This window comes from Carcharodon carcharias, chromosome 10 (genome assembly GCF_017639515.1).
Source record: "Carcharodon carcharias isolate sCarCar2 chromosome 10, sCarCar2.pri, whole genome shotgun sequence".
NCBI lineage: Eukaryota > Metazoa > Chordata > Chondrichthyes > Lamniformes > Lamnidae > Carcharodon > Carcharodon carcharias.
This window is the reverse complement of record NC_054476.1, coordinates 14,689,525-14,761,613: the sequence shown is the minus strand read 5'-3', so window position 1 is coordinate 14,761,613 and position 72,089 is coordinate 14,689,525. Positions and strand designations below refer to the sequence as shown.

At 44.2% G+C, this 72,089-nt stretch overlaps 1 non-coding gene across 1 annotated transcript; it reads left to right on the top strand.

Annotated features, from left to right (window-relative positions):
- The first annotated feature begins 38,002 nt into the window (after window positions 1-38,002).
- LOC121283683 lies at window positions 38,003-38,109 on the top strand. Its single transcript, XR_005944331.1, has one exon. It is a non-coding gene; the product is annotated as a U6 spliceosomal RNA (small nuclear RNA).
- Window positions 38,110-72,089: the final 33,980 nt, after the last annotated feature.

The window sequence follows — 72,089 nt, the reverse complement described above, 5'->3', positions numbered from 1 at the left end:
AAATTCATGCACAATGTTGCTCAATCACGTGGTAGACAAAATGTCTTTTTGGACCGATGGCAGTTTTCTATTAGTGGAAAATACCACGTTGCTGTTCAAAATTTGAGATTCTTTGCCTTTCCAGGGTAATTTGAGGTGGACCAGACCACTTCACGCCCGAAAGTGGCGGCCGTTGGCCCATTTGCGAGTTTGCGTGCTATACAGCGAGCAATGATTTGATCAGGATAGCCATTGCCCTGCAGTATAGCTTTGATGCACTCTATTTCTGTATTGAGCTTCAAGGTGAGCAAATGGCTAGGGCCCTAATAACAAGATTGATCATAAGGCTAATCATCTATAAATTGTAGCGATTGTTTGAAATTTGGCATTCTTGCATTTGTCCTGACGGCTGGAATTTTATGGCCCTGTGGGATGGAGCCGTAAAATGCAATGAGCCATTCTAAACTCCAGTGACTTCGGCTGGACTGTAAAATCCGGCTGGCGTAAAATTCCACCCGTGGGCAGAATTTTGCCTTTGGCGGGGGGTGGGTGGTGGGGAAGCTGCCCGCGATCAGCGCTGCACCACGATTTTACGTGGTCGCGCTTAGCGCTGCCTATGTGGGTGGGGGGGGGAGGAGGTCGAACGGGCCTAGTGCGAACTTCGCTCATGTGCGCGAAAGAGTCATTCAATCTCCCTGAGGCACGGAGCTGTGTCAGGGAGATGAGGCGCTGTTTAAAAAAAAACTAATGAACAAAATAAAAATGTCATAAAACATGTCCCCTCACGTGAGTCTGTCACACGAGCAGGGACATGTTTTTAATTCAAGTGTAAAATTTTTATTTCAGTCTTATTTGCTTTAGGAAACCTCATCCCGCCTGTGGATGAGGTTTCCTAAAAACCGCAAAGGCCGCTTGGCTTTTTCACCTGCTCGTCAACTGTTAGGTTGAACGGGCAGTGAAAAATTCAGGACAGTTGTTAACTTAATGCCTTAATAGGCCTTTTAATTGTAGGCGGGCACGCTGCTGACTCCAGCGTGTGCGCGCCCACCTAACTATCGCGGGTGTGTGTGTTGACATCGGCACGCTCGGCCAACATCAACATGCTTTATTTCACACTTGAGCGTGTCGGGCATGCGCCCACAAAAAATCCTGCCCCAATGTTTCCCTTTACTTAGAGGTGCAGCCGAAAGAGCGTGCATTTATAAAGCACTTTAGCTGTCTCCGAGACATATCCCAAAGCTCCTCATATTTCGTGTTGTGACGTAAATCTCGCTGCCAGTGACTTTATGCTCAGGTTTCAAAACAATTAACTGAATATCCAGTGCAATACTACTTTTAATAAGGTCAAGAGATAGACTCTCATAATTTATATGATCATTCTTTGTTTATACATTTAGGTCCACCAGCTCCAATGTAAAAGAAAGATGGATAGAAGAACAAAATACTTTCCAGATATCAAAGGCTCTGGACATAAATGATCATATTTGGTTCACATAAGCATTTTTCGAAGTTCTGATGTGTTTTAAACTTTTGCCAAATATTTTTCCTGTGGAGGAAGAGGCTCTTGAACTCTGGTTAAACTTTAAGTAGTTAAGATAACTGTAATCATCCATTAGCTAAGCACAGGAAAGAAAGTCAGATCCCATAGTAAACTTTTTAACGTCTAGCTGCTAGCTTTTTATTTTGCTTATTACAGACTGGTTATGTGTAACGTGTAAAACAAAGACAGATGCAAATGTTTTTAGTGGGAGAAGATTAAAGTCCCAGTTACATTGCATTTGATTCAGCACCAGTTTCAGCAGTTGATGAGACATAGCAACATGGGAGAAGATTCTGTGAAGCAAGGAATTCATTTCTCATATGGATAGATCGTTTTTTCTTCTGCTTGGATTGGCAGAAATAACAAGAATGATGTATATGATTTTTTTTAAAGCAGCTTTATATGCACACAAAGATAAAAACAGCAGCAGTATTATGCCCAAGGATATTGTAGGAGATGTACTTTTTAGATATATGTCATAATACATTTAAACAGCAAATAGTGCTTGTAACTGTTGAATAGATAATTATAATGAGTAAAAAGCTTTGAAAATCATAAAGTCGAAAGTGCTTGGAATGAATAAGTTGTTGGACCAACATTTCTGCATTTTGCTGTGGTATTAAAGCTTTGGATTAGTTATCACTTTCTGGCGTCTGTTCACGTCCATTAAATCTTGTTCGGCTAGATAAACCCGACAAGTAATTTTTTGAAGCAATATCGGGAAATACCAATTGAAGTCAAAAATCACTAAATCACAGGGACAATTACAAATGTGTTTTGCTTCAGATGGTGGAGTTAAGTCAATATTATCTATTAACTTAAAATAATGAAATGTGTTATTGGAAGACCAGGTCAGTTTTGCATTTAATTAATTTTAAATGTCTTATAATGTAACAATTATTTGGCTATTTAGAAAAAGTGTAGTTTTTCAGTCCCTAATGAACATTGGTTTTTAAGTGCCAAAATAATCAAACGTCCTCATCCAAAGTTTCATTTTTCTAGAAAATGTCTGACAAATGTTGAAGCAGGATTAAGTTTCTGTGCAATTGCTATTCTATGTATAAGTGTTTGCAAACCATTAGAACCTAATATTTTCGCCAGTTTTGGCAACTATGGCAGGAAAAAGAAAGTACTTGGCAACAAAGCTTCTCAAATATTTGCTAGCGTGCAAAAATAGAACCCTTTTTGTGGCTGTTGTTGCTGCTAGTAGCAGCAAGAAAAGTTCACACAGAAGTCACACAAGGTCAGCACGTACCTCTGACAAAAAGGTGCAGGTATTATTTAACTGGAAAACAAACTGGCAAAATTGGTGTCAGAATGGCAATACAAATATTTCAGATGATTTCGGTAATTTTGAAAAAATAGATGCTTGAAAAATGTACGTCATGCATTTTATGATGCACGTCATTTCTAGCACCTTATGTCTTAAGGCAATCCATTTTGGCAAGGGTGATGTGCTTTACTAAGCCATAACCGATCTCAGAAACGTTGTTGGTGCCACAACCATTGTAAGAAACTTGAAGGCACTTGTTTAGTGATGTGAATGGAAAATTTTGATTGTTGCTTCACAAAGAGATTCTGTATTGCTGAAAGGCATTGCATAGGTGGGACTCCTCCCTAGCGATCATATTCGAGTATCAGGCAGCGGTAATAATGGAATTAGTTGAGAAACCAGTATTATTAAGTCACTGTCACCTTTAATTAGGAAGAAGACATATATATGTGCATTTTAAAAATGGTTTGACAGTTACATTTTTTTGATGTAGCATAATCATGATTATGGTTCTACACAGGGCTACATGGAGAGAGCTTAATAGTGCAATTAGCTTTGGATTGCACTAGCAAAAAGCTGGCAGTCATGATGGCCTCCTCCTGTGCTGCAGACCTTGGGATTTGTCCTGTATTGTCTTGGTAGTTTATTTTTGCAATTTTATTGGGAGCTCCTTCAATGTACTATTAATTCTTTTTTAGGAAATGATCCGATCATTTGTTTCAAAATGCTTTCCAATCACCACATATTTTAGATTATATACTCTTTGAGCCTAACTGTGCAGTGAGGCTGCTGGACCTCCGATATTCCTCGTTCTCTCTTCCGCAAATTAGCGGCAGGCCCTGTCATGGCTTCTGCCTGCCTTTGTTTGTACTCTGCAGGCAGCTTCCACCTCCTGGCAGAGCTTGACGTCACTAATTGGATGCCACTAATTGGATGCCAAGCTTGCCGCTGGTCCAATTAGAATATCTACATTTGAAGGTGGCATCAGATGAGTGACACAGATGCAACCTGGTGTCTGGATCCAGAAATTATCCAGGAGTTGGGTTCTTGACCTCAATTGAAAATCAAGCTCTTTGATTCTTGAATCATTTTGAATTTTTATTTAATGTTTCCCACTGTTTATTTACCCATTTTATTCTATTTACCGAATCAACCATAGCCAGGTCTCCCCTCAACCTATGTAATTGACTTTTAAGGTTCTTGTTTTGGACTTGAGTACATCGCTCTCAGACTTAATATGGAACTCAGTTGTATTACATTCACTTTTTCCCAGGGGATCTTTAGCAATGAGATTATTAATTAACTTTGCCTCATTACAAAAATAGCTTTGCCCCTCTAATTGGTTCTACCATGGATTGGTCTAAAATGCAATCGCGAAAGCATTCTACAAAGTCATCGTCCAGATGACATCTGTTCATTTGATCTTCCCAACGTGCATGAAGAAAATGAAGTCCCTCATAATTATGACGTTGCCTTTCTGACAAGCTCCAGTTATTTCTTGTTTAAGGTTCTATCCAAAGGCATAACTACTGACAGAAGGCCTACAAACTACTTTCACCAGCATTTGGTATTTCTAATCTCCACCCATATTCATTATACTCCCTGATCTGAGCCACGATATTTCTTATGAGCGTCCTTATGTCAGGGCTACTCCTCCTCCTTTTCCATTCTGCCTATCTTTTTGAAATGTTGTGTACATTGGAATGTTTTTTTCCCCTCCTTGGCCCCCTTGTAACCATGGCCAAATCTTATGGAAAACCCACCAGTCAAATTTAAATAAGGCTAAGAACTTAAAATATCCTGGAATGAAATCTAGGGCAATGAGTGCATTTAACATTGGCCCACATGCTCTGGGTTAAAATCTGGGTTAAATTACACCGGTGTAATGTTTTCCCATTTTCATTTGCTTGCCTCGTGACTTTGAGAGTTTGTGCTGTGAATAATGACAATATATCTAGACCGAGACATTTACTGAACTTTTTTTAATGCAAAATTACATTTCCTGCAAGAATTGGAATAAATTTCTGCAAAAGCCATCGCAGAAAATATTTTGCTTGCAAGGTGTTCAAAAAATGCTGAAACCAGATAATGCTACTGGGTTTCATTTAAACAGAAACAGACATTTAGAAAATGTGTTGAATATCAATATTGACAATGTTTCCATTTCTGCAAGTATACAAACTCAGCAGGGAAATTAGGAAAGCTGGTATTAGGTTATGCCACAGAGTGAAGGAAGGGTTACACAGGTATCGAACCAATAAGTTGCAATTATTTTAAAGCTCGGGCCTGCCCATTGTACGCTCGCTTCTGCAAACGCAAGACAATGTCACAGCTCACATAGCCCAGCTTCGCTTGTCAGTCTGTGCCAGTGACCTATATTGTGCCACTGGGAGGCCTGATGCAAGAAAGTGGAGTTAAGACTGCAAACAGATCAGCCACGATCTTATTGAGTGGCAGAGAAGGCTCAATGGGCTGATTGGCTTATTCCTGCTCCTGTTTCTTATGATTCTTAGGATTTTTGAGTGGCCATTCAGTGTTGGCAATGCAGCGATTAACACTCTGTGTGGCTGCTGTGCATTTCGCTGTGGATGTTGGTGCCTGGTCATGCCTGATGCATAGGTCAACGACTGTATCTCACATTTCATTGGCGCCTTTGTGATCTCCAGGGCTACAAGCTTGCTATTGTGAATTCCAATACCTTGCCAGACTGAACCAGGTTATTGAATCACTGGCAGCATTGCACCCATGTTTGTGCAACCACCCTGCAGCTGCTGACTTCCTCTGTGACCTCCAGCTGTGCCGTTTTGGTGAGGCTTGCTGGCTGCCTCCTTCTCCTCCTCCTCCTCCTCCTCCTCCTCCAGGAATGAGCACCTCTCCGTGCTCTTCCCGCCTTAAGAAGACCCTCCAGGGAGGCACCACTAAGCCTTCCTCGTGGCAGCCTTCCATCTTGTAACATGATGGTTTGCACTATGGTTGTCAGCTCTGTGTTAAGCCTGTCTCCTGTGTTGTGTTAATGCTCTGCCGCAAAGCTGGAGTGTTCTCTCTAAGACACAAACCAGTGCAAAATTTATGGAGACCCTCGGATTACCCAAACATCAGGGTCTCCCTTTCGACTTCCCTGATTGAGTCCAAAGGAATGCAAAGCACTACGTTTGGCACTAGCTTGGTTGCAGAAGTTACCAGAAAGATGATATATTTAGACATCAGTCCGCCTTGGGCTCCACTCCAGTTTTTTTGTCAGGGTTTACCCCCTTAGTCTTCAGCTGTCCGCAGGTATCCACAGGCGGTGAGTGGAGATATTTGCCCCTAGCTTGGAGTTTGGATCATGAATGCCAGGGCATGTCCACATGCCGGTGGGCCTGCATACTGCATATGGGGGGGACAAACCTCCTCCAAGTTCATCTGAAGCTTTAAACTGGGCCACTGAAGTATCCAGTTTCCATGTGTCGCCACGAGGAGGTGCAGCTGAGGACTTTCCAATGGAGAGACTGTGCACAGACAGGGAGGGACTTACATAATTGGCTCTCTTTTTCACGTTGCTGCTAGCCGGCTGTGTAGACTGCAAATGAGAAACAAACTAGCCGACAAAAGTAGAAAGCAAACTAACTCTCTTCACCCAAGCTCTAAAGTGCTTCACAGTGAGCTATGGGCACACCTTGCTCTAATTGCAGCCATTCCTTCACAATCTCCCTTGTTTAGCCTTCCATCCAGTTGCCTCCATGTGTGATGCCTTTGTTATGTTTGCTGCCTTTCCTTTAAAGATGGCACCTACATTTCAGCTGCCGGGACCACCTGCTGTCACTGGCTGGCTCCTATGCCTACTGGCCATTAATGGGATGATTGGCAATTATGCCCCATCGCACACCCCATCTGGCCACATGATCCAAATTGGACCCTGGCATTGGAACATCCTCCCTTTCAGTAAAATGCTGCCCAAAGAGTTACAGTGATCTTGTTAGCGATCTGGAAAAGAGCTCATTCATGAGCAATTCATATTATGAACTGAGTTATTAATAAGGTACAAGTGTTATGTTAATTTCTCCTTTTATACAGTTGTTTTTAATTTTCATTTAATCGAATAATTTAGAGGAATGCTAATCATCTTGCAGCTGGATTAAGGGAAAGGTATAAAATGTACCAAATTTTAACATGGATTGGGATTGGAATGTTCGATCAACCTGACTACTGAACTTAGAACTGTAATGTGATCCAATCATTTATCCCCTGGTGTAGTTAAATTTAGGGAATAAACTAAAAGCAAAGCACTGCAGATGCTGGAAATCTGAAACAAAAACAGAAAATGCTGGATAAACTCAGCAGGTCTGGAGAGAGGAAAAAGGGTCTTACAGACTCAAAGTGTTAACTTTGTCTTTCTCTCCACAGGTGCCATCAGGCCTGCTGAGTTTTTCCAGCATTTTCTGTTTTTGTTAGGGAATAAACTGTTGCTCAGGGTAAAATTGTTGGAACATTCCAATGAACGCCTGTACTGTCTTGGATACAAGTTTAATTCAGAGGCCGATTTGGAGGGCTATTGGAAATATAACTTTTAACATTGTGTTATGAAATTTTAACTGTTGCTGTGTTTATGACCTTAAACATTGCTTATAAGTGGGCAAACCTCTAAATACTTATTTTTGGACAATAGCAGTGGATAAGATCTGGATGTAGGACAGTATACTTAACTGAAAATGCTTACTTTGTCAAACATTTCGTATTACGGTGAGTGGTGAGGCTCACCTGGGCTGGATTTTCGAATTGGGTTCAGGAACTTGACAGCTGGTTGAATTCCAGGTCCCGACCCAGTGCCCAAAGTATAAGTATAGTTCAGTGTAGTTCTTTTAAAAACCGTAATTCTCTGATCGTAAATCAAGTTACAGGGATGCAGAAGACCAGACTGTTTCGTTAAAAATGCTTATTTTTGGTAACAAGCCCATTTTTGGCTGTAGTAATGAAGCTGCATTGGGCTACCACTCTTAAGTATATCAAGAAATAGTTTTTAGTGGGTATGAAGGGAAATAATTGCATTCTAATATGCTGCCTAAATGCACTAGTTCATGGAAGATTTCAGATCTGTAATTTTGTAAGGATACTTTAGCAGAAACTTGAGATGTAACCCAAGCAGCAGAGTTTCAAGTGCAGTTCCCTGATTTTGCGCAAAACAGATATTCTGTCCCTTCATATTTGATTGTAATGGGTTGCTTGAATGTTGGAAGAAATTAAGAAACATAACTTCTTACATTGTATCATGAAACTTTAACTGCCATTGTGTTTATGACCTTAAACTTGGCTTATAAATGGGCAAACTTCTAAATACTTATCTTTGTCACACTTGCTTATTACTGATCTTGATGTGGCATCTTTCAAAGATTGGCGTTCTTTTTGGGGGTACTGAATGTGCTTAAGGAATTGAGTATAGGGAGAACCAAAATTGCAGATAGGTCTGTACTCAGATCTTGCATCAGAATCTGTTCATTTCACGGTAGTCAAGATTTTCATTGCGCTTTTCATGGAAGCTTTCATGCTATTGCATTGTTCTAGGTTGCCCTCGGTGGACATCTGCACCTTGCAGTCTACAGTGTGCACACATATTAAACAACCGACAACTGTTAGGTTTGCAAGAGTTACCACATTCTTCACTGTTTTTGGCAGCAAGAAAGCATCAGCTTTCACGGGACAGCATAGTTTCCGCTGGGCATCAGTGGTCTTCACGTGAGTCCCGTGACTTTCAACAAGGGAAAAGTGTTCAGGCAAACATTCAGGTTTCTGTCCACAGAAACGTCATCATGCATGTCAAATCTCTTGATCCAGGAAACAGCCACATTCCTTTATTGTGTAGCAGTCCACAGTGCCCGAGTTATTTCAAGAAGAAGAAACACTAAGTGGGTGGCTCTTAAGAGAATACTGATATCCTCTCTATCCATGGAAGATGAACACCGTGAGAAACTCCTCACAGCAGAGAAATACTTCAGTATAAATCCATCAGAAGTTGCTTTCTGATCTTCAATTGCTCTTTGAAATTGTGCCATGCCATTAGGCACAATGCAGGAGTAAACGCAAAAGAAAAATGGTTTTGAACAGTGTTTGGAATAGTATATCACAAGATGAGGTAAGAATTTCCAATTTAGAGTGTGCAATGGTTGATAGCCTCAAAACAATTGTGGAGTACATTCCTACCTTGATACCAGTAAATGACTTCCTCATTTGTAGGTAGGCGACTGTATTGACTTTGTTTCCATGCAGCTAGCACTGGGGCTTTTTATTAGAGTGTGGGTCTCCACCCCAAATAGGACTATTGTTTTGGTGCACTTCTAAAAGAGTGTCCAATTTTTCAGGATCCAACAGGGCATCGTTAACTACATTTTCCTACTGTGCCATTATTATTAGTTGACTTTTCAGTCACAACAGTTTATTTTTGGATCAGTTTCTATGTATAGACCATAATGCAACACACAGCGGAATTCTGTGTTCTGAAGCAGAGGCAGCACAGATCCAGAAGTAATGATGGTGTGGAACCTCAGAAAACATTGTACCTGCATTTGTGGTCCTTGCTATCTATATTCAATTCTTTAAGCACGTTCAGTGCACCAGTGAAGAAACCCTTTATGGAGAACTTCAACCTTTTACTATCTGCTGAATAGTAAATCCTGGCTGGATTTTTTGACCTCACACCCCCCCCAACCCTATCCCCATACAAGTGTGTTACACATATGTTCATACTTGTTATTTATTCAAAATAGTAGTGCAGAATTCGATTTAAACCTACTGCTCTCGGTACAGGGCCAAGTGCACCTGTTTCAAAACGCACAATTTTCAACATTCCAGAATTGTGGCATTAGTTTCCAGTGAGAAGTGACCAGTTGTCAAAATGTAAATTAATTATTCAGTGAGACTTATTGAGTTCAACCTTAAGGCTATAAATCCTGAACTTGATATTGAGCTGGATGGAAATATGCCATAGTTCTTCCTGAGGCCCCAACCATGCTAGGATTTCCAAGATTGTTTTGTAACCAGGAATAAGCCAGCAGCGCATTCCTCATCCCGTTGAAAAATACCTTGAAATGTATTCCTTACATTTTTCATGGTGAACCTAGCTAGCTAACACTTTAATTTTATGGATACTGTTGATATCACAAAATATTTCAATACCAAATCTACATATCTAACATCGTCTTCATTATAGGTTTTTCAGCATAGTCATTTTAGTAAAAATATCAAGCTTCACTTTAAAGTTTTTGACTACAATCCAGTCATAAGTTGCAAAATATAACCTTGAAAAACATCTCCAGCCGCTTTTCTGAGGGCATGTAATTTTTCCGATAAAGCTTTCTACTGTAGGTTTTGTGGCAGTTACACAATCATGAAATTCTTAAGAAAACCTATTCAGTTCTATTTGCCAACATGGTCTGGTTGCTGTTTCAACATCTGCAGCATTCAGCTATCAGCTCACTTTAAAACTGATTCCTCAGTTTGAAGTTCACAGCTCCATCGAGCAAAATATTGTCATCATCACTGGGCTCACTTGTAAACCATTTATGCCACCCACTTCGCCTCACGTCACCTTCACAATGTCTCTCATCCGCCCTTGTTATACTTATATATACGTATATGCTATATTTCACAGCTGAGTCACATGTATCAGTGTGTAAACAATAAAATAGAGACGCTCAATGTCAGCGGGTGTGGGTTCATGGGATGCATGGAATGTGCATACAGTAATAGTAATGATAAACATTGATCATTATTTATTTTCTCTTACCAGTGAACAGATGTTACTTCTGAGTTTATATATCCAATCGAATTTTGCCTACGACGAATCCAGGCATAATGTAGGGTGTAGGTTTTAACATGAGAAACACAATGTACTACATGGTCTCAAAATGGAAAGTCGCTTTGAGAATGTTAGATTGATTTTAAAATAATAAGTATAATCCTAAAAGATTGCACCAGTCTTTTGTTTTATTCTTTGACAGGGTGTGGGTGTCACTGGCTGGGCCAACATTTATTACCCATCCCTAATTGCCCTTGAGAAGGTGGTGGTGAGCCACCTTCTTAAACTGTTGCCGTCCATGTGGTATAGGTACACCCATATGGCTGTTAGGGAGGGAGTTTCAGGATCTTGACCCAGCAACAGAGAAGAAACAGCAACATAGCTCTAAGTCAGGATGGTGTCTGGCTTGGAGGGGAATTTACCGGTGGTGGTGTTCCCAATCTTCTCAACAACCTACCTATCCTCTCAACAAGGTATAATGACGTGTTCCCACAAGCTGCACTCCTAATTGAATATAAGATCTTTAGAGTACTTCCAGTACGAACTCCATGTTCAATCCTGTCCTGCTCCCTGGGGTTACCAACTTCATTTCTATCCTCAGCCTCTATACTGAGTGACCTTTCAGTCGCAGCAATTTTAAGTTTTACATTTTTAAGCTTCCCTTGCTGTCTGAGTTCACAGACCTCCTATCCTCCCCAAATCTATAGGTAAAACTGTGGGCAGAATTTTGCCCATGGCGGGCGTGTGGGCCCCACCAGCTCGGCAGCGGGCAGACAGCCGACCCCCGCTGCTGAAATGTGGCCCGCCGCCATTTTGAGTGGGCGGGCCAATTAAGGCCCGCCCAGCGGCCTTCCCCACAGGAAGCGCTATGCGAGGGGGATCCCCCTCTGTCAAAGTGCGTTCTTTCGTGTGTGTGTGCGTGCATGCACGCGAAAGAGCACATTGCTCCCTGAGACTAAGTGCTGTCTCAGGGAGATTAGTGACAGTGTACAAAACTTAAAAAATAGAAAAAATAAAAATATTATTAACATGTCCCCCTCATGTGACAACGTCGCACGAGATGGGACATGTTAATAAATATCACATTATATTTATTAAAGTTTTTAGAAAGGAACTTTAAAAAGGAGCCACTGGGGCTCCTGGTCTGCCCGCCAGCCTTAAGGTTGGAGGGGCAGGGCCTTTAATTACTTTAATTACCCTGTCAATGGCCTCAGTTGGCCATTGACAGGTCGGCAGGCGGACAGCTGATTTCGCTGTCCGTCAGCCTTCCTGAAAATTTAAAGGGACTGGGAAGAAGTCGGGGGTTCCTCCCAATGTCATCCCACGTCATTTTCCCGTTGACGAGCAGGCCCCGCCCCCAAATCACAGACGGGAAAATTCTGGCCTGTGAATTCATGGCCACTTCTTTGACATTGCTGTCTACTGAGGCCTTTCATGGTCTTCATCAGAGACCACATTGTTTTATCTCTCATCACCTGTATTGCCTAATCAACCTCAGTTACTTCTGCACTATCTCAAGAAAAGCTCTCGACCAAGTAATTTCAACTATACCTCTCTACTCAAATGACCAAACATTTGGTCTTCTATTCGCCACTATTCTCTGCCCTAGCTATGAACCTGTTTCTCTCTCTATTTTCTGTCCTGTCTCTCATTATACCCTCTTCAATCTCATTTCATCCATAAGATTCACCTCCCACTCCCTTTACTACATTCCGGGTAAGTCACTCACCATCCAGAATACCATCGCACTCTCTTTCAAAACTGCTGCCATCAACCATTCAACCCCTTCTTTAAAAAAATAGCTACCAATCTCTCTGTGCCATTTCATCTCAAACCTCACATTGTCCTTTTAACTCCTTGAATGCAGTGTAGTTTACCATACCCATCTTGCCCTCAACCCTTAGTTGAATCTCTCCAATCATGTTTCTGCCCCCACAACCCTAACCAAATTCACAGATGGAGTCCTCTCTGTCTGTGGCCTTGGCAAATTACTCTTTCTCATTTTTTGTACTTTTTTGACATGTATGACCACACCATCTTCCTGCAATGCCTCTCCTCTATTGATTAACTTAGGGGACTACCCTCACCATTCCTTTCATACCTATCCGGTCATAGCCAGAACACACCCGGCACGGACTGCTCTTCCCACCCCACACCATTACTATTTGAGACTTCATGGCCTCTACTCTTGGCCCCTTTCCTTTCTCATCTACATGCTTCCCCTTAACAACATAATTTGTAGACATGGAGTCACCATCTGCATTTTCACCAACAACACCCACTTCTACCTCTCTCAACCATAAAGACTTCTGTGTTGAGTAAGAGATATTTTTTGGAATCCCTTTGGTCCATCTGTTCAACGGTTTTGAGGTGAATCCAGAAAGTTATGACTTTATCTCAGCATATGTAAGATTTAATACACACACTAGTTGCTCAGCAGTTTCAGAGTACAGTTGAGTACACTTACGCTGTCGTGCTCTGGGTAGAAACCATGACTCCTAAGTGTCCACACTCTCCATCTCTTGCATCTGGCCAGTCTCCTGTGTGTCTTCCTACTCTGATTGTTGGCCAGGACCCCAACCTTATACCTTGGCTGCAATTCAAAAACTGTTGAGCCTTGTAAACCAAATTATGGTTAACGTTCAAAACTCCATTATCCAGTTAGAGAAGTGTTACATACAATGTCTCAGTTGCTCAGATTTTGATCTTTTGCCCCACTCACACATCATTTGGAGGCACCACTATTTTAGCACAAAGGGGTATGTTCTCCCCCTGTAGATAAGTGGAAGAATGAGGCAGAATTTTAACTTCCAAGGGTAGGTGAGTTCACATCCTGATTGTTATTGGGGAAGTAGGGGGGGTGGCGGTTTGGGGTTAAAGTCCCAGAAGTTGGTGCAGGTTGGGAACTCAACATAATTCTGCTCACTTAAGGGTTTAACCCAACGGGTTTGAAGGCGATTGGGGAACCCACCCCCACCCCCAACCCCGACTTGCCGGGTATCTAATTACAATATTTCAAGACAATTAACCGAGGATTTAACTCAGCGTTCTGGCTTTAACAGCCAGCACACATGTTTACCAAACAGTATGAAGCTCACAGAAATCAACCAGCTGACAGAGCACAACAGGCAGTGCTTCATCAATGAAACTGTCAGGCTGGGAAGCTTTCAAAGAACGAAAGTGAATAGTTGCAGCCATGCCTAAATGAGAGGCTGGTGCTCACAGCACTTCTGAGAGTGTGCACGCGTGCTTTACAACTACTTGATTTCCAACTACTTGGGAGTCCTTTCACTTGCCTTAGACGTCACTCACCATCAGCTGCACTTTCCTGCTCTCAGCCTTCACCGCAACATGGGGGCAGCTTGCCCAGCTCAATCTTGCACCTCTGATGAACAAAAGGAACAACATCAGCAACACCAATAATACCAGGAGCAGCAGGCGCAACAACGGCAGCAACACCAGTACCAGTATTCCTCTCCTCAGCTGCATTCCACCCCACACAACAGAGGGGTTGGATACATAGATTCAGCTCGCAGGAAGCAAAACAAGGGTCTGCAAGCACAGGATCAGCTGTCTCAACACATGTAAACAGTAATGCCGCAGGAGGCTCAAACTTGCATGGCAAATCATTGCTGACATCAGCAACCCCTTGAAACAAGACCTCCTTCCCATTGAACTAGGTGGGAATGCATTGTCAGTGGCCATTGAGGGTGCAATCACTGGAGCATCACCCTTCTTGTTACGAGATAGCCTTTCGGTAAAGCTGAGTTATTTTAAAAATCCCAGAGGGAAACCTTAAACAACTGTCATAACCTATATTTTATGTTTGAGATGCAGCTATAAATTCAGGAATCAGACCATCAGTTCTTGAGAGGTTTTTTTTATAGTAAACTAAATTAAACATTTTATTAAGTTACAAAACATAAAACATATACATGACTACAAATTACTACTATCATAACTTATAACAAGTTCCCAGACTGATCTCCATTAAGGCAACAGCAAACCATAGGGGAGAATTTTCTCCCTGTTGGTGGAGGTGGGGGGGGAGGGGTGGGTGGGGGGGAGGGGCTGAGCGGGAGTGGGCGGGCGTGCAGCCAATCACCACCCGCGATCAGCTGCACGCCGCCATTTTACGTGGGCGGGCCAATTAAGGCCCACCCAGCGTGACACGCACCCAGAAGTGCTGAGCGCTCCCTGTACGGGTTGGGGGGGGAGGAGGCTAATTCGGGACCTGTGCTCTTTCGCGCACATGCACGCGAAAGAGCGCTGAAATCTTCCTGAGGCACAGAGCTGAGACATGTCAATGAATTTTAATAGAAATTCTTATTTAATTTATAAGCACTTCATGTAACCTCATCCTGCCTGTGGATGAGGTTTCCTGTTAAATGTGAAGGCCGCCTGGGCTCTTTGCCTGCCCCCCCCCGCCAACCTTAAGGTTGGATGGGCAGCCCTGTTAATTCATTGAAGCTGTTTTAAAACGGCCTTAATAGGCCTTTGACAGCTCAGCAGGTGCGCAGCCGACTCCAGTGTGCGCCCGCCGAGCTGAATATCGGAATGACGCACGGTGATGTCAGGACATACGCCTGATGTCACCGCGCATCATTTTACGCATCGGAGAGCGGGGTCTACCCCTGCTCGCCGACCAGAAGATTCAGGCCATAGACCTTCAGCGCACACCAGGCAAAGCATTTTCACCTTACAAATTTAAAATGAGGTTCCTTTCACTTTGGTTCCTTTGGAGACAGTTGTAGGCTTACGGTTGCTTTGATCTTACATTGCTTCTGCCCCGCACACACAAAACTGCTGAAGTTATACCCAGCACAACTCATTGAATATAAATTCTCATTGTATCATGAGCTTCTTTGAACCCACCTCTTCTAACAATAAAACCTCTTCATAGTACCAATTTTATTCGCAATTTAAACCTATTTCTTGGTCTCTGCTCGATAGGTGTCAGATTTCACCCCACTTCTTAAATGTTCTATTCAAAAAATGCAAATGTGCTCTACCTCTCTTACATCGCAAAACTAGTATACGTCAAAACACCCAGACTAACTGGCTTTAATCCAGTTAAGACACCCCCATAGACTAAACCTCTATTTTAAAAGAAAAATATTTTCCAATAATATTTTTTCATTAATAGCTTCATGATACTTCCGCTTTTCTGCCTCTCCTTCGAATTTTGCGTTCTCCTCACAAGGAGAGAAAGCAGATAGTTGTGGATGTCAGAAATGGATTGTTTTGAAGGGGAGGGAAGGATAACATTTGTGGAGGGTGGCTGAGGGACATGGGGGTGAGATGGCACAACGATGAAGGCAGGCGTCAGTATTGAATGTTCAGATGAGGATATAAGGAGGCACCTGTAGAGAGAGAGGAATGAGTGAAGCTGCAAGGTGTATAGGTTTGAAGAGTGCTGTGCAGTTGAATACCAGAAAGTCAGAGTGAGGGGCTCGGCACCGTAAAGTGTTATGCCATTCACCTGTCCTGCCCTCTTGAGGTCCATGAATCGCTTGGAACACCAATTTCAGGGGACTGCACTCCCATTGGTCTATCCTTGGCCACTTCCATCTATGCCTGCTTTATTTGAGAGTTTAGTCTCTTCCTCCCATCATTGGGAAACATCGGCTTACTTCAGTCCCTCAGATCCCACAGCCAGATCTCCTATGGCTGCTAAAGCCACAGGGATCAATGTACAGTTCAGCCATTCTGACCCCTTGCCAGGCTCTCTTTAACTAGATATCCTTCCTTTGACTGATTTGTCACATCATCTTGCCCACCGTTTCTGATTGGCCGGGAAACCTGGAAACGGGATGCTAATGCCATGGTTGAGTTAACAAGTCACAGTGAAGCGCACTGCAACTGGGTTCCCTGACCCATTACAGACCTCCTTGCTCACAGCCAGGCTTTCTCCGTCCCACATTCTTGCTTGTGGTTCAAGATGAACTTTCGCCAAATTATCCACAGCTTGTGATCTTACTATGTCACTGACCAAGACTTCAAGTTAACTGGGATCAGAGTCGATGCATGGGAAGTCGTTGCTGCTGACTGGAGTACCTGGAAACGAGCAGCCAGGAAGGGCGTGGAAAAAGCAGAGGACTAAAGAAATGACCAAATGGGGGAAAAAAGAACCCGCTGGAAGGACAAAAACATCAGTCAGCCTCGAGCCAACAATATTCCTCTGTGCCAGCTGCAGAAGGGGCTGCCACTCACAAATTGGCCTCTACATCCACAACGGACAATGGTCAATCCAGAAGTGACATTTACCCCGGGCGCCGTCCATCATCTTCCGAGATGGATGGATGCCGGAATTAATATGGTATGTCACTTCTCAATCTCCCTCTCCTAATTTGTCTCTACCATCATTTGATTTACAGAAGAGGGCTAAGAAGTTACTCACAGTGAAATTAAAAAAGTGTTACCTGATGCATTAGCACTGCACATGCATACATATATGACAGAGTTTTGGTAGCATTATACAGCTAACCTGACAGTCAGGCACTCAGGCATTTCTCAGTCCCCACTGGAGGGAGAAGAGCCTCCTCTCCCACACTCACTCAACCTTATTTCTTATCCTTCTACAGGAGGGCAACTAATTCCAAATCATTAGCACGTCAACTAAGCCCATACACTTCAAGGAACAGATCATGATACAGACATCAAAAATCAGAATACGTTGTACAGAAAACTACAGTTTACCATATTATCAATAAATCATGGATTTAAAAGATTATCCAGTTCTCCATTTACATCGTATCTATCTTATGGATAATTTTACTGGCCAGAATTTTTCCGTTGGCGAGTTGGGGGTGGGGCCCGCTCACCGATGCGAAAGTGACACGAGATGACATCGGGGAGAACGCCCCCACGTCACCCCGCCCCATTTAAATATTTAGGAAGGTGGGTGACAGCGAAATCAGCTGTCTGCCCGCTGACCTGTCAATGGCCAATTGAGGCCATTAACGGGGTAGTTAACCCAATTAAAGGCCCTGCCCGTCCAACCTTAAGGCTGGTGGCCGGCGGTTTTGTGATAATAACATGAAACCTCATCCACTGGTGGGATGAGGCTTCATGTCTGTTTTTAAAAAGTTTAATAAAGTTTCTGTGCTTTTTATTAACGTGTCCCATGAGGAGGACTTGTTAATAATTATTTATTTTTCTATTTTTGATGTTTATAAAGCTTTCCCTGAGACAGCACTTAGTCTCAGGGAGATGCACGCTCTTTCACGCACATGCACGATAGAGCGCACTCTGACAGTTGGGGAATCCCTCCCCCTCCCCCCGCACAGGAATCACATAGCGCTTCCTGTCGGGTGGCCCGCCCACTCAAAATGGCGGCGGGGCCCGCTTCAGCGGCAGCGATCAGCTGCCTGTCCACCGCCAAGCCGGTGGGGCCCACTCACCCATCAAGGGCAAAATTCTGCCCATTGAGTGTTATTTCTCACTATCCCCCAGATGTCCCAATCCAAACTCTGTGTCGCTCTCTACTTCAATTTCTCTTTCAATCCATCTGATAGGGACCGTGGTATTTAACTCTATCTTCTTTGTTTCACTAATTAGAATGTTTCCCAATGGAGTACTCCACGTGTCTGTGCCTTAATGATTTAAAAAGTTGTCTCACCTCCTGAACCACGTTAACCATTTCATGTTATAGTGCTGTCAGGTAACTTAGCGCCTGAGACCCGTTCTCCATTGCAATTTCACCATGCATTTCCACTTCACATGTAATAAATCACATCTGCACACTCATTCTGGTATCCAAATATCATGCCACAAATGCCGTTAGATACAAATCATTCTTGGACGTTCAGGTGATTTTTATTTATTCGTTCATGGATTGTGGGCATCGCTGGCTAGGCAAGCCTTTATCGCACATCCCTAATTGCTCTTGAGAAGGTGGTGGGTGAGCTGCCTTCATGAACCGCTGCAGCCCACGTGGTGTAGGAACACCCACAGTGCTGTTAGGGAGGGAGTTTCAGGATTTTGACCCCGCAACAGTGAAGAAGTGGTAATATATTTCCGAGTCAGGGTGGCAAGTGGCTTGGAGGGGTACTTCTAGGTGGTGGTGTTCCCATCTGTCTAGATGGTAGTGGTCATGGGTTTGGAAGATGCTGGCTAGGGAGGCTTGGTGAGTTCCTGCAGTGCATCTTATAGATGGTACAGACTGGTGCTGCTGTTCATCAGTGGTGGAGGGGGGGGTGAATGTTGTTTAAAGGGTGCCAGTCAAGTGGGTTACTTTGTCCTGGATGGTGTCAAGCTTCTTGAGTGTTGTTAGAGCTGCACCCATCCAGGCAAGTGGAGAGTATACCATCACAATCCTAACAGATGTTTTGTAGATGGTGGACTGGCTTTGCAGAATTCCTAGCCCCTGACCTGCTCTTGTAGCCAAAGTATTTATATGACTGGTCCAGTTTCTGGTCAATGATAACCCCCAGGATGTTGATAGTGGGGGATTCAGTGATGGTAATGTCATTGAATATCAAGGGGCAATGGTTAGATTTTCTCTTGTTGGAGGCGGTCATCATCTGTGCCTTGTATGGCGTGAATGTTAGTTTCCACTTGTCAGCCCAAGCCTGAATATTGTCTAGGCCTTGGTGTATTTGGGCATGGACTGCTTCAGTATCTGAGGAGTCACAAATGTGCAATCATCAGCGAACGTCCCCACTTCTGCCCTTATGATGGAAGGAAAATCATTGATGAAGCAGCTGAAGATAGTTGGGCCTAGGGCACTACCCTGAGGACCTCCTGCAGTGATGTCTTTATCAAAATATCATGGGGTGTCTGGAGACCTTTTTTCATCTCTCGCTGCAGATTCTGGGTGTCTTGGGTAGTGGTGGCTTGTTTAAAAATTTCATAGGCATGGTTACAAACATCTCCAAGAGAAAACTATAAATTTAGTAACCTCACCTACATTTTCCTGACTTTCAATAGAATGTAATTGATACCAGATTAATATCTCTAATTGAATTGCCTTGAGGTGATTTAGTCCAATTCAGCTGAGAATTATTTTTTTTTAAATTCCCATTTGCTGTTGCAGTTTTCCTTTTTCTACATCATATCATCAATCACTTCCTCTCATTAAATTGTACACAATAGTTACCACTTATTACCATTCAATCTCACTCATGGGCCTTAGAGGAACTTTACTGATCAGTACAACATGGAAGGTTCAAAAAGCATAGATTAAATGTTCCAGAATTCCAATTCCAACCAGTAATCATTTAAGAAATTCAGAACTGCCTTTTTTTTTTCACCTGTGGTGCTCCCACATCCAGAATGAGCTTCCCAGATAACTTAAAATAATAACCAGAGTTTCATCGTGGCCAGACTCCGAGGCCAGAATTTTACGTCAATTGCGCCGGCGCACCCGACCCAACAGCGCGTGAACTCGGGCGAGAAGATGTCAAGTGTGCACCCCAACCTCCCGGCGCAGTCGCACGATATTTCGCAGGGTGGGCGCACACGGCAGCTGGAAGCGCGCCGGCCGACAATTAAGCGGGCAATTAAGCCCATTAAGGTGACAATTGACAGTGATTTTTACCTGGCCCTTCCCCTTTTACGGTTGGCAGACGGGCCAAACAGCCAGGCAGCCTTCACCTTTTCGCTACAACCTCGAACCAGGGCCAGCTGAAATGTCCATCCGGGGTGAAATATAATTCTTTAAAAAACGTCTGGGGACTGAGGTTTTTTGAGTTCTGCATTGACACAGTTTGCTGCATTTTTTTTCCTTCCCATTTAATCTGTAAAGGTCTGTAGCTCCCCGAGGCAGCTCCGCAGCAGCTGCCTGCCTCCTGGTTAAAAGTGCCCGCCCGCACCCTCAGTTTCCTCGGTGCCTGCCCTCTTCCGGCACCTCTGGCCACGCTGAACCTGTTTCAGCGCCGCGTTTCACGCTGGCTGCTTGTTAATTGGCTCAGCCAATGTGTGAAGTTGCTTTCGGGAACTGATCGCACTCGGATGCGCATTTTGAGCTCGTTCCTGGGCCCGCTGATAGCGCGCGCCCGTTGAGCGCAAGATTCAAGCCCTACTCTGGTTTTCACAAATTAATAGGATGGTTAACTTCAGTAGTTTCAATTTTAGTTCAGACCGAAATTTATGAACTAAGCACAGTACAGAATAGGTGATAGAAAACTGAATAACGTGTTTGCAAAAAGCAATAAATTAAGTCATCTTTCATTCGTGTTCATCCTTTAACAAAAACATATAGCGTCATTTCAAGTGACTGTAAGGGAACTAAATATAACTGAATAAAAATTTAGGTTCACATCGAAGCAAAATCTTTGACATTCTTAGATATCTGGGCAAGAAAAGGCAGAACCACCCACAGCTTTTAGGCTCAGAGTAATCATAGGGGTTTTTAAAGGGATACAGTTGAGAACAAAATAACTCCTGCACTTTGAGACGATAAAAAATGGTTAGAATCTTTCCTTTCCTCCTCCTTAATTCCATTAATTTAGTGTTCTTTTCTTCTTAAACCAATTTACAATTTCTGATGCTCACTCCAGTTACTTAAAACTATGATATACTGGTCACCCATCTGAGGTTGTGGAAGGGGGCAGCGTAATTAATCCAAAAGTCTCTCCAGGACACTGGGGCATGGTATGACTGGTTGGTATGTTAACTCTGATCCCGGCATCGTTTTGGATACACATGAGGCCGTCATTAATAAAGCATTAGCAACTTTTGTTGTATTCCAATTATAATAGTGTTTTGAAACGTGCAGATTTATCTAACACACTGGTTTTTCATAGTTGCATGTCAAAACTTTAGTCAAAATAAATCCACACCAAAGCCTTCGGGTGGAATCTGAATCGGAGTGCGCCCTTCCTGACGGCGAACAGGAAGGGGTCACTGCTCAGGGCTCTCTCTCGCTTTTTCATAGCTCCCACATGATTAGAATTAAAATTTAAAGTGCGGCTGTATGCATTGGAGACATATGTGGTCACGTGGCGGAGAAAGCTTTGCAATGGTGAAACCCACTGTCAGCCTGACAATGCAGCAGGGATGGGCAGGCTATAAAAGAGCAAAGTCACCTATCACTGACCCCCTATCGAGCTCTACCTGTCCCCCCCCCCCGCCACCACCACCACCACCACCACCAGCTTATATTTCACCCCGTTTCTCTAATTCCTTAGTTCTGATGAAGGGTCATACGGACTCGAAACGTCAGCTAACTGTATTCCTCTCAGCAGATGCTGTCAGATCTGCTGAGTTTTTCCAGGTATTTTTGTTTTTGTTCTATAAAAGAGCATCCTGGATAAACTAGGAGGCTCTGCATCACAGCCACAACTTTCTTCCCAACTCCTTTGTCATTAACGTAAGACTTTTTGGGAGCACAAATGTGGCGTGGGTGCTTTTCAGATGTAAATTTCACTTGCAAATATTTCACATCACATTGGTTTCACTTTATTCACGTGTGTGTCATCGTTATTTGTTAAGACAAGCTTAGCTAAAGAACTAAATGTACGCCTTGTGTTTGGCATGCATTGATGGTTACAGGAGAGTTAGGGACATTTTGTTTATCGTGGAAGAAACAGTGTTGTGTTTCTTTTTTGTTTCACTCTTTATTGAATGTTCACGTTAGTGTTCAGTGTTGTGCTCGCCACTCTGTGGGACATGGCTGAACCTGCAGACTCAGCTGGCCCTCCCCTTTATCCATTATAAGGGGCATTGTCCGAGGTCACGCTCAGCAAAGATAATTGAAATATTATGGGTGAACTGCCAGCCAACGTCCTGAGATAGACCCACAAGTGGACAGTGCTGACGTTGCCCTTTAGGCCTCTCACCTCCTTGCCTTGATTGATTGTTCCCAGCACCTCCCACCACACCCAACATGCCGGGTCCTTCCCAATTCACTCCTCGACGCCACTGACCCCCCCGCTATCCTCCCTTGAGTCCCTATACCACTCCTCCATGCCTCCCTCCCTCCCACCACTGACTCACTCTTGCCTGTCCCGAGCCTCCAGGTAAGCTGCTATCCTCCTGCTCCCTTCCCTTGTACGAAGGGTTCAACAAGGCAAACCGTTGACCTCAGCTACAACTACACGAAGCCGACTGGCGCATGCCACACTTAAACAAACGTGATCTAGGTCCCATGATATTCTCGTGCACCGCTCACCTTATTGTGAAGGTAGGACGTAATTACAGAAAGTTTTAATATAATGAGTATTCGTAGCACGAATACGTAGCACGTAGTATGTGTAGGAAACTGCCATGGGATGGCGTGAGGTCCGACCCACCACAAACATGCCACTGAATTAATTTCTAAATTAATCCACCATCAGCAGAGCAAAATTTCAGGTCCCGTCTAATTCAGCCTGCCATTCTCGCAAGCCCCCTTCAACTCAACATTTAACTTAAGATGTATTTCAAAGTTTTTTTTTAATCCCTATCCCAATTCTGGGTGCCCGGACTTAAATTGAAGTGAACGTGTTCAACCCACCACATTCATACCTGCATGCAACCCGAGAATATTGATCCCTGTAATGGGTTGTGAAATCCTATGAGATATTGCCAGGTTGAAACTCAAGAAACACATGGTTTAAGTTAGGACAGAAACCAAAGCCATCGCTCAGATATTTCACACAGTGATGCATGCACGTGCTAAAGCTGGCAGCATTTATCATCAGCTTCAGTATTGGTTTTGACTTTTAAGTTTATTTTCCTTTTGACTTTCTAATTGGTTTCTCAGCAGCCTGCTTTGGTCCTCCAACTCTCTGTCTCACCTCTCCAGTTGCTGTGTTCTCAGTGCTGCTGCTAGCACAGTCCCCACCTGAAGTTGGGTTAGCATACACCGTTACTCGTTTCTACTTGCTGATGCTCTTCTCCCAACCAGGGTTTTAGCTTCTGACATCCTTTTTCACTCTCTGTTTCGGCCCACCGATAGTCACCATCCTTGCCGATGCTGACATGGGCTGCATCAGGGAGCAAGCTGCCTGCCTTGATCGAGTTTGATTTTTGCCTGGAGTTTATTAGGCTGTGAATTCAGGCTGTCATCTTCTGATGGGCTGCCCAAAAATGACCATAAATTTGTAACTTTCCAAATTTATCAGGCGGGGGTTTCCCGCACCCGCCCACCGCTGGGATCGTCCGGTCCCGCCGCAAGCCAGTGGGCTTCTGGCTGGGGGGGTGGGGGGGTGGGTGTTGCCTCGCCCACGGCGGGTCCCACCTGCGATAGGGCCGGAAAATCCTGGCCATTGTCCCGACTGTTATTTATTGTTTCAGCGGCGTTGGAGTCCACCACCCTTAACTCCTGTTGCTTCTCGAGACAAAAAGCCTCGTGCCCTTGTCGCTGATTCTGTTATCCTTTTTGGCCACTGTCTCAACCTCAGTGTCTGATCAGAACCTGAGCTGAGCTTCAGACCCAATGTCCCTCTCCATCCAAAAAAAAACCCCTCAACTTCCGCCTCTGTAATTTTGCTCACTAACCACCCCTGCCTCAGCCCGCCTGCTGAATCAAACCACCATTCTCGCCTTTATCACCTCGAGACGCAACTATTGTAAGGGGGGGAATTGTCGCAGGTTTGCACCAAGTGCGGTAGCGGGCGGGTAAAACGATGCTGCTGCTGACATTACCCCCTGCCCGAAGCTAAGATTGCCCATGGGCTCAGGTCCTTGTGAGAGATGAAGGGAGGGAGATTATGAGGTAGGGATTGCGGGTAGGGAACGGAGGTCAACAGCAAGAGCAGTGGGGTGGGGGTGGGGGTGGTGGTTCTCAGCAGGTCCCCCTTTCTGATGCTGGGTCCCTCGGTCAGGCACTGAGCGCCTTTGAACAAGGGACCCCTCTCCCCCTGGGCTCCCTACTTGGCAAGACTCTGCCTGCCGCTGGGTGAATGCCAGTGGCGGCGAGATGAGGCCCTTAAGTTGTCATGGATTGGGCAGTGGTGAGTAGGCGGCGTGATCCCCATCAGCCACTCTCCCACCTGACTAAATGCCACCCCTGCCTCCAAACTCCCCATCACCCTCCCCCTCCCTCCCTCCCCCACCCCCACCAACCCCCAACACCACTTTGTGCTGACTCTGGATTCTTATGCATTCTTCGCTATCACATCACTGGTGCTACTGCCTTCAGCCAGCTAGGCCCCATAATCTGGAACTCCTTTTTAAACTCTTCGACCTTAGCCTCACCTCTTTTAACATCCTCCTTAAAGAACACTACTAAGCCCAAGTTTTTTTGGTCATCCCTTTTTAAATGGATGCTTAGCTCTCTGAAGTACTGTGAGATGTTTTTCTACCTTAAATTTACAATTTAAATTGTTGTATGTGTAAGTTGTAATTTTTCCTAAGGCACCAATCAAAAAACGTTAACAATTTTTAACTGTCAGCACCTCTTTCGCAAAGTTGTTTCCAAAACCAAAGCCCACTTGCCATCTCTTATCACCCTACTTCCAAGCCTAACACCCATTGACCTTTGGAACTCAAACCATGGCCACTGAAAAGAGTAAGCCATTTGCCACTATCCTGTCTCATGCAAATAATTTATGTGCACATAAAATATTAAATTAAGAAAGCGATGTCCAAGAGGAACATAATAAAGTGTAAGAGGTTAGTGAGAGAAAAGTTGGGTCTATGAAGGAGCCAAATGGAAATCTTTGGGCAGAGTCTTCAGGTCGGCGTGCCGTGTTGGAGGGGGGGTGGGGGAGGTGCCGACTCGCCGCTGCATAAAATGACGCGCGATGGCGTCGGGTGTGTGTCCTGACATCATCACGCGCCATCGCGATGTTTTGTTCGGCGGGCGTGCGCCGGAGTTGGCTGCGCATCTGCTGAAATGTCAACCGCCTATTGAGGCCATTAAGAAATTAATTAAAGTGGTTAAGAATGCTGCCCGTCCAACCTTAAGGTTGACGGGCGGGCGAAAAGCCCAAGTGGCCTTCGCGTTTCTCTGGAAACCTCATTCACGGGCGGGATGAGGTTTCCTGAAGCTTTTATTAAATAAATAAATAAATACATTGTCATAAATTTACAAACCTGTCCCAACTCATGTGACACAGTCGCATGAGGGGACGTATTTAAGTAAATTTTTACATCATTTCTGTAATGATTTTATCAGACATTCAATCTCCCTCAGGCAGCTCCCTACCTCACGTGCCCATGCGTGAAAGAGCACAGGCCCCGACTCTCCCTCCCCCTCCCCCTCCCCCTCCCACTGGTAGTGCTGAGTGCTACCGGCCGCGCTTTATGCTGGGCAGGCCTTAATTGGCCCGCCCGCGTAAAATGGTGGCGCGGAACCGATCGCGGGTGGCGATCGGCTCCGCTCCCGCCCAACCTGCCCGCCATAGGAAAAATCCTGGTCTTTATTAGAGACAGAACATGGCTAAAGTTTTAAATGAGTACTTTGCATCTGCCTTTACAAAGGAAAGAAATGCTGCACTAAAAGGAGAGAGGGTATTTATGAACAAGATAGCATTAGATAGAGAGGGTAAGCTAGAAAGATTAGCATTACTGAAAGTTGGTAAATCATGTGGTCCAGTTGGAGTGCATCCTAGGTTGCTGAGAATAACAGAGGTAGAAATAGCAGACTCATTGGTCTCAATTATTCAATCCTCATTGGATGCTAGAGTAGCACGAGAGGGTTTGAGGGTTGCTAGTGTTAGGCCACTATTCAAGAAATGCAACTCGGACAAAGCACAGAATTGCAGTCCTGTCAGGTTAACATCGGTGGTGGGTAATTGTCAATATCATTATTGGCAAATACATTGTTAAGGTTTAATGGCAATTACATTGTTAAACAGATGATGGGTATTTGTACCCCAATAAATGGGGATAGCTGGGTCACTGGTGAGGTGGAGGAGTGTTGACCTTGTACTCGGTCAATAAACTCTCTGCTAAGAAAGCCTCTGTCTTAGTTTTGATTTCACCAACTGGCTTGGATCCGTGTAACATGGTGGCAGAGAATGGTTGCCTAAAGGTGAAGATTAGAAACTAGGAAGAATATTTTTTCAGACAGAGAATTGTAATCAGAGTTACAGACAGAAGTCAGTTATTGGGGTTGCTTTTGAAGAATGGCTGAAACCAAGTATAAAATACAGAGTATGATTTTCCACTGTTGATCTGTGAAGACCAGTGGAAGAATGAAATGGAACGAATATATATCAACACAGGTTATGTTCTTACAAAAGAAAAAGCAAGGTATGGCCTTGGCAATTTTGTTTCCCACCAGAACCACGATTAGGCGCAAAGTATTTTCTCGTCATTTGGACACTGAGGAAGTTTTGGATAATTTCTTAAAAGTTAAGGACAAAATTCATAAGAAAGATGATCATTTAAATGCTTATGAGCTATGGCTAGGCTTTGATAAATTTAGAAGGGTGGGTGATTATTCCATAGATGAATATATTGTGGAATTTAACAGGTTTCCTAACAGATTGCAAAAATTTTATCTGGATATCCCTAATTTAGTGCTTGTTTTCAAATTGGTTGTGCTAAAGTAATGAAGATGGATAGGCTCCTGGTCTTGACTGGAGCTAGTTTCTCAGAAAGAGATATGCTTTTGGAAGAGATGTCTGTAGCCTTCGACTGGGAATTTCTGTGCCCACCTGGCGTCGGGAGTGTTTGGTGGCCTGAGCGGACAATATGACAAAAAGGCCAAAAATCGGTTTCAGGACATTGTGAAACCAGTTTGCAATTGTCTGGTAGGCTGTGTTCCCCACCATCGGACATCAGGAAACTCATTGTAATACATCAGCACACCATTACAAGGCCAGCCCACCAGACGCATCCACCCCCTGCTGGATCGTCCATCCACATCAGCGGGAAAACGCGCCGACATGTTTCACAACAGCATATATAAGGCATGCACTTGGCGGGCTGCACTTTGCTCGGGACTTGAAGCTTTGCTTGCCTACCTTGCTTCAGTTAGCACTCGCAATCATCAGCGCCAGGCTACACAGACAGCAACACATCACTTTTAGGGTGGCTCACGGGTTGGGCTCTACCGACCAGATCAGCCATATTTGGGTGGCTTTTCAATGGCTGCAGGGAAAGGGCTTCCTTGGGGAAGGGAGAGAAGTGGCCTCAGAAAGGAAAGAGGTTGCAAGCCGAGGGCTGTACTGGGGTTGGAGGGCATCCCAGGGTGTGTGTGGGGGCACATGTTGATCTGTGCAAGTGGCCTTAAGGTGGTGAGGGTTGAAGAGGCAGTCTCCAGAGGAGATGAGGCTAGATAGACATGTGAGGGTATGTGTGTGAGAATGGGTGGTGATGTCTTTTGAGCTGGCAGTGAGTGAGATGCCAGTGAATGTGTGATGGGCTTGAGTGTGTGAGTTTAGAGTGATGAGATGGTTGCCATACCCTGGCTGCATGGATGAGATCATTCATCCTCTGTCTGCATTGGATGATCAACCTCTACTGTGCAGCATTGACACTGATCACCACTGCCATTGCCTACCAAGCTGTGGTGGTAATGTAGCTTCCCCTCCTGCAGCCAGAGCAGGGGTAGAGGACATCACAGTGGGGCCTCCATGGCATCCAAAAGGCACTCGAGGGCTGTAGTCTTCTTGCCTTTTGGGGCCATGTCTTCTTTGCTGCAGTCCTGGGCTGGAAGCCCTGAGCGCAGCCGTACTTTAAGTGTTATGCCTGGCGAGGTGACGGCATGGCGGGTGAATGAGAGCCTGCCCACCATGGAAATGGTGTGTTTCCTGGGAATGCATAAGTAATGTGGTGAGTTTGTGGTGATACAGCGTGAAAACCCACCATCGTAGCCGACTGCTTGCTACAATTAGTGTAAATCTGGGATAATTTCACCTTTAGAAAAATCCCGGTAAGCATTCATTTCCAGCCACTTTTATGACTATTTTACTGTTCAGCAGCAACGCAAAAGATGAGGATTCAATGCTGACAGCATTTCAAGACTGTTTAGATATGGGGGCGCAAACATCAATCTCAAAGAAGAAACATGAATAGAAGAAATGATGATACTTCTAACAGATGACAAGAATTGGGTAACTACTGCAGGAGAATGAACCTGAAGAATTACTGAGGAATGGTAAATAGGTGTTTCAGATGTGACTCAAAATAACATTATGCAATGAATTATCTGAAACAGAATAACATTCATTTTCCATTACCCCTCTGCGTCCTTCAGTAAAATTTTGAACCTATGCCAAATGGATGAGCAAACTACCAATGTATTTTGAAAAACAATTTGCCTTTGTTCCTTTAAACTCCTACCTCCTGATATCATCAATAGTTCTTCAACATTGTGATTTGAAATGTTAAGTCCTGGTAAGGGGGTACAATAATGCCCAGATTGTGTAAACTCTGAACCCACAGAGTTTTGAAAAATAATTGCCTTATCATGTTCCATAATTAATTTCATTTGAGCCATTTTCATAGACGGCTTACTCAACAGTAAGGGTGCTTCTTACTTTTTTTGAAATGACACATGACAAAGAAGGATCGGAAGGGGAAGGTGACAATACTGATCAGCCAGAAGGAATTGTACTAGTCACCAGAAGCTTTAGCCCGTTAATGGGTGTACTAACTGCAGACTCATCCAGTTGTGCTGTATTAGACAGTGGGTCACATCCACAGTATGTAGAATAGATAGGTTAAAGTGTTACTTGGATTACCCAAATAGTAAAGGCCGAAGTAAGGTTGAGGAATATGAGAGTTCAGCATTCTTCAGGTTTGTGGACACTAACACGTTAAAATCATTAAAGGGAGCGGTGATTCCGTGTAGAGTAGTCAGGGGTAAAACATTTTTATCAGCACAGATGTGGTATCCAGCGGAATACCCTTACTGTTGAGTAAACCATGTATGAAAAGGGCTCAAATAAAACTAGTTATGCAACATGATGAGGTAATTATTTTTGGGAAACCTGTAGATTTACAGTTTACACAGTCTGGACATTATTGTACCCCCCCCTTAACAACACTTAGGGCAGAATCTTTGGCTCGGTGAGCGGGGAGGGGGCCCGCTCGCTGAGGCGTTAAAAAGACGCGGGGTGACGTCGGGCGTGTGTCCAGACATCGCCGCGCGTCATTTAGATTTTCAGTTCGGTGGGCACGCACCAGAGTCGGCTGCGCGCCCACCTAACTTTCAAAGGCCTATTAAGGCCATTTAACTAACAATTAGAATAATTAGCGGAGCTGCCCGTCCAACCTTAAGGTTGGTGGGGGGGGGGGGGGGCAGGCGAAGAACCCAGGCGGCCTTCGCATTTTTCACGGGATCTCATCCGCGGGCGGGATGATGTTTCATGAATGATTGTAAGTTGTCTCAGAAATTTTTATTGAAATCAATGCACACGTTCCAGCTCATGTGACAGTTTCACATGATGGGGACATGTCATAGAAAAATTATTCAACACTTTCCTGAGGCACCTCTGTGCGCCTCAGGGAGATCTCTGCACTCTTTCGCATGCACTCCCAACTCAGGGACCACCCCCCCCCCCCCCCCCCCCCCCCCCCAACCACAGGGAGCGCACGACACTTCTGGGTGCGAGGCATATGCTGGGCGGGCCTTAATTAGCCCGTCCGCGTAAAATGGCAGCGCGGACCCGATTGGGGGGTGGGGGGTGGGGGTCAATCGGGTCCACGCACGACTCCGCACAACCCCCCCGACAGGAGGAAAATTCTACCCCTAACATTTCTAATCAGGGGGTAAGAGTTTAAAGGCAAATTGTTTTAAAACTACGTCGAAAGTGTGCCCATCCATCCTTTCATGGGTTAAAAATCCTCCTAAAGAATGCAGGGTAATGGGTGATGAATATACTAAACTTATAGAAGAGATCAGCGAGAAACGTGATATACGTACAAAATATAGGAGGAGACTATCACAGCCCATAGTGAGTCCCCATTAGCAAGAACTTTAATGAACCTGTAGCAATGGACTTGAAGGTATGGGATTCCACTTATTCTGTTTCATGTCTAGCCCCTATATATTTAAAGGCCTCCGAAGCCAACGTTAAATTCCTTCTTGATTATGTCCATCACCCATTGCTCAAATCCTGCAGAACCTCCCCACAGAACTTCATCAGCTTGCACTATAAAGAGGCCTGCTAGTTTCTCCTTGTGACGCCAGTGGATCATTGCTCTGGGCCTGCCCTTAGCAGAACCCAACCCGTTGTCAGCAGGATGGACCTAACCGAGATACACCATATCCTTGACGCATCATTCAGGGGACAGCCAACCTCATCTCGCAGCCGGATAGGCACAGAAAAGGTACTTCCTGATGGCACGTGTAGAGCAAAGGCTAGACCAGTAACTCAGGGTTTCAAAGAAAGACGTGGGGCAGAATGCCGAGTTCGGTGGGCGGATGCGCACCCGACCCGGCCGAGTGTGAAATGACGCCCGATGATGTCGGGCGAGCGTCCCGATGTCACCGCGTGGTCCTGCGATATTTTGTCCGGCAGGCACACTGCCGACTCTAAAAGTCTATTAAGGCCATTAAAAAGGCAATTAAATTCAAATTTACGCTGCCCGTCCAATCTTATGGTTGGCGAGCAGGCGAAAACGCCAAGCGGCCTTTGCTCGTTTTAGGAAACCTCATCCACTGGCCGGGTGAGGTTTCCTAAATCAAATCAAATAAAAATAAAAGCGTTACCCGTGAATTAAAAACACGCTCCTGCTCGTGTGACAGAGTCACATGAGGGGATCTGTTTTATGACATTTTTACTTGGTCCATTAATTTTTGTCAAAGAGCCAGCCCCGTACCTCAGGGAGATCGAAGCGCTCTTTCGCGCGCATGTGCAAAGTTTGCGTTGGACCTACTCGCTCTCCTCCCCCCCATCCGCACGGGCAGCGCTGAGCGCCGCGACTCACATTCCATGCTGGGCGGGCCTTAATTGGCCCGCCCGTGTAAAATCGCAGCGCAGTGCCAATCGCAGGCGGCGTTCGGCTTCCCGCCCATCCCCGCTGAGCACCCCCGCCAAGGGCCAAATCCTGCCCTTGGTAATCAAAATATCAGAGTGGATTCCCCTACTGCGGGAAAAGTGAGCTTGAAGACTCTCTTGGCTGTTTTAGCAACATATTCCCGGGAATGTAAATCGATTGCCATAGAAGCTGCATTTTTGCCGGGTGAGAAATTTCAAAGGCAAGTGTTTTTGAAATCACCTAAGGAAGCTGGCGAGATAGAAGAGAAACTGTGGGAGTTAAACAAGTGTGCTAATGGGTGGAATGATGCATCAAGGATGCGGCATTTCTCAGTTAGGTCCGCCCTGCTGCAAATGGGCTGTGTTCAGCTAAAGACAGACCCAGCAATTTTCTATTGGCATCACAAGGAGAAACTAGCAAGCATCTTTATAATGCACGTTGATGATTTTCTGTGGGGAGGTTCTGTAGAATTTGAGCAATGAGTGATAGTTAAATTAAGAAGGAATTTAAGGTTGGAAGTCAGGGGCTTTTAAATATGTACATCTAGATATTAAGCAGAATAAGTCGGGACTGACCTTGAATTGACAATCCTACTTGGGAAGATAAGTTTTATTGGACAACTGAACTGGTTGTGCACTCAGACTAAACCTGATGCCAATTAAGACATGTTGGAACTGAGTACTATGATGAAACATGCTACAGTTCAGGAAGTTCTGAAAGCAAATAAAACATTGAAGAAATAAATTAAATTCAGAGAAATGTGCGCTCACGTTTCCAGCCTTGGGTGATCCAGAAGATATGTGGTTAGTCATTTTTAGCGCCACTTCACTTGCCAATTTTCCAGTTTGATATTCTAGCACAGCGGAGTTTGTCACATTCTTGGTGGGTAAGAATAATAAATGTTGTCCATTGGCCTGGGGAGCGAAGAAAATAAAAAAGGTAGTTAAAAGCACAGAGATAAAAACAAAAAAACTGCGGATGCTGGAAATCCAAAACAAAAACAAAAACAGAATTACCTGGAAAAACTCAGCAGGTCTGGCAGCATCGGCGGAGAAGAAAAGAGTTGACGTTTCGAGTCCTCATGACCCTTCGACAGAACTTGCGTTCGAGTCCAAGAAAGACTCTTTCTTGGACTCGAACGCAAGTTCTGTTGAAGGGTCATGAGGACTCGAAACGTCAACTCTTTTCTTCTCCGCCGATGCTGCCAGACCTGCTGAGTTTTTCCAGGTAATTCTGTTTTTGTTTTTGTGTAGTTAAAAGCACCTTGGCTGCTGAAACACTGACATTAGTAGAAGCAATAGATATGGGGGTGTACTTATCTAATATTCCGGAGGAAGTCCTATACAAGGGGCAATCTGAGAAGAACAACAAAAATCGCTGAAAAACTCAGCAGGTCTGGCAGCATCTGCGGAGAGAAAGACAGAGTTAACGTTTCAAGTCCGTATGACTTCTTCAGAGCTAAAGAGAAGTACAAAAGTGGTGAAGTATATACTATTTAAAGGGGGGTGGGGGGGGAACAGGTGAAGCTGGATAGAAGGAAGCAAAGGAGAGATTGCAAAAGATGTCATAAACAAAGGGTCAGAGGCATGTTAATAGCACTGGTACTGGCTAAAGGAGGTGCTAATGGTGACATTAAGAGTAGAAATCAGAATGTGATAGTAGCCGGACCAGGGTAAGCACTCTGGAAAGGACAACATGAGCAAGTGACAGGTGGCGGGGGGGACAGTGGTGGGAAAAAGATTGAAAGTAGGCTAGTAGGTGGGGATAAAACAATGAGTAAAAATGGAAATAAATTTTTAAAAAGAATAAATAATAAGTGGAAAATAAATAAATTAATTAAGTAATTAAAATTGTAAAAAGAGGGTCAAACACGGGTGGGGATGGAGGAGAGAGCTCACGGTCTGAAGTTGTTGATCTCAATATTAAGTCTGGAAGGCTGTAAAGTGCCGAGTTGGAAGATGAGGTGCTGCTCCTCCAGTTTGCGTTGAGCTTCACTGGAACATTGCAGCAGGCCAAGGACGGACTTGTGGGCATGAGAGCAGGGTGGAATGTTGAAATGGCAAGTGACAGGGAGGTCTGGGTAATGCTGATGGAAAGACCGAAGGTGTTCGGCAAAGCGGTCACCCAGTCTGTGTTTGGTCTCTCTAATGTAGAGAAAACAAATTGAGGGAAGTGCAAGTGAAGCGCTGCTTCACTTGAAAGGAGCGTTTGAGCCCTTGGACTGTGAGGAGGGGGGAAGTAAAGGGGCAGGTGTTGCACCTTCTGCGATTGCATGGGAAGGTGCCGTGGGAGGGGGGTTGACGTGTTGGGAGTGAAGGAGGAGTGTCCCGGAGAGAAGTGTCCCTACGGAATGCCATTGAGATGGGGGGGCAGTGAAAGGAAGATATGGCATCACGCTAGAGTTGGCGGAGATAGCGGAGGATGATCCTTTGAATGCGGAGGCTGGTGGGGTGAAAAGTGAGGCCAAAGTAGACCCTATCATGGTTCTGGGAGGGAGAGGAGAGAGGAAAGTGTGAGGGCAGAGGCGTGGGAGATGGGTCGGATACGGTTGAGGGTTCTGTCAACCACCGTGGGCAGGAAACCTCGGTTGAGGAAGAAGGAAGACATGTCAGAGGAACTGTTTTGGAAAATGGCATCAGTGGAACAGGTGCGACGAAGGCAAAGGAACTGAGAGAATGGGATTGGAGTCCTTACAGGAAGCAGGGTGTGAGGAGCTGTAGTCGAGGTAGCTGTGGAAGTTGGTGGGCTTGCAATGAATATTGGTGGACAGTCTATCACCAGAAATTGAGACAGAGAGGTCAGGAAAGGGAAGAGAAGTGTCAGAGATGGACCACGTGAAGGGGTGGAAATTGGAAGCAAAATTGATAATTTTTTCCAGGTCCAGACGAGAGCATGAAGCGGCACCGAAGCAGTCATCAATGTACCAAAGAAAGAATTGTGGGAGGGGGCCTGAGTATGACTGGAACATATCCCATAAAGAGACAGGCATAACTGGGGCACATGCAGGTACCCATAGCCACACCTTTTATTTGGAGGAAGCGAGACAAGTTAAAGAAGAAATTGTCCACTGAGAGAACAAGTTCAGCCAGACAGAGGAGAGTGGTGGTGGATGGGGATTGTTCGGGCCTCTATTCAAGGAAGAAGCAGAAAGCCCTCAGTCCATCCTGGTGGGGGATGCAGATGTAGAGGGATTGGACGTCCATGCTGAAGAGGAAGCAATTCGGGCCAGGGAACTCTTCACCTCTTCACTCCTCATTTTCTACCTTTTTTCCCACCACCATCCCCTCCCCCCACCTCACCCCCACTAGGGCCATTTGACTTGCTCATGTTATCCTTTCCAGAGTGCTTACCCTGGTCCAGCTGCTATCACATTCTGATTTCTACTGTTAATGTCACCATTAGCGCCCCCTTTAGCCAGTACCACCACCACTAATACACCTTGACCTTTGGTTTATAACATCTTTTGCAATCTCTCCTTTGCCTCCACCTATCACTGGCTTTCTATCCAGCTTCACCTGTTCCACCCCCCTTAAACAGTGTATATTTCACCGCTTTTGTACTTCTCTTTAGCTCTGAAGAAGAGTCACACGGACTCGAAACATTAACTCTGTCTTTCTCTCCACAGATGCTGTCAGACCTGCTGAGATTTTCTAGCGATTTTTGTTTTTGTTTCAGGTTTCCAGCATCCGCGGTATTTTGCCTCAATCTGAGAAGAGTTTGCCCATAGAATGCCATTAGCATTATCTTTGGGACAATGTTCATTCGACCAAGGGTGTCACTGAAAGAAAGTTAAGAATTGACCTTGCTAGCATAAAAGAAATGTTGGAAAGATGAAAGATTTCCAAAATAGAATGGATCGATCCAAGTCACCAATTGTCAGAATGTTTTACGAAGAGAGGTGCATGGTCCAAGGAATTATTAGATGTACTGGAAGAGGAACGCCTTGTGTTATAATAAGGAAATGGAAAACTAGTATTTTCTTCGCAAGCATTACCCAGACCTCCCTGTCACTTGCCATTTCAACACTCCACCCTGCTCTCATGCCCACATGTCCGTCCTTGGCCTGCTACATTGTTCCAGTGAAGCTCAACGCAAACTGGAGGAACAGCACCTCATCTTCCGATTAGGCACTTTACAGCCTTCTGGACTGAATATTGAGATCAACAATTTTAGATCATGAACTCTCTCCTCCATCCCCACCCCCTTTCCGATTCTCCCCGCCCCTTATTTTCCAATAATTTCTATAGATTTTTCTTTTCCCACCTATTTCCATTATTTTTAAATGTATTTCCATCCATTGTTTTATCTCTACCTTTTAGCCTATTTCGATCCCTTCCCTTCACCCCACCCCCACTAGGGCTATCTGTACCTTGCTTGTCCTGCTTTCTACCCTTAATTAGCACATTCCTTAGAAAGTATCACCACCTTCGACACCTCTTTGTCCTTTTGTCTGTGACATCTTTTGGTTATCTCCACCTATCACTGGCCCTTTATCCAGCTCTACCTGTCCCACCCCCCCCACCCCACTTAAACCAGCTTATATTTCACCTCTTTTCTATTTTTATTTAGTTCTGTTGAAGGGTCATTCGGACTCGAAACGTTAACTGTGTTCCTCTCCGCAGATGCTGCCAGACCTGCTGAGTTTTTCCAGTTATTTTTGTTTTTGTTTTGGGTTTCTAGCATCCGCAGTTTTTTGCTTTTATCTTAGTATTTTCTTTGATTGCTTTGTAATTACTTATACATGGTAAAGAAGAAAAATGATTTCCTTAAAGAGGGGGAATATGGGATCTATTAATAGTTGGCTGTACTACAATGTGAGGCATAGAAGATGAAAACAAATGTACAATTGTGTTTCTTTTCTATTAGTTTAAAAAGTTGCTCTTGTGTTCCTTGAAAAAAAAGTTACAACTTAAAGAGGGGAATCTGTCATTATTATTGGCAATTACATTGTTAATTTTTAATGGCAATTACATTGTTAAACAGGTGATGGGTATTTATACACCTATAAGTGGGGATAACTGGAGTGGAGGAGTGTTAGTTCTGCATGAAGCCAATAAACTCTCTCTGTAAGGAAAGACTCTCTGTCTTAGTTTTGACTGACTTGGATCTGTGTAACGGTGGGGAAGTTATAGGGAACCATTATCAGGGACAAAGTAAACTTTCATTTGGAAAGATATGGGTTAATCAAGGAAAACCAATACATATGTGATAAAGACAAATTTTGCTAGACTGTCTCGATTGAATTCTTTGAGATTGTTCAAAGTGTAGATGTATACCTGAAGTTTTGAAAGGCATTCAGCAAAGTGCCACATGGAAGACTTGTTGGGAAGAGGAAACCCGTGGAATGAAGGGGCAAGTGGTTGTACGGATATAAAAAATGGTTTAGTGATGGGGAGCAGAGGGCGATGGCAGATGAATGTTTTTCTGATCGACTGGGAGGTGGTTTGCAGTGGTTCTCCTCAAGGATAGTTTTGTCTCTATTGCTCTTCCCCCTGCCCCACCCCCCAACAGTGCTGTGAGTGTACCTACACTGCATGGACTGCAGCAGTTCAAGAAGGCTACTCACCACCACCTTCTCAAGGGCAACTAGCGGTGGGCAATAAATGCTAGCCTAGCCTGCGACACCCATATCCCACTTTTTAAAAAATTAATTCACGGGAAGTGGGCTTCGCTGGCTGGGCTAGAATTTATTCGCAATCCCTAATTGCGCTGTTTTCTTGAACTACCGCAATCCATGTTGTGTAGGTAAACCTACAGTGCTGTTAGGAAGCGAGTTCCAGGATTTTGACCCAGCGACAGTGAAGGATCAGCGATATATTTCCAGGTCAGGATGATGAGTGACTTGGAGGGGAACTTCCAGGTGGTGATGCTCCCATCTATCTGCTGCCCTTGTCCTTCTAGATGGTAGTGGTTGTGGGTTTGGAAGGTGCCGTCTAAGGAGCCTTGGTGAATTCCTGCAATACATCGTGTAGATGGTACACACTGCTGCTACTGTATGTCAGTGGTGGAGGGAGTGAATGTTTGTGCATATAGTGCCAATCAAGTGGGCTGCTTTGTCCTGGATGGTGTCAAGCTTCTTGAGTGTTGTGGGAGCTGTACTCATCCGGGCAAGTGGAGAGTATTCCATCTCACTCCTGACTTGTGCCTTGTAGATGGTGGACAGGCTTTGGGGAGTCAGGAGGTGGGTTACTCGTTGCACAATTCCTAGCCCCTGACCTGCTCTTGTAGTCACAGTATTTATATGGCTAGTCCAGTTCTGCTCAATGGTAACCCCTCCCAGGATGTTTATAGTGGGGGCTTCAGTGATGTTAATGCCACTGAACATCAAGGGGCGATGGTTGGATTCTCTCTTGTTGGATATAGTCATTGCCTGGCACTTGTGTGGCTCAAATGTTACTTGGCACTTGTCAGCCCAAGCCTGGATATTGTCCAGGTCTTGCTGCATTCGGACATGGACTGCTTTAGTATCTGAAGAGTCACAAATGGAGCTAAACATTGTGTAATCATCAGCGAACATCCCCACTTCTGACCTTATAATGGAAGGAAGGTCATTGATGAAACAGCTGAAGGTGGTGGGCCCAGGACACTACCCTGAGGAACTCCTGCGGTGATGCCTTGGAGCTGAGTTGACTGACCTCTGCTCGCTTCAGCAGCACATATACTAAAATTGGAATGATACAGAGGAGATTAACATGGCCCCTGCACAAGGATGACACGCAAATTCCTGAAGCTTTCCATATTTCCTGTGTCTGAAACTGAAGGTGGTTGATGAGAAGAAACCAGCTCCCAAGAAGGGAGCCAAGAAAGCCTTAGAGAAACCGGCAGCAAAGGGCGGCAAGAAGCAGCAAAGGTCGAGGAAGGAGAGTTACTCTATCCACATGTACAAAGTGATGAAGCAGGTTCACCCCGACACCGGCATTTCCTCCAAGGCCATGAGTGTCATGAACTCATTCGTCAGTGATATTTTCGAGCGCATCGCGGGTGAGGCTTCCCGCCTGGCCCATTACCACAAGCGCAGCACCATCAGCTCCTGGGAGATCCAGACTGCTGTTGCCCGGGGAACTGGCCAAGCACGCCGTCCCGGGGGTACAGAGGTGGTGACCGAGTACACCAGCTCCAAGTAAAACTCCGCAATGGACTGAGAAAGCAACCACAGCCATCTTCTTTGTGCTAGGTATGACTCCAACCAGCGGGGAGTTTTCCCCCAATTCCCATTGAGTCCAGTTTTGCTAGGGCTCCTTGATGCCACACTCTGTCAAATGCAGCTTTGATGTCAAGGGCAGTCACTGTCACCTCACCTTAAGAGCTCAGCTCTTGTGTCCATGTTTGAACCAAGACTGTAATGAGGTCAGGAGCTGAGTGGCCCTGGCGGAACCCAAACTGGGTGTCCGTGAGCAGGTTATTGCTAAGCAAGTGCTGCTTGATAGCGCTGTTGATGACCCCTCCCATTACTTTACTGGTAATGGAGAGTAGACTGATAACTGGTAATTGGCTGGGTTGGATTTGTCCTGCTTTTTGCGTACAGGGCACATCTGGGCAATTTTCCACATAGCCTGGTAGATGCCAACGTTGTAGCTATACTGGAACAGCTTGGCTAGGGACATGGCAAGTTCTGGTTCCATGAATGAATGAAAATAAATAAATAAGCTAGACCCAGTATATGGCACAGTATTATAAAGTTTGCAGATGAAAAGAGATTTAGCAAGATTGTAGATAGTGATGAGAGCAGTTGTAAATTACAGGATAGCCTGTGGTCAAGCATGTGGACAAATGTGAAGTGATGTACCTTTGGAGGAATAATATGGAAAGATTGTATACTAGAAATGGCATGAATCTAAAAGCACAAATGAGCAGAGAGGGTTTGGTGTCGATATGCACAAATCCTTAAAGGTGGAAGGGCAAGATGATAAGGTGGTTAAGAAAGCCTATGGGTCACTTGTGGTTATAAATAGAGGCATAAAATATAAGTAAATCCTGCTGGGAACTTTATGAATCACTGGTCAGACCTCAGCTGGAGTATTGTGGACAGTTCTGGGCTCCTCTCTTCAGGAAAGATACAAAGACCTTAGAAAGGGTATAAAGGAGGTTTACTAGAATGTTACTGGCGATGAGCAACTTCAGTTGCGAGGACAGGTTGGGAAAGTTAGGACTTTTCTCCCTGGAGCAAGGAACATTAATGGGTGACCGAGCAGAGGCTTTCAAGATGATAAGAGATTTTGTTAGAGCAGTTCAAGTTATTCCCTTTGGGTGAGTGGCTCAATAACCAGGGGTCATGGATTTAAAATCATGGGCAGAAGATTTAGAAGGGAGATGAGGAGAGAGGTACATTCTACCTGAAGTGTTGGTGGAAACTGAAATTAATAATGTTAAAAGGTAGCTAGATCAGTACTTGAGAATGAGGAACTTACAGGGTTATGGCAAAAAACAGAGCTGTGAGACTCAGTGCAACTACACATTCAAAGAGCCAGCACAAGCAGGTTGGGCTGAATGGCTTTTCCCATGCTATAAGCCCCTATGATTCCATGAATGAGGAAAAATAGATACCTTGACCTTTTCTGTTATGAGCAAATGACATAATTAAATGCTGTGGAAATCAATAGGAGGCATTGCATTAGCTGTACATCAAAGTCTTGTATAAATTAGAGACCTTACTTTGCTCTGCTGGTATAATTGTATATTTTTGAAAAATCTCTCCTGCACAAAAAGGCATCTTTGTCTGTATCATTTTTCTGCTAGTATGTTACGACCTGGAATGTACTGCCTGAAAGGGCAGTGGGAGCAGCTTGAAAAAGGAATTGCATGACTATGGGGGTGAATAGGGGAGTATCATTAATTGGATAGTTTTGTTTCAGAAATAAGGCACAGGCTGCCAAATAGCCCCCTTCTGTGCTATATGACTGCAATGTCTATAACTTGGTATAAAGGCTTCTACATAAACTATGTGTTGACCTCATTGCAGTACAATTTTCCAAGGGATACTGCTGGGTTTATTTTAGTTGTTGTTTTGCTTTGTAGTACAAAATAAACTGCTTCAAGTCATTCTTTGTACTATCAGCAATTTAAAAGAGAGCTCTGTTGGTTATCAAAATAAATGGGTTGACCATACGGCCTGGATTTTTCTGGGCCTATTGGAAACAGTTGAATGGGATCTGCTTTCCCAGAAGGAAAGAACAGTAAAAACTGGAAATAAGAGTGCTGGCCTGAACTGATCTTGTATACTTTAAAAAGGAACATCACTAAAAAATGGTAAATAAGAGCACTGGTCCAAACTGGTCTTGTATGCCATAAGGTATACCAGTAAAAACTGGGAAAAAAGAGTACTGGTCTGAAGAGTTTCTCCTTTTTGGGTTCTTCAGGTACTGAATTCCCAGCAATACACATTGTTAACCGCTGAAAGGACCCCTCCCCAGCCTAGTTACTGTTACCATCATTTCAGGCCGCTGATTAACTTAGAATCACAGAATGGTTACAGCACAGAAGGAGGCCACTCGGATTGTTGTGTCTGTGTTGGCTTGCTCCAAGAGTAATTCACCTAATCCCATTCCCCTGCCTTTTCCTTATAGTTCTGCAAGTGTTTTCTTTTCAGATAATTAGTCAATTCTATTATGAAAGCCACAATTGCATTTGCTTGCACAACACTCTCAGACAGTGCATTTCAGATTCTAACCACTCTGCACAAAAATGTTTTTCCTCATGTCAAAGAACAAAGAACAAAGAAAAGTACAGCACAGGAACAGGCCCTTCGGCCCTCCAAGCCTGCGCCGATCATATTGCTCGTCAGCTAAAACATTTTGTACTTCCGGGGTCCGTATCCCTCTATTCCCATCCTATTCATGTATTTGTGAAGCTGCCTCTTAAACACCACTATCGTACCTGCTTCCATCACCTCCTCTCGCAGCGAATTCCAGACACTCACTACCCTTTGCGTAAAAAACTTGCCCTGCACATCTCCTCTATAGTTTTCTCCTCTCACCTTAAATCTATGTCCCCTAGTAATTGACTCTTCCACCCTGGGAAAAAGCTTCTGACTATCTACTCTGTCCATGCCACTCATAATTTTGTAAACTTCTATCAAGTCGCCCCTCAATCTCCGTTGCTCTAGTGAGAACAATCTGAGTTTCTCCAACCTCTCCTCATAGTTAATAACCTCCAGACCAGGCAGCATCCTGGTAAACCTCCTCTGCACCCTCTCCGATGCCTCCTTATCCTTCTAGTAATGTGGTGACCAGAATTGCACGCAATATTCCAAGTGTGGCTTAACCAAGGTTCTATACAGCTGCAGCATGACTTCCCAGCTTTTATACTCAATACCCCTGCAAATGAAGGCAAGCATGCCATAGACCTTCCTGATTACCTTGTCCACCTGCATTGCCACTTTCAGTGACCTGTGGACCTGTACACCCAGATCCCTCTGCCCGTCAATGCACTTATGTGTTCTGCCATTTACTGTATAATTCCTGCCTGTACTAGACCTTCCAAAATGCATTACCTCGCATTTGTCCGGATTAAACTCCATCTGCCATTTCTCCACCCAAGTCTCCAACCGATCTATATCCCGTTGTCAATCCTCTTCACTATCTGCAACTCCTCCAACCTTAGTGTCGTCTGCAAACTTACTAATTAGCCCAGTTACATTTTCCTCCAAATCATTTATGTATACTACAAACAGCAAAGGTCCCAGCACTGATCCCTGCGGAACTCCACTAGTCACAGCTCTCCATTCAGAAAAGTACCCTTCCACTGCTACCCTCTGCCTTCTATGACCAAGCCAATTCTGTATCCGTCTTGCCAGCTCACCTCTGATCCCATGCGATTTTATCTTCTGTACCAGTCTGCCATGAGGGACCTTGTCAAAGGCCTTACTGAAATCCATGTATATAACATCCAATGCCCTTCTGTCGTCGATCATCTTTGTCACTTCCTCGAAAAACTCGATCAACTTAGTGAGACATGACCTCCCCTTCCCAAAACTATGCTGCCTCTCACTAATAAACTCATTTGCTTCCAAATGATAGTAAATCCTATCACGAAGAATCTTCTCCAATAATTTCCCTACCACTGACGTAAGGCTCACTGGCATGTATTTTCCTGGATTATCCCTGCTACCCTTCTTAAACAATGGAACAACATTGGCCATTCTCCAGTCCTCCGGGACCTCACCTGTAGCCAGTGAGGATACAAAGATTTCAGTCAAGGCCCCAGCAATCTCCTCCCTTGCCTCCCTCAGCACTCTGGGGTAGATCCCATCTGGCCCAGGGGACTTATCCACCTTAATATTCTTCAAGATGCCTAACACCTCTTGTTTGATCTCAACATGATCCAAGCTATCTACACACTCTTCCCTCGACAAATCACTTTGTACTTTTTGGCAGTCATCTGAGAGCAGTGTCTTCTGATTCTCGATACGCCTACCAATGGGAACAGTTTCTCCTTATCAACTCTGTTCAGACCCCTCATGGTTTTGAACACATCTATCAAATCCTCTCTCAACCTTCTCTTCTCCAAGGAGAACAGCCCAGCTTCTCCAATCCATCCATGTAACTGAAGTTCCTGATCCCTGCACTCATTCCCGTGAATCTTTCCTGCACCATCTTTAAAGCCTTCACATCCTTCCTGAAGTGTGGTGCCCAGTCTTGGACACAATACTCGAACCAGTGTTTTATACAGATTTAGTATAACTTCCTTGCTTTTGTACTCTATGCTCCTATTTATAAAGCATGGGATCCTGTATGCTTTACTAACCATGCCCTCAACATGCACTGCCACCTTCAATAATTTGTGCACCTATACCCCAGGTCCCTCAGCTTCTGCACCTCATTTAGAATTGTACCCTTTATTTTATATTGTCTCTGTGTTCTTCCTACAAAAAATGAAGCACTTCACACTTCAATGCATCTGCCACATGCCCATCCATACCTCCCATGTCTGTGTCCTTTTGAAGTTTAATGCTATCCTTCTCATAGCTCACAGTTTTGTGCTATCTGAAATTTTTGAGAGTCCTGTCCTGTGCACTCAAGTCCAGGCCATTAATGAGGGGCAGATAAAAAAGTGAAGTTGAGAACACAATCAGATCAGCCTTGATCTTACCGAATGACAGAGCAGACTCAAAGGGCCAAATGGCCTACTCCTGCTCCTAAGACCTACCTTTCTATGTATAATGTATATCAAAAAAAGCAGGAGCTCTAATGCTGACCCCTGGGGTACCTGACTATAAAGCTTCCTCCAGTCCGAAAAAAATAACTGTTTACCACTACTCTCTGTTTCCTGTCAGTCAGCCAAATTGGAATGCATGCAGCTTCTGCCCTTTTACTCGTTAAGCTCTAACTCTGATAAAGGCATTTATCAAATGCCTTTTGGAAGTCCATGCACACTACATCAACTGCGTTATCCTCAAAAAACCTCTGTCACTTCATCAAAAAAATAACTCAAATTAGTTAAACACGTTAGTTAAAAACCTCACATTTTTTGGTGTGTTTTATCCCTTTGGAATGTTTACCCCATGTCTAAAGAAGCAAGATTTAGATAGAGCTGCACTATTGGTGACTCCCTCCTGAATAGTTTGATTATATTCATGAATGGTCTCACAGAGGGAGGAGCAGGATGGCACGGCACAGGAGGCAGTACCCACAGAGTGGGTGTTTAAAGAGCACTGCTCATACATGACCTTCACTGCAGAGCAATGTATGAGGTACCTTCACTTCAGATAAGAGGGCATCACCGAGCTATGTCACCTGCTGTAGCCACAACTTGAGCCTCATACCAGGACATGGAAAGTAGTGCCAGTTGTTGTCAAAGTTTTTGTGGTGACATTTTTAAGTTCTTTCAGACTGCTTCTTGAATTACATCAACAGCATCTCACAGTCCACCACTGTAGCAGAGAGGCTTCAAAACAGGAGAAACACCTAAATATACTTCCTTATGAATATAGCGAAGCAAGTGAAAAGAGCACTGGACTTTACTGTATGGTTGGTTTACCCAGCATGCATGGTGCAATGGACTGTACCCACTTTACCTTATGTGCCCCCGATCAACAATCTGGCACCGGTATTAAATCTACTTGCTCAATGTACAGCTAATTTTCAATCAGCAGCATGTGGGTTTGTATCAAGTAGCCTGGACAGCAGTTTTATTCTTTCATTCAACTCTTTCATTCTGTGCCATCTTTATTCTAAAGAAACCATCAAGTTACAGACTGCCTGCTGGGTGAAAATTTCAGCTCTGTGGCTTTGCTTCTGCTGGCATTACTGATGCTGAACCCTCCATAAATGTTGGGTGGAAGGCTCCCGGCATGTCCTACATGGCGCACCATGATTGTAAGGGCAAGGGCGTGCCACGCTTGCACTGGAAGCGTGCGGAGTGAAAAGACTGTGACACAAGGCACTGTCTTAGTGCTGATTTGGCTCACAAGCTGCCATTTTGAACTTCACACGTCCTGTTAATGCCCTTTCTTAATCACCCCCAGCTGAACATGTGTTTAAAGTGTTCGCCAGAGGGCTTTTGGATTCATGAGGGAGTGATGTTGGACTTTGACAAGGAGGTCAGATGAGTTGGGAGCTGGGTAGGGTGAATGTCTGTCTGCTTTTGGTGATGGGGACTATAGTTACAGTAACACCTTGGAGCAAAGGAAGCAGAGATAGGAAGCTGTGAGCAGCGCGTGAGGGACTCTCTGTACAAGGCTGTATTGCACCAAGGGCCTACAGAAGGCACTGTTTTGACCTCCAGCGCAGCTAGGAGCAATGTCTGAGGCAGCTACCTTTCATTGACCTGTGACCACTTAGCAGAGTAAGGACAGCACTACCAAAGGCTTAAAATCACCGAGCCCTCAAATTCTATGCCAGCACATCCTTTCAGGTGGAAGCAGGTGACATTGCCAACATTTAGCAGTTCGCCTGCATCAGGAAGGTGACAGAGACCTTATCCGCCAAGAGGGGGAGCTTCGTTGCTTTGTTTTCTTACCAGAGCAGGAAGAGCAAACGTGTGGCTTTGCCGGGATAACAGGATTCCCAGTGATGCATGGTGCAATCAGCTGCAAACCCGTGGATCTGTGAGCCCCATATATTAATAGAGAGATGTGCGGCAATCATAAGGGCTACCACTCCATGAGCATGCAGTTGGTGTGCGAATATGCACAGCACGTTCTTGTCAGTTTATGCTTGCTATCCTGGCAGCAGCCGGAACACATTCGTCCTGTGGCGCTCAACCGCATCCACCACCTTTGGGGCATCGCAACCAATCAGACGCTGGCTGCTTGGCAATGCTTCCCACCCTCTGGGACACCACGACATCCCGACACTGTGTACAAACACAGGTAAATAGTGAGGATCGCTAATACTTGCCTCTCCACTTTCACTTACATCGCATGCAGTGTACCAAGCTGGACACCTTATTGCAGCCCAACAGAATACACATGCATTTTCCTTTCCACTCATAATGATAACCATTCCCTCCCAAAGTTACTAACACATCCTAAAATTGATTAAACATATTCACAATCCCTTTCTGCAAAAAAACAAAAAAAAAATGCTCAGGTTAGGGCACCTCTGGGCTTCAGCAAGGTCACCAAAGGAAAATTAGAGCAGCCTTTTTGGGGACTGAACGCTCAGGTAACTTGAATTTGGGTGGGTTTTTACAGCATAATCCAGGCCGAAGTGTTCTTTCAGTAATATTTGGCATTTTTGCAGTTCGGAAAATGATGGTGAACATGTTTAATCAATTATAGAATATGTTAGTAACTTTGAAAAGGAATGGTTGCTATTACCAGTGGAAAGGAAAGTACATGTGTATTCTGTTGGGCTGCAAAAAGACGTTAAGCGGCTGGATCACAGATACTCACTAATCTGTCATCAATACCACTATTAATAAAGCATTAGTTGTAAATTTGATCCAAATCCACTGTAATTTAAGTGTGAAGCAAGTTTAGCTTACAACAAGAGCCTGAAATGTACAACAACGTAATTTTAGCAAAGGGCAGGCACTTAATCATGGTTAGTGTTAAACCTTTAGAATCACGTTACAAGGCTGCAGATGTTGTCCTTAATCTAATTATACCCATGCAGTTCCATTGAACCCCCTTCAAAAAGGTATAAAACTTTGTAACATTGTGTGGGTTGGGTTAAAAATTAGATTAATTGCTGGCTTTTCACATAACTGCATGGATGATGGCAAGGAAAAATTGGTCAGAATTTAATTATCAGTTATTTGTGTGTGAATTATGTTTTGATAGATGTGTATATGTTACCAAAATAATATTAAGAGTATCTAAAGCTTTGAAATTTATTTTTGGGAAGAGATTCAGTGGTGATTTTTGCCAAATACTTACAATGCTATAGAGGTGGCCAAGAAGGGGCCTTACGCTAAAACACCTATTTAGCCCATGTTTAGTGGAAGATGCCATCTTGAAAAATAATTGCAGCCAGGGCTAGAAATGTCTGCATGGAAATGCCTGATAGCCCTTATTAAAGAGGCTGCACAGCATTTTGGTGGCTAGCGCTTCAACTAACACCCACTGACTAGTTGTTTGAAAGTAATCATGGCATTCATGTCAGTTTCAAATGCTACTTAAAGGGATACTTACCGCTTGGTGGAATGCGCATCATTTCATGGTCATTGCTGCTGGAGCTATGACGAGGACCTCTGAAGCACATTGGGAGTCTTTCTGGGCCACTTAAACACTTGTAAAACACAGAATTTATTCCAGAAATTCTCTGAGGATGTCCCTTAAAAAGAGGAAGTGCCATGCTGCTAGCCCACCTTGCTGAACACCTTATGAGTCACCAGGAAGAAGGGAGTGCTTGGTAATCAGCATCTTGTTAGGGATCCCCCTTGGTCTGGATGAAGAATAGGAAGAATGCTTTCCATAGCCTTGACTATCCTGATCAGATCATTGTTCGCTGTGCATTTTGCAAACTTGCAAATGGGCCACTTTTGGACTGGAAAAGTACCCAGTGTACCTCAGGTTACCCCGGAAAGGCAAGATAAGCAAACCATTTCATATTGCTACAATGCAGGGGCTACATGAGTGGTATTTCCTACTAACAGATGCTGTTCTCAGATGGTTATGCCTACCACACAATTGAGCAACATTGTGTATGAATTTTAACGCTGGTGCAATGTCAGCCACGTAAACTATATGTCTCAACAATTGGCTGATCGAATCAAAAAGCATGTTACTTCGGTTGTTCACGATAGGCAGCGTACAGACCACACTCAACTACCCCACGCTTGCAAACCCCAAAGCAAAAAGCCTGCTGTTCGATGTGATTCCACGATTGGGCAGGCACTTACTGAAAAATCCTGAGTGTGCTAATAGCTACACTAACAACCAATATAAGATAATCAGTTGAACTCGTAACACGGCTCATTTACGCTTGCTGGAAGTGGAATACATTCATCTGCAAGGACCCGTTTTCTGCAAACAAAAGGAATATGTTCAAGCCTTGTGCATTTTTTAAATTACCCAGAAGAACAGGGAGCCTGATGTTCCTTATTGCTTTCACCTCGGCCAATCAGAGTTGACTTGACGCCGATTCAGCGCCCCTTTTCTTCTCAGGTATAAATTGTTGTGATCATTTGAAATTTGGCATGCTTGCATTTGCCCTGATGAATGCAAGGTGAGAAGCTTCAGCAACATGTCTCCCTTTTCAGCAATATCCAAGTTCTGCGCTACCAAGTGACTGAAAGAAAGATTGGATTGAGACAGGAGAAAGATAGAGAGAGAAAGAGAAAAAAGTAAGCTTTTTTGAAAATAAATTAATTAACAATTTTTAAAATTGATAATTTTATCAATTATCAAAACCTAAAGGAATGAGACTGAAAACTAGAAGGAACAGACATGTTCCTCCTGGCTCCACAAAATAACTGCAGGCCATTGCAGGCTCATCCTTGCCCCCTTTCAACCACCTGCTATCACCACAGCCCGTGAATTACTTATGAGCCTCGGTGCCTTGACTGACAACTGTATCAGTGTGCCTAATTGACACCGCAGCTCACCCGAATTATGATATGATGAGCCATGAGGACAATCCTTGTGCCTATCCACTCAGGCACAAACTGCTGTTTGCCTTTGGAATCATGTCTGATTTGAGGCTTTGGCCAATTTCCACCCCCGAGATTTATTACTTAAGATGCAAACTATAGTCAAATAAATCACCTGGGGGGTTTTCAGTTTCAATTCTGTTTAATTCATGTGAAGTCTGGCTTGAAAGGTGAACTGGCAATGGCATTGATAAAAATAAACCAACTTACAGATGCCAGAGATAGCTTGCCTTGAGGGTTCTTCGGCAAGAAAAACCGAGACACATGTATATCTGTACCCCAGACAGCTATGGGAAAGATCTATTGTCCTGTGTACTATATATATGTACACACAAAAAAAAAGTGCTGTATATAGAACTATAGTGAGATTGCCTGAAGTATTGAACATAATAGCAATCATCTCTTGCCAGTAATTTCACTGACCACTTTCATTCAAGTGGAAAATTGAGTTTTGCTTGAGAATTTGGCTTTTGGTTAAATATCCACCAGTTTATATTATCCGTCCATTTCAATTGGGTGTAAAACTTAGCATCTGCATGAACAATTACTAGGAGGTTAATTCTTTGGAGTGGGTCCATGGACTTAATCATTCAGCAACGTGATAGGGTTTAAAACGACAACTGCAACTTGCATTTGTATAGGGCCTTTAATATAATGGAACTTCCCAAGGTAGCGTTATCAAACAAAAATTGAATACGGATCCAGGCAATGAGATTTTAGGACAGATGGCCAAAAGCTTGGTCAAAAAGATAAAACTTAAGGAGTGCCTTCAAGAAGGAGAGAGAGGCAGAGAAGTGAGAGATTCAGAGAGGAAATTCCAAAAGTTAGGGCCTATTCAACTGAAGGTATGCCTGCTAAGGGTGGTGCAATTAAAATGAAGGATTAACAAGAGGTCAGAATTGGAGGAGTGCACAGATCTCAAAGCTTGTTGGGCTGGAGGAGGGTTGTGATAGGAGAGGTGGGGGCTAAGACCATGGAAGAATTTAAGAAAAAGGTTGAGAATTTCAACATTGGCTCCCAGTCTGTCAATACCTCAATGTAGGTCAATGAACACAGGGCCATGGGTGAATGGGACTTGATGCGAATAAGGTTTTGGGTGGCAGAGTTTTCTGCTGATCTCAAGTTTGCGTGGGGTGGAAGATGGGAATCTGGCCAGGAGAGCTTTGGAACAGTCAAACCTAGAGGTAATTTCAAAGTTTGCGGTTGATACAAAACTTGAAAGCATCCTAAACTGTGAGGAGGGCAGTGTAGAACTTCAAAAGGACAAGTTGGTGGAGTGGGCAGATAGGTGGCAGATGAAGTTCAATGCGGAGAAGTGTGAGGTGATGCATTTTGGTAGGAAGCAAATGGAGAGACAATATAAAATAGGGGGTACAACTCTAATGGGTGTGCAGGAGCAGAGGGACCTGGGTGTATAGGTGTATGTATCATTGAAGATGGCAGGACATGTGGAGAGAGCAGTTAATAAAGCATACAGCATCCTGGGTTTTGTTAATAGCGGCATAGAGTACAAGAGCAAGGAGGTTATGCTGAGCTTATTTAAGACACTAGTTAGACCTCAACCAGAGTATTGTGTACAGCCCTGGGCCCCACACTATAGGAAGGATGTGAAAGCATTGGAGATAATGCAGAAGAGGTTCGCAAGAATGGTTCCAGTTATGAGAAACTTCAGTTATGGAGACAGATTGGAGAGGTTGGTACTGTTCTCCTTCGAGATGAGAAGGCTGAGAGGTGATTTGATAGCGATGTTCAAAATCATGAGGGGGCTCGATAGAGTAGATAGGGAGAAACTGTTCCCACTCGTAAAAGGTTCGAGAAAGAGAGGGCACAGATTTAAAGTGATTTGCAAAAGAAGCAAACGTGATGTGAGAAAAAACTTTTTCACACAACGAGCGGTTTGAGTCTGGAATGCACTGCCTGGAAGCGTGGTGGAGACGGGTTCAATCGAGGCATCTCAGAGGGTATTAGATGATTATTTGGATGTAAACAATGTGCAAGGTTACAGAGAAAAGGCAGGGGAGCTGGTGCAGACATGATGAGCTGAATGGTCTCCTGTGCTGTAACAATTCTGTGATTCTGTTACAAAGGTGTGGATAAGGGTTTTAGCAGCAAATGAGACAAGGCAGATGATGGAAGAAGGTGGTCTAGGTACTGGTGCGAATATGTGGTTAGAATTTAATCACTTGCATCAAGTATGATACCAAGATCTGGTTTAGCCTCAGCCGGTTGCCAAGGGGAAGGGTGGAGTTGGTGGCTAGGGAATGGAGTTTGTAGTGGGGACCGAGGACAATGTCTTCAGTCTTCTGAACATTTAACTGAAAGAAGTTTCTGCATATCCGAAACTCGGCGTCAGATAAGTAGGGTGACAAATTAGAGATGGTGGAAGGGTTGAGCTGGGTGTTTCTGGCTGGTGGTGTCAAGGAGCAGCATGAAAATGAGAAATGGTGGGTGGCAGGGGGTGGGGGTATGAGCAGACCAAAGATAGATCCTTTGGGCAGACCAGAGTTAATGTTGGAAGAGCAGGAAGAGAAGCCATTACAGTTGTTTCTTTGGTTACAGCAGAATACTTAAGAATTGGAACAAGATAAGTGCACTTCATCTAGTTGGGTAACAGAGGAGAGGTGTTAGAGGAAGATGCTGTATTCAACTATGTTAGAGGCTGCAAGCAGACCAGGAAGGATGAGGAGCGATAGTTTACCATGGTTAACGTCACATATAAACTTATTTGTTACTTTGATCAGAGCCGCTTCAGCACTGTGACTTGTGTAGATACCCAATTGGAGGGATTCAAACATAGAATTGCAGGAAGGATGGGGATGGATTTGGGAAGTTGCAGCACTTTCAAAGACTTTGAGGAAGGTTAGAGATGAGATAGTGGTTTGATAAGGGTTCTTCTTTGAAAAGTGAGGCTGATGATGGTAGATTTGATAAGGAGGGGGCAGTACCTGAGGAGAAAGAACTATTAACAATATCAGCTAAAATAGGGGTCAGGAAGGAAAGTTGGTGGTCAGCAGTTTGATAGAAATAGGGTTCAGGGAGCAGGGGTTGCGTGCTATGGACAAGATGAGTTCAGTAAGGGGCAGGATGGAAGATAGGGGAGGAACTAAAGAAAGATAAAAGTTCTGGGCTAGGTGGGGGATACTTAGGCAAAGTCTGGCCTGGTAGATTAGGGGAAGGGAGGGCAGAGGCAGCTGAACAATTCATCTCAATCTTTGTGACAAGCAAACCCATGAGTTGCTCCTACTTACTGGTGAGTTTTTTTTTAATTCAGTCATGTGGGACTGGAGTCACATGTAGGCCAGACCAGTAGATTTCCTCCCCTAAAGGGCATTAGTGAACCGCATGGGTTTTTACAACAATCGGCAATGGTTTTGTGATCATTATCAGACTTTCCAGAGTTTTACTGAATTGAAATTCCACCATCTGCCCCGGTGGGATTGGAACCCAGGTCCCCAGAGTGTCACTCTGGGTCTTTGGAATGCTAGTCCAGTGACAATACCACTATGCTACCACCTCCCCATGTGTGGAGGTAGTAGGGGAAAGGGCTTTGAGAGAACAGTTTGTAATGGTGAAGTGAAGCCAGGTGTTATCTTTTCATCAGGATGACCCTGGAATAGTGAGCAGTTTTGCAGAGGAGAGCAGGACCCACTATTGCATTATGTAGTCCAGCCAGATGAGTTGATGAAACGTTTAACCAATTGTCCAGCAGAGGTGTAAGTCGCGTACCTTAGACTTGAAGGAGTGGAGATGAGGGTCATACCATGGGAAATGACGAAGTTGAGAGTGATGGCTTTAATGGGGTCAAAGATATCAAAGGCGGAGGTGAGAGGCGTAATTGAGTAGATTTTGCTGCAGAAATTAAAACAACTGAAAGCTGATTTACATGTGTAGAGAGAATTTCTGCTTTGTGCAAGATGTTGCTTGGAAGGACGACTGTGAATGATGAGGATGCAAAAAATTTCAATACCCCTGTCAATTTAGAAGTAGAGGAAGAGCTAAATTTCCAAAAGCAAGGATGTAAAAGACAGATATGTTTTATCAGGTATTAACCAATGATTGTTAGATGTGGCTGGATGACAACCTCAGCTTCTCTACCAAACCCACCCACTACTGCAAGCTTCATCCTGGAGAGAAGCAGCCAGCTTCTTCTCTCGACTACCCACTGTACCCTCATTAAACCCCTTTCCACTGCCTCTGTTAGTGTCATCTACAACAGCTTTTGGACTTCCCCCCCCATTGCCTTTTGTCCAGCAAGCCAAAATTCCCCCACTCTCCTGCCTACCCTGCCTCCTCACCTTATCCTTGAACCCTTCTCTAGTTTTTCCTCTCTTTCTTTTGCCCTCTTCTTGGCCAATTTGACCACCTTCTACTTACTTGATTCTTAAATTTTAAGTAACTTGTCAAAGAAAAAGGATCAATAGTTCTTAAAGCAGCAAATATTTTGTGTATGCAATTACAAAAAGTGTAGAGTACATAGATATCACGTATAGGTGTCCTGCAGTAATTGTACATCACTCACTGATAATTCAATTTATATGTCTTACTCAGAACTTGATATTATTGCTCAGTGCTAAATATCTACGTATATCCTAAGTTTCCTGATATGTGAGTGATATGTGCTGCTGGTACATAAAATGTAACCAGTTTTGTAGTTATCCTGCAAACTGTTGTTTATTGGCTATGTTTAAGGACCATAATCATTTAGCACTTAAGGAATTCATTAATCTATAAATAGGGCAAATTTTCATTTCGGCAGACCGAGTGCAGAGTTTTGCATGCTGGAAACACATTTTGAGAATCTGGGCATGCACCCAATTCAAAACTCTCATGTACATTAAAGGCCTGATTTACTGAATGCATAGTTGCACTCCATAATTTTCCATAATGTATCCCTTAAAACTAATCGATGGAAAATTCTGGGAATCGTGAATTGTCACGTACCTGAGTTTCCCACTTGTGCCCTTAGCATGTGTATCTCTGAAGCAGGAATGTTTGAGATAAAAATTCTATATTGTGACATTGTAGCTCCTAAACCAAGAAAAAGAAATAATATAGTAAAGCCCCATAAAAATCGTATGGTTTGTTATATATTGAGATGATGAAATAGAGGAGGCGCTAAGATCCGCCTGGCATCTCCTGCTGTATTATGAAGTCAAACGTGACTTAACGTTGAGATCGGAGGTCAGGAACTTTAACTCCCGATGGGCCTTGGAGCTTTTGCGCACAAGCAGACTGGGAGCAGGCTGCACGTACGCTGATCGGCATTTTTATGTTATTTGGGTGCAATACAAGAAAAACAACAAAGCGAAAACCTGGGTCATGTGAGCGGCAGCGGCATTTCATGGACGACTAGTGTCCCAGGCAGGGGAGAGGGTGTGGCTTTATTCACTGGGAAAGGGTCTTGCATCTCCAACTTTGTCTGCTTTAAACAAAACATTATTGGTCCCTGACCAGTTCTTACCAAATGCTTAGGCGTCTGGTCCAAGATCATAACAACTGTATAAGCTAAAGAAGCTTACAAAGTGCTTTGTTGTATACAACAAACAATGATGCCGACACAAAGGGATGCTTCTTTTCAAAATGGCATATGCCTATTTAGTTCCTAGTGTGTACACTGTCATGCAGCCTTGCACCACTTCTTAAATGGGTGAACCTTTATTAAAGAAGTATGTGACCTTGAAGAACCATAAGCACAGCAGTATCAGTAAATAAATCAGATTATTATCTGTTTCAGAGTAAATTTAGCAATCCCACATGGCAGTAAGCCATTCTTGAAAGGAGTATTTGTTAGTGGACTAATGCTAGAGTATTGTGTCTCTTTCTCTCATTTGCTGTCCATTTTGAGTGTGGTTCCCTAATGGAACAACAGGATAAGTGAATTCACACTGATATGCTTTTGTTAGCACAATGTTTGATCTATAAATAACCAAAAACAGATCAGTGAACTTAGTCAGAATTTCTTGGCCTATGATTTGCATGTGGTCAATGTGCCAGTCTGGCTATCTAAAAACCATTTTTAATCTCTAATAAATTTTCCCTTTTAGACGATTGTAATTGTTATAGAAACCAGTAATGCTTTCCTTCTGAAATAACCCTTTAAATGTCATGCCTAGTCATTACTGATTCTTCTATGTCAGTGGTTTTAAAACTGGGATCTGGGGAGCCCTGGGGATCCACAGAGACTTTCCAGGAGGTCCACCATTGCCTCCAGCACATGAAACGTTTACTAACCGGAAACCCCTTCAATGACTGAATAATAAATTGAATACTATTAACACTAAAAAAAAGGGTTGATGGCGTATTTTGCATTCGGCAGGATCACTAACTGGGTGTCTTACCAAGAGGCAATGCTTCAAGCAGTTTGTATTTCTGAGAATCTGTGAGGGGAATTTTAATGTGGAGGAGCATATGGGTGTGGGTGAGAGGATTAAGAGCGGTGAAATTGTCAGTGCGTCGGGAAGTTGAGTCCAACCAACGATCCCTGGGGTGGAATTTTGCCCTCGTCGGGCGGGCTCGGCAGGGTCGGTCGCCTTAGGGGCCGGACCGCGATTTCACCTTGGTGGGCCAATTAAGGCCCGCCCAGCGTGGAACGTGTACGGCAGTGCTCGGCGCAGCCTGTGTGGGGGTGGAGGAAGGCATTCGCATAGTCGTACGCAGCAAAAGCTCCCTGAGGCACAGAGCTGCTCTGGGACCCGAGGATATAAAAAAATTATAAAATGGTTAAAAAAAAATGTCCCCTCTTGTGACTCTGTCACATGAGCAGGAACATGTTCTTAATGAAATGTTAAAATTTTCATTTTATTTTTAATTGCTGTTGAAAATCTCACCCCGCCCGTGGATGAGGTTTCCTAAATGTACAAAGGCCGCTTGGCCTTTTTGCCTGCCCGCCAACCGTAAGATTGGACGGGCAATGAAAAATAACGTTTAATTGGGACTTTAATGGCCTTAATAGACCTTTTAATTGTCGGCAAGCGTGCTACCAACTCCCATGCCGCCCCCCGGCCAAAATATCGCACGAGTGCGCGATGATGTCGGGATGCTCGTCTGACATCATCGTGCATCATTTTACGCTCGTTTGGGTCAGGCACGCAGCCAACCGACAAGTATGATATTCTGGCCCTGGATTGAACCAGAGAGCATCGGGATGCTTTCACACATCACCATCGAGAGGTGTGTGCCTTTTATCATGCTTTAATTTCTCAATTTGAGTGATATTTCAACCCACTCTCAAGCTTAATTTCACAGCTACAATATACAAGGCGAGAGCGCAGTAGCAGTTGAGGGGGCTAAGTGAAATTCAAGGAGATACTGCAATAAATATTCAGTATCCGCAGCTGCTTTCTGAGCTGCTCATGGGAAAGGGTTTGTTCCCAGTTGTGCCATCATCCATTGAATGATCCAATCGCATTTAACTGCTGCCACTGTGTTGACGAGCACTTTGATGCAAGTCAAGGTGACATTGTAAGGTCAAGGCTAAGCCATCTGTCATTCTATTGGGTGGCTGACATGTGGATATCCAGAGTCTATAAGCCTGTGGTCCAGGTGTGCATGGATTCAGTCACCCTTGATGCTCTAGGTGTTGGCCATTCTATCCATGCAAGAAGACAGCATTGCAATACCCTGCAATATTAACCCACTCCTCCATTCTGTCAACAATTGTGGGCAGTTTTCTTAGACAGTCTGTCAGTGAATCACACACTGCTGCTGAACAATGATTCTCCTTTTCATCAATGGTTTCTGGGTTACAGCATCTGTGTCCAGCTGACCAGAGACTGTGCCCCCATCCCAATGCCTACTCTCCACTGCTATCCTTGTCACCGTCATTTGCTGTTGCTTACTTATGAAGTGTGAGTCACCAGGTGAAAAGCTTATCTATTTGCCTACACGGTCCGATTGATGTGTGAACAATCAAGCTGGTGTATGGCCTGCATGAGTTGTGTGATGGTGCACACTCAGAATGGCTCAGCTCCTCGGAGGAATCATCGTCCATAACATCCACTGACTTCTGTTGCACTTAGGAAGTCCCTGTGGGTGATAAAATACATGAATCAGCCCTGGAAAGATAAGAATACGTCATAAGTTATTATTATGAAGGTGATCATATTTCACTTACTGCTCAGGCCAGATTTTGTAGCCTCGATCGGACAGGAACAGAGGTGGAACCGAGGAGAAAAATGGCCACCAAGCTGTGCGGCCAGAAGTCCATCCTATGGTTTGCTCTTGCCCATTTTCTCCAGGACATGAAGGTGAGGAGACAGCACCACGAGTGCAGGATCATTGGGCAGAGGCGAAGAGATGTGCAGATGACTGTGAACAGTGCCAAAGGAGACTGCGGCTCCCTGGCAGCTTGGCCGAAAGATCAATGCCCTCGTCAGCTGCAGACCTATGCGACATCTCGCAGGTGGCTGCACATGGGGGCATCATCCAGCTGACAGGTAACCCCTTTATCAAAGCTAGACAACACATCAGAATCCCAACTGATGGGGTAACGCAAGCTCAGAGGGACTGGGTCCGATGCCTGGAACGGTCAGGTGGGGCCCTGCAATACCCTCAGGCAGAGAGAAGTGCCAGGACTGCATGATGAGGTGGTCTCCTTCCGCCCTCCAGGAAGAGGACCTCCCTCCTCTCCCTCGTATGTGCCGGTCCTCCAGCTCCTCTGCGCCATCTCGGGATAGGCTTTGGTACAAACTTTCTCCCTTAGGACAAACAGCAGCCTCAGTAATGGCTTTGTGGATGTCTGAAACCTCTCTGCATTCCTGCCCCCAGCAGCTTTAATTGGTTAGGAAACCCGTCTGCCTCTCAATTAAGAGATCGCCCCTGGGAAAAACCGAAACTCATTTGGTTCCCACTGGAGCCAGGTGTCTGACTCAAACACAGACATGACTCCTGTTTCCTGTCTCCAATGGGAAGATCTAGCCCTTGAAATCAATTCAACATGACATGAGTTGCTAATGCTTAATCGTTTCGTCAAATAGCTGTAACCTCCCCATCTCCGACAGCCAGAGATGCTGAAATGTCACTGAATTCCAATACCTCCTGTTCTTTGTGTGTCGGTTATGGGATGTTTGGAGAAGCACTTCTGGTCTTCTCCCTATCTTTGACTCCATGCAGCTAATCTTGTTTTGTGCTCACTTCTGCAATAACGGAAAGATAAGATCTATTCATTAGTATAATGACATGTTCTTCTGCTGAATGGAGTGCCTTTCGTGAGGGAGAGTATCAAGGAGAGGTTTAAAATTGTGTAAGGGTGAGGGCGTGTTTGTGCTAGATGGATTGGTGAAGAAGTGCTGTAGACGGAGATTGATGGGTGCCCCCACAAAGTTAAGTGGGCATGAGGAGTGCTTTAATGGACTAGATTTGAGAGGCAAAATGAGAAGGTTAGGGTGATGTGCAACTGTTGTCAACTTTCCAACCTGATAAGGCCATTAAAACATTTTCTGAACTGTATTCAGGTGCATGGCACAACACTCTAGCTAATCACCTCCTGGACAAGCTCTAACCATGCCTTCTTTGTTTGTGCCTTAGATGCCCTCCCCCCCACCCCTCCCCTATCCCACTCCCTCCGCAGTGCTGGGGAATAGTATGTCCCACCCACTTTTTCACAGCCTCCAGCAGGACATTAGTGGAGTGGAGACATCAGTATACCGGGGTGCAGCCTTTCAACATCTCCAATCACCCCTCTTCTTCTCAACTCTCCAAATCCTCAAAATTGCATCTTTGGAGTAGCTCTTTACATAATGGATTTCAGATGACATAATGCAGATCCTCATACCCACTGGCACAGATGAACGACAAATCCTGAAGTAAAATCCTAATGAGGTGGCTGAGCTAAAAAAGCCTTCGACTGACCCGCTGAACAGATTTTCAGGATTCGCCTCTGACATGAGTTCCCACCACCAACTCCCTCCCCTCCCCCCACTACCCCTCCATCAACCCCCCTCCCCACCCCCCACCCTGCTCCTATTATATTAATATCTGGACCAGTATCTCAACAGGGATGGGCTAGCAGCATTTCAATATTTGAATCAACGTAATTTCAAAGGGTTAAAGTAGGAAAAAGTAGCCTCATTTTGTCTGAGTCCCAGTCTAGGGAGTAAGCTAGTTGATTTTTTCTTGTTTTCATAACCCAAGGGCATAAGAGAATATGCGCTCTCATTCTGTCAATCTGTATACTGCCCGATCCTATCTTCTATGTAAATAAACCAGTTATTTGTTCAAAGTCTTGCCTGGTCTTAGTAGAGTGCTTATTCAGTCTGCTTTTCGTAAAGAGAGGAGAATTCCCATGGCAGCCTGTATTATATTTCAACAGCTGCTGTATGGAGTAAGGGTTCTCTGTTACATTTCCTTGGATCGTGCTCTTTTGTAGCCAGGTAATGGGCAGCAGAACCTGCACAATAGATCACAGCGAAAATTATGTTCTCTTAGGGGGAGTGTTGGAGCTGCGCTGTGGTAGCTGGCAATATGGCCGCCAGTCACTCACTCACCCTGTCTGTTCTCCTCCTCATCTTGTTTCTCCACTTGTTCCTCCAGAGAGGCTTGCAAGGGTTGCAGAATGATGTTGGCGAATGCAGCAGACAAGGACATTTTTGGAATCTGGCCTGTACTGAAGGATCTTTTCAGACCTGTCCAAGCAGTGCAACCTCTGTTTAAGGGCACCAGTGGTTTGCCCTAGGACAACAGTGAGTGCAGTGCTTTTCAGTGTCTGTGCTTGGGCTCCTTTTCATAAGCCAGGTGGTCAGGAGATAGCCCTTGTCCCTGAGCAGCCAGCATCTGACCCAAAGGTCTGGGGCAGGAGGATGGCGGGGTAAAAGCAGGGGATTGACAACTGGTTCAGGAGAAACTGACGTGACAAACTTTGGGAAACCGAGCACAAATCTGCATGATTTGATGTTTGTAGTTGTCCACCAGCGGCACATTCAGGGAGCAGTTGCCTATGCTGTTCACAAATATCCTGAACTCTCCATATGCAGTGCTATCGCGCTTCATCTTGACAAAGGGTGGAATCTTATGCACTTATAAAAAGTTTGGGGTGTCAAGATCATGACCACATCCTGACCCCACTTGGCTCAGCAGTGTGTCTGCAGAGGAGATCTTCCAGGAGCAACCAATTGGCAACTCCATCCCCCAACCCCAACCCGCCACTCTGTGCTTGCCATCTAATTACACACAATGGGTAGAACAAGGAGGCGAGAGGACCAATGGGAGGGCCCGCAGGAATTCCGATTGACAGCCTGATCAGGGGAAGTGAGCACTCCTGAAGAAGAGGGGCACCTAAGGGGTTGCCTCAAAGTGGAGACGCTCATGAATCCCAGATTACAAAAGCAAGGGCCAGAGCTGTGAGGGGCCTTAGACCGGATAGGGAAAATCCTCCACAAGAATGCCGGTGACCTGACGGAACCCCGATAGTATCAGTTTGCCTCCTCCAACCCCCCCGCCAAGAGGTCTACTCTGAAGCTTGCCAGCTCCCAAAACAGTGGAGGGTCTGTGCAATGATAGGGATGTTTCAATAAGTCAGAAAACGGCCCTTGATTGAGGCCTTAGTTAGGTTGATTGCCTGCCTTCAGGTAATGGGTCACCAATTCCAGTGGCAGCCCACCCTGGAAAAAAGCACCTGGAGACAGGGCCATGTTGAGGACCCCTTCTGACAAAGTTTTACACAATTTTCCTGGCCCCTGCCCTGCCTCCAGACGGTAGGGCTGGGAAGATTCCGTCCAAAGTTTCCAAACAATATGGTAACATGTGACTTTGATGTATAATTGGTATATGGAAGGAATTAAGTTTACAAATGTTGGGAAACAAAAGTGCTTGATTAGAATCAACATTTATATTGACTGGTACAAATAAGTTGTCCTTTAGTCATATTTATGGCCCCTCTGTCATCACAGCAGGGGTGTATTATATTCCTTAAATACTTCAATATGGTTTTCACAGCTGTGAATTCCAAAATCAGATAAAGCATTAATGCACAAAAAGGCTAGAATGAAGTTCATTCCATTTCATTTAAATAAAATATGGGGCAATGTTTTCCCCCCTCCATTGAGGGGGGATGTGCAGGAGCGGGCGCAGGCGGGTGTGTTCCCGATCAGCACCCCCCGGTTGGGGGCACGCCGCCATTTTACGTGGGTGGGCCAATTAAGGCCCACCCAACGTGACATCCACTCGGAAGCCAAATGCACTCCCTGTGCGGGCGGGCGGTGTGGGGGGGGGGAGGGGGGGAGGGCTCCCTGAGCCGGGAATGCGTGGGAAAGAGCTCACGGATCTCCCTGCGGCAAAGCGCCGCCTCAGGGAGGTTGCTGGAAGTTTTTTAAATTTGTGCAAGCGTGGAAAAAAAAATTCTTGACATGTCCCCTCACGTGACACTGTCACTGGGACATGTCAATTTCTTTCATTTCAACATTTCATAAACATTTTAAAGCCCTCATGAAACCTCATCCCACCCGCGGATGAGGTTTCATGTTTTTTTTCTAAAGGCCGCCTGGCCTCCTTGCCTGCCCGCCAGCCTTTAAGTTGGTCCTTTAATTAACTTAATTGCTTTTTTAAAGGCCTTCAGTGGCCGTTGACAATTCGGCGGGCGCACAGCCAAGTCGGCTACGCGCCCGCCGAACTGGAAATCTAAATGACGCGGGTTGACATCAGGACGCACGCCTGCCCGATGTCACCCTGCGCCATTTAATGCATCGCTGAGTGGGCCCTGCCCGCCGACCGGAAGATACAGCCCCTGGTGCTGGAGTTCACAACCGGGCAGTGAAATTCCTCCGCCCAATATCATCCATTGGATTACATTTTAAGGGTAAGGATATTGGCAGAACTTTGTGAACTGTATCTTGTTCAGAATTATGTATTCTGCTAATGTATTATATTAATTTTCTACTGTAGTAATTGCAAAAAGATGACTCTTTATCTTTTTCTCATTAGCTACATAAGATGAAATTTATTGAAGAATAACAATACTAATTCAAATTAGGACTCTCATTGTAACATGGTCCTCGGGAGTCAATTTATGTATAACACTGTAGAATCGAAAAGAAATCTTGCATTAACATAGAATATGCATTAAAAATCAAATTTTGTTTGTTTCATACCAGAAGCAAGACTTTATCTGTGATTGTTTGTACTTTGAAGCAAATATCCAAAGGAATAAATTGCACAAAATCATCTCTCAATTTCATAAATCTTAATTGAACCTTTTCTTTGTAATTAAGCCCACTGAGATTGTTGTACTCAACTGGGCACATACTCCATGCATGAAATATGACTTCTAATTTTGGTTTTATGATGTCAGACTTGATACCGCGAGATTAGAAAGTAAATTTCAATTAATTAATGCTCCTCAAGGGACCAATACGTGGCTGCTGTTCTCATGGCTCATCTTGCATTTGCTTAATCTTACCCATCAGAAATAACTTTCTGGTAATAAAATATGTAATTATAAACAGCTTTCCTGTATCTTCGTGACAGAAAATCTTAAAATGGAATCAGAAGTTGAAAAGTTTTCAATTCTAATTTGACTGTTTAAATAAATAATTCAAGCAGTTTTTTTTGTGTACTCCTTCCTGCTTCAGTTTCTCTCAAGGCTTCTGAAGTGTTGGAGGTAAATCTATGTATGTTTAATGGACAGGAAAATCCACCTATCATGTTTCATTTAATTTGTTTGTTAGAGACCTTAAGGAACAGTCATTGTCTTACATGAATGCTACAAAATATAAATGCAAATGCATTAAATATGAAAAATGGTATGTAAATGCATATTCAATAAAACAATATATTTAGGCAGATAAAATATTAAAAGTGCTTTTTTGCATAACACTAGAAATGAAACCATTTAGCTAAGTAGTTAAGTGAACTGCTTTGGAATTACTGTATCAGTTATCCACATGGAGCTGCATTAATTCTGGACAGTTTGGCTATCCAATTACTTAAATAGTTAAAGATATCTAATTACTGAAATGGAAATAAACATCAGGAGAAACGCAAAATGGGCTATCAATTCACTATCACCTGTTCTACACTATCGCATAAAGTCAGAATACTCCCATTGAGATATAGCTGCAACATGTTTTAAGCAGAGTTCTCCCATGCGTAAAAGCCGGGCCCTTCCTGATGCATATGCTTCAGTGGCGCATCAGATTGCACATGATGGGATTGTGACCTAATTGTTTTGCAGCAGAAAGTGCTGGGGGTACAGGTGAATCGTCACTGGAGAAGGTGGAAAGTGTCAAGATCAAAAAAAAAAATGTTTTTAGCTGTAGTCTTATAGTGGCTGTAAGACCAAAGAATAGACTGGGGAACTTTTTGTTTCAGCTGAATAATAATCGACAAATTGAATTGATGGCTATGATCTGGAAATGAACACAACACATTTGTAAATTAACATCCTTGTTTCTCAGCTAACGGATTGACAAATCTGTCAGTTGATTTAATCTTCTTGGCAAAGAATGGAATGCCAGGGGATTAAACTTGTCAGTGAAGGGATTAATAAGACAATTTTCTGGGGAAAAAAAATAGTTATAGAGGGAATTTTGTGACTTTTTGAAACAGTAATTTGATTTGGTTGCAGAAAGGAAGTTTAGGCTTTTTTTGTGAAAATGACCCACAAAGTAACAACTTACATTTGTACAGAAACAAAATACTGCAGGAGCTGGACATTTGAAATGAAAACTGAAAAATGCTGGAAATACTCAGCATTTAAAGCATTTAAAACAGAGCCAACGTTTTGTGACCATTTTGTTAACTCTGTTTCTCTCCACAGAAGCTACCTGACCCGCTGAGCATTTCCAGCATTTTCTGTTTTTGCTTGCATTTATATATCAGCTTTGACTTAGAAAAATGTCCCAAAATGCAGAGGCATAAGTTAAAAAAAAGTGAACACCAAGGTAGAGAGAAAGGAATAGGAGAGTGACCTAACATCAGTCAAAGAGATGGATTTCAGGGAATAAAGGAGGAGATTGAGATGGAGAAGTTCAGATAGGGAATTCCAGAGTGTGAGGCATATGTGCCTGAAGATTGACCATCAGTGGTAGAGCAAAGGGACAGGAGGATGCACAAAAAACGGAGAGTTCAGGGAACAAGGGTTGTGGGACTTGAAGAGGTTACAGCAATTGGTGAGGCCTTATGGGATTTAACACAAAAATGAGGATTTTAAATTTGAGGTGTTGAGTCACCGTGAGCCTCAAGGTAGACAAGGACAGGGGTAGTGAGCAAGCACGTCGGTGCAGTCCAGGAAGGGAGCATACAAGTTTGGGTGAGCGAAGTTAACAGAATGTGGAGAGCGTGAGACTTGTCAGGAGGGCATTAGAATACTTCAGGTTGCAAGAGCACCATGAGGAAGAAGGACGATCACAGGCAATGTTATGGAGGTGGTGGTAGCAGTCTTTGTGATGGAGAGGGTGCAGAGTTGAAAATTCAGCTTGATGCCATGATTATGAGCAGTCTGCTCCACTTGAGACAATGGCTACAGAGGGAAATGGAATTGTTTGCAAGTGCACAGAGTTTGAAGCAGGAGGTGAAGGTGATGGCTTTGGTCTTCACAACCTGTAGCTGAATATCAGTGCGTAGTCTAAGAGCACAATGGTAGGCAGTTAATAGAATGGAGCATTGAATGATTAGCAAAACCTGTCAGTAAGGCCAAGAGAAAAAGTAATGGCAAGCAGAATTAATTTCAATGGTGCCAAAATTCATTTCAAAATTCCAATGATGACTCTGTCATTATAGGGAAAATTTGAGACATTGCTTTACCAGGAGGTTAGCGAGCACATGGGGTGATGGATGAATGGGACATCGTGTAAGTTAAGATACCGGCCATAGAGCTTTGGACGACCTCAAGTTTATGGAGGGTAGAGCACAGGACTGCATTAAAATAGTCAAATCTGTAGGGAACAAGGGCATGGAGGAGGACTTCACCATTACATGAGCTGAGGGAGGGGCTGAATCAGCCATTGTTATGGAGGAGGAAATTGCCAGTCTGAGTGATGGTGCAATACCTCGTTGAAAGCTAGGGATGGAGTCAGGGGCTAGGGAATAGAGTTTGTAATGGGGCCCCAGGGCATTGGTCCTGATTTTGCTGTGGTAATGTTGGTGTAACTGTCAGATCTCACTGCACTGGAACCGGCAGCAGTTTGTAGAGTTGGCACATGCACAGATTAACGTGAAAACCCAGAAGTTGCTGACCGTGAAGCTATGCTGCTGCACAGGGTGTGCTGCAGAGGACCCCTCAGACTGCAACCACCACTTAATCATGATTTGATAAAAACTTGCACTTTACAAACCATTGAAAAAGTTAAACCTTGCTGAATGAGGTGTAACTGGGTTCTTAACAGTGTACTAACTTCACTATTAACACACTCTCTGGCTTGAAAGGCTGGTTTTATATTTCTCATTTTTCTCCATAATGATAAAAAATATTCGAAATATTTTTTAAAATAAAAAAAAATCTTTAGGGCAGAACTTTATGCCCTGCAGGTGGGCATGCACCCAACCTGATCGTGTGTAAAATCGCAAAAGATGATGTCAGACGAGCATCCCAAATCATCTCGTGCAATTTTGTGCCTGATTGGGTCAGGCAAGCGTCCCAACATGATAGCACACTCGTGCGATATTTCACTCAGCGGCTGCAGGCATAAGTCAGAAGTGCGCCTGCCGACAATTAGGCAGGCGATTGAGCCATTAACGGTACAATTTTTCGTGTACCGTCCAACCTTATGGTTGGCGGACAGGCAACTCGGCCAGGCAGCTTTTACCATTTTTAATCAAACCTCACCCAAGGGCGGGATGAAACCTCGGTTATGAAATGAAATAAAAATAACTATCTGGGGACAGCTTTTTTTACGAGGCGTGCTTTCAGGTTCTTGATGGCGATGGATGAACATTTTTTTTTTGCAGCTTTTTACACCCTTATTTCGTTATTTGCAGGTCTGCAGCTCCCATGCGGTAGCTGTCATCACCTGCCCTCTTCCCGGTCCACCCCGGCAGCGCTGAGCCGTTAATTGGCCAGCCAGCGTGAAATCGCGGTCTTGGTCAGTTTCCCGGCCGCTCTTGGGCCCACCTATCGCTCACACCTGCCAAAGGGTAAAATTCAGACCTTCAAAAAATATATTCATTTTACCTTCTATCTTAGTCCAATTATGGTTATTTATTTTAGAATTGAAAATTTAAATGAAAGATGAAGAGATTCCGTGGTTTTAACTTGCCGTTTGCTGTTAGAGAATACTTAAATGTGATTAGCTTGCTGACATCACTCCTCCAGCGTGGCAAGACATTACCTTAACTTGGTGCCAGATTTAAACTGCTGCCAGGAAAGGGCAAGCTCCCAGCCCAGAGGTTGCTCTTTGAGGTTAATGCCAAGTGTCCTTGCTCCACTGCTGACCGAAAATCTTGGCCAATGCCTTTAGTCATCCCAATATTAATTGGAAGAAATTTCTGCTCATCCAGTATTGGACGTCAGCCAAGCAGTTTGACAGCGGAGGGGCCAAGAGAAGTGGTGGTGAGGTGGAGCTGGATGTCGTCAACGTACATGTGGAAACTGCTGTTCTGTTTTTGGATAGTGGCTGCGCGTAGATGAGATGTAGGAGGGAGGCAAGGATAGTTCCTTGGGGGACATCAGAGTGCAAGAGCAGGAAGAGAAGCTATTGCTAGTGGTTCTCTGGCTACAACTGGATAGATAAGAATGGAACTAGATGAGTGTAGTCCAGCCAGCTGGATGACAGCAGAGCGGTGTTGAAGAATGTTGATATGATCAACTTAGTCAAAGGTTGCAGACAGATTAAGAAAGACAAGGAAGGATAGTTTGCCTTCGTCATAGAGGATGTCACTTGTGACTTCGAGAAGAGCCATTTTGGTATTGTGGCAATGGCGGAAATCTGACTAAAGGAATTCAAGCATGGAGTTTGGGAAACGATGGACAAAGATTTGGGAGACAACAGCACCTTGAAGGACTTTAGAAAGGAAATGGAAGTTGGAAATGGGGTGGTAGTTTGCAAGGACCAAAGGGGTCAAGGGTTGTTTTTTGAATAGAGAGGTGATGATGGAAGATTTGAAGGGGAAGGGGACAGTACTTGAGGAGAGAGAATCGTTGACAATGTCAGATAACATCGGAACTAGGAAGGGAGGTTCGGATGGTCAGCAGGTTAGTGGGAATAGAGCTTAGTGCTTGGAGAAAGTATTAGAGGAGATGGAAAATAATGTAACAGAGGACGGTCAGAATACAGGGCACAGCGGAGTTTTAGAGGACTTTTTGCCCAGTGGACTAAGGGAAGGCAGGGAAGTGGTAGAGGCAGCTAATTGGATGGTCTCATTTTAATTGATAAAGAATCTATGATTTCCTTGCACTTAATTGTTGGAGGTGCAGGTATAGGAGACAGGGGAGAGAGGTCAAAGATGCTTTGTAAAGATTTGAAGGAAGCTTGGGTCAGAGAATAAGCACTTTAGTGTTGCAACCTTAATCTCTTTCCTTAAGTAGTGGCTTCCTGCTTGACATGCAATATAGCTTTGTTAGATAAATATATAGCAAGTAACTAATTGCAGCCCTGACAACTGAATACAAACATATGACCAGGTGACCTCTTCTTTGTAACTTGATCCTGTATTCAGACTCTCAAATTATTATTAGTGCAACCTCATTTTCACTAGGTGAATGGAACTGTTGCAAATTTCAGATATATGATGAAACCATCTTTGGTGCAGAGGTATTGGTTGCTTCCATAAGAAATCTGAACATCCTACTTCTACATCTCCTTCTGACCCAGGCCATATACATAAAAATGAAAGAAATACTTGCATTTATGTAGCACCTTTCATGACCTGAGGCTGTTTTACAACCAGTCTAGTACTTTCAAAGTGAAGTCACTTTTGTAGTAAAGGAAGTATTGTTTGCTTGTGTAGTTCTTCTATCTGTCCAAAGCTGGACTGAACAAAACTGGGGAAACTCTGATAACAATTGTTAAATAGAGAGTGAATGTACAAAGTGACAATTATGATCTTATTGGTTCAATTAGTGCAACTAGACTTCAGATAATAATAGGAATATACAATGCCCTCTGATGGGTTGTTTTGCATGATTTCAAATGCTGCCCTTACTGCATTTCAACCTTCTTGCAACCTTTTGTGTTTTGACTACCTGTGCAACATTGTGTTAAAACCTGACTTCCTCCCTGTGCCTGTCTTTATGATCTATCCCTCGCTATTCACAGCCAGAAAGAGAAGCCCTACCAGTCCTTCTGCCAAGTGCCTGGGACCAGTGACTTTCCAATTCAGTGAGTGCATCATGTTTATCAATTACTTAGACAAGCTAATGCCTTGAATTTTGTCATAGTTTGCATACAAACAATATCAAAGGCAGCAGAATCACTCACACAAAACAGCTGTGCAACAATTCCAAAGATGAAAATCACCATGCCTTTCAATTTATGTATCTTGTGTACTCCCAGGAAATCACTGGTGACATATTCAGTGTGATCCAGTTTTCTGTAACATCTTCATTATTTTTGCTACTGACCAGCATCATTAGTCTGAAAGTAAAACAATGTTGTACAGTTCTTCCTGCACATTGCACTTGGACCCCTGTTTATTATGGAGTGACCTATATGAACTATAGGCCTGTATTCCATCGATGTGCGGCTGGTATGGAACACTAATGCACAATACTGCTGGTTGAATCACAAAAGGTTAGCGAATCACAAAAGGTTAGCATTGTTACCACTCAGCCTAGGTGAGTTCCCCCAAAGCTGTTGATCCAAGTGAAACCGCTCAGTTTATCACCATCTGGCTGGGACACCCCCAAATTGCCACGCCCAGGTGAAGAGGGATGAATTGGCTCCCTCTATTCAGCCTCCCCTTCTGTTGGTCGCAACAAGATTTAACCTAAGAAGGATCCCTTTCACGGACACCTTTTCCCCCCCAGACCCAATCGTTCTGGTTTTGAAGGAGCCAATTTGATCAGACTTTCTTGAGTTAAAGGTAAGAATACCTTCGCAAGAAAGGATAAAACAGATGCCTGTGCGGCCATATAAGGTTAAAAGTAAGTATTTAGCTTGAAGGAAGTGAATATATATTTTCCTGTTATGATGCGGCAGCTGATATGTACCAGGCAGATCAAATCCATGAGGGAAATTTGATCACACGGTCACAGTGGTTTTGCAAATTGATATTTTACTTTGAGATGCGTGCCCTGAATTCAGCAGTAATAAGTACGGTAAGACTTTAGAGATTTTTTAGAAAACTAAATTAAACCTTTATTAACAAAAAAAAGATTTCAAGCACATCCATAGGTCTACAAAATATTACGTTAGTAACTCCTAAAACCATTAATTAATCTGGCTTCCAGTTACATCCCTGTTAAGGCAACGGTAAAAAATAGATTTAAACAGATCCAGGCAGGTCAACACAACACCCTGGGCAGTAGAATTCGAAGTAGTTTTCCCAGCTTCCGTTTCTGCAGACAGCAAGTTTAATGCACAAATACTGGAGGCTTTTCACACTTCTGGTAGATCTTACAATGCCTTCCCTGACACACAGCTTCAATCTCCTTTATACATGTTTCTCCCTTTTAATGTAAATCCCACTGTTTCCATATTCCCATCTTTGGAACTTTACCTTTCTCACAATATAAATCTTCCCATGGTGCCAATATTATCAGTAACTGTTGGGAAAAATAAACTCACTGCTTGGCCTAGCTTCTCTGGCTAGGTGTAACACATTATCATCTCTGAAATTCAAACTACCCTGAATTATCTAAAAATGCAAACTCTCCTCACCTCACATTCTAAGACTTCAGCCATGTTTACATATTTAGCATTTCAAACCTAGCTTCTTTTGATGAGTCAAAGCCTCCTGACCAGCTGTCTCCAATTCAATTAGATCCCCTCCCCCCACCACACACACAAACATAAACGATATAAACCCCACTATTAACTTACTTTCACAATAAATCACAATAATATTACGATAATTATTATACTTTAGTGACAATACATTAAAGGGGAAATACGGAAAAGTTCTTGATTCGTGGGGAGTAGGTGATTGAGTGTTGCAGTCATTGCAATTCGAGATTCCAGTAGAATTGACCCCAGTAGATGAATAGTCAGCTTCAAGGTTCCTGTAGAGTTGACTCTGTTAGGTGCATAGTCGGCTTCAAATTTCCAGTAAAGTTGACTCAGGTAGATGAATAGTCGGTTTCGAGGTTCCAGTAGAATTGACTGCAGTAAATGAATAGCTGGTTTCGAGGTTCCAGTAGCATTGACTGCAGTAAATGAATAGCCGGTTCCGAGGTTCCAGTAGAGTTGAATTCAGTAGAGAGGGCGCGAGATCGGGATACCTTAAAAATGCTGACTTGCAGGGGCACTGTGTGCGGCTGTTACTACTGAGTCAAACATCCAGCGCTTGTCCTCTCTCAGAACACCCGCCAACAGACAGGCACCAGGGCAGCTTTTCAGCTCACTTTTAACCCCTTCTTTTGAATGCTCCAAGTGGGAAGCAAATTCAGAAATCTTTCAGGGCATTGCTCACAGGAATTCTTGATGAGGTGATGCTCATCTCCAGTTATGTCCTGTTGTCTCTACCGGAGGAAGCAATTAGTTTCTGGATGTCTTTAGAAGTACCTTGTCTGGCAATAGGGTTGGGTTCCAATACCTCTTAGATTCCAGCTAATGGCTTGTGTGTACTCTTTTTTTAAAATCAGGTCTTACTTTTAAAGTCCACTATTTCCGGGTGCGATTCGGTGTTTTTCCTTCATTATTGTGACCCCCCCCCGGCCCCCCCCACCCCCCCACCACCACCTCCCCAGAATGAAATGAGATTCTTTCTCATTTCATAACAAAAAAGAGAAAAACTTATAAACAATGAAACTCTCTCAGACACACATTCATTTTTTTAGCAATGATCAGTTTATCTTTTCCGGTTCTAACTGGGCTCCTTTAAATTCTGGACAGGGCATTGCAATCTCATTTGACTTCCCAGGAATGTGGATGATTTTTAAGTAGTACGGCTGGGGGATAAACTCCAACGGAATAGCCTGGTGTTCTGGATCTTAAACTTTTCCGCAAAAGTTAACGGATTGTGGTCAGTATAGACTGTAGCCTCTCTCTATCCATTTCGGACTTTTATCTCAAAGTGTCTAAGGGCCAGTAATAAACCGAGGGTCTCCTTCTCTAATGTGGAGTACCGTTTCTGATTCTTGTTGAGCTTTCTCGAGAAATACCCGATTGGTGTCTCTATTCCGGATTCATCGTCCTGTAGGAGAAGGGCCCCTACCCCTATGTCATACGCATCAACGGCAACTTTACATGCTTGCTTAAAGTCCGGGGCTGTAAGCACGGGCTTGCCTATTAAAATGGCCTTCAGATGTGGCCTTCGGCTTTTCGAAGGCTCTCTGGAATTTCTCGATCCATACGCTTTTTGCTTTTTTCTGTAGTAGGTCTCTCAATGGGGAGGCTACTGTGCTAAAGTTTGGGACAAACCCACACATCCCCAAGAACCTCATGATTTCCCATTTTGTGTTGGGAATGAGGAACTGAAGTACAGCTTGTAACTTGGCAGCCCTGGGCAGTATCTGCCTTTTACCTACTACATGTTCTAGATAGGTCATTGGCCGTAGCAAACTCATTCTTTGCGAGATTGCGCACTAGGTCAGCTGACTACTCTCTGGAAGATGGCTTCCAGTGCTCCACATTGTTTTCCCGGGTGTCGACATACTCTAGGAGGTCATCCAGATACAGGGCAAGCCTGCCACTACCTGGTTCATCAACCTTTGGAAGGTAGCCAGAGCATTTCAGAGTCCAGAGGGCGTAACCTGACACTGGCATAACCCGTCTGGAGCTAGGGAGGTGGAGATTTCCTTCACGCTAGTTTCCCTTGAGTAAATCTATCTTCATGATATAGGCTGCTTTACCTACCCTATCTATGCAGTCTTCCAGCGAGGGTATTAGGTAGGAGTCAGCTCAGGTCACTGCATTGATTTTTCGATAGTCAATGCAGAACCTTGTGGAGCCATCCGGCTTGGGCACGAACACAACTGGAGAGTTCCAGCTACTGTTGTTGGTTCTATTAGTTGGTGCTCCAGCATGTTGTTAATCTCCTCCCGGATCATTTTCTCTGGGCCTAGACGGTAGGGTTGTTGACTTATGGGAAGGGCCTTTCCCACGTCCACATCATGTAGGGCTAGAGTGGTGCAGCCTAGCTTGTCTCTGCAGAAGCCTTTAAATGCAGTGGGCAACTTCGTCAAGTCTGCTAGCTGTTCTACACTTAGGTGGGAGAGCAAGGATTCTAAGTTGGCTAATATTTCTGCATTGGTTAGTCAGGTGGTAGGGAGTTCAATGTGGGCCTCATCTACGTCTTCCTCCAATTCCTCCCACTACCACCCCCCTCTCCAGGTTGGTGGCAAGGGGACAGACCGCCACTTGCTTGTCCCCTCCTCGGCTGTGATATCACTTTATCATGTTGATATAACACAGCCTTTGCTTTTTCCCCCGATCCGGGGTCTCAGTTAGATAGTTCACTTCCCCGAGTTGCTTTGCTACTCTGCATGAGTCACTGATCCGGGCCTCTTCATTCACCTGATATTGGGAGGAGTAATAACACGTAGTCTCCTGGCTGAAAGGTTCGGGCCTTGGCATGTTTGTCAGCCTGTTTTTTTCACAGCCGTCTGGGAGATTTTCAAATGCTCTTGGGCCATCTCACAGGCTCTTATGAGCCACTCCCAG